The 71,691-nt window shown below is 48.7% G+C and overlaps 1 protein-coding gene and 2 pseudogenes across 1 annotated transcript; 2 read left to right on the top strand and 1 right to left on the bottom strand.

The window, feature by feature from the left end:
• The first annotated feature begins 34,677 nt into the window (after positions 1–34,677).
• LOC129639995 (melanoma-associated antigen 9-like) lies at positions 34,678–44,702 on the top strand (annotated as a pseudogene).
• A 4,535-nt stretch (positions 44,703–49,237) lies between these two features.
• Positions 49,238–50,761, top strand: LOC129639864 (heat shock transcription factor, X-linked member 3-like). The gene is made up of 2 exons (XM_055565135.1): positions 49,238–49,720; positions 50,115–50,761. Exons 1-2 carry the CDS (start codon positions 49,238–49,240, stop codon positions 50,715–50,717), a joined length of 1,086 nt encoding a protein of 361 aa, XP_055421110.1. The 3' UTR covers positions 50,718–50,761.
• Positions 50,762–51,734: 973 nt separating this feature from the next.
• LOC129639994 (EOLA-like protein) lies at positions 51,735–53,611 on the bottom strand (annotated as a pseudogene).
• Positions 53,612–71,691: the final 18,080 nt, after the last annotated feature.

Here is a 71,691-nt window from a genome sequence, read left to right as displayed (position 1 = left end):
TTGATTTATTCAGTGGTCTGTTGGTTATTCAAAAGCATGTTGTTTAGCCTCCATTTGTTTGTGTTTTTTATAGTTTTTTTTTCTGTAGTTGATGTGTAATCTTATGGATTTGTGGTCATAGAAGATGCTTGAAATGATTTCACTTTTTAAAAATTTACCAAGGCTTGATTTGTGGTGCAGTATGTGATTTGTCCTGAAGAGTGTTCCATGTGCACTTGAGAAAAAAGTGAAATGTGTTGTTTTTGGATGAAATGCCCTGTAGGTATCAACTAGGTCCAACTGGTCCAATGTATCATTTAGAATCTGTGTTTCCTTATTAATTATCTGATTGGATGATCTGTCTGTTTGTGTGAGTATTAAAATCTCCCACTATTATTGTGTTACTGTCAATTTCTCCTTTAATAGTTGTTAGCATTAGCCTTATGTATTGAGATGCTCATATGTTGGGTGCATACATATTTATAATTGTTATATTTTCTTCTTGGATTGATCCTTCAATCATTATGTAGTGTCCTTCTTCGTGTCTTGTAATGGTCTTTATTTTAAAGTTTACTTTATCTCATATGAGTATTGCAACTCCCTCTTTCTTTTGATTTCCATTTGCATAGAATCTCTTTTTCCAGCCCCTCACTTTCAGTCTGTATGTATCCCTGGGTCTCAGGTGGGTTTATTGTAGACAGCATATATAGGGGTCTTGTTTTGTATCCATTCAGCCAGTCTATATGTTTTGGTTGGAGCATTTAGCCCATTTACATATAAGTGAATTACCAATATGTATGACTCTGTTACCATTTACTTTATTGTTTTGGGTTTGTTTTTGTAGGCCTCTTTTTTGTGTTTCCTATGAAGAGATGTTCCTTTAGCATTTGTGGAAGAGCTAGTTTTGTGATGTGGAATTCTCCTAGCTTTTGTTTGTCTGTAAAGCATTTGATTTTTCCTTTGAGTCTGAATGAGATCCTTGTTGGATAGAGTAACCTGGGTTGTAGGCATTTCCAAATCATCACTTAAGTATGTTCTGCCATTCCCACCGGAGAAGGCAATGGCAACCCACTCCAGTACTCTTGCCTGGAAAATCCCATGGACAGAGGAGCCTGGTAGGCTACAGTCCATGGGGTCATGAAGAGTCGGACACGACTGAGCGACTTCACTTTCCCTTTTCACTCTCATGCATTGGAGAAGGAAATGGCAACCCATGCCAGTGTTCTTGCCTGGAGAATCCCAGGGACGGGGGAGCCTGGTGGGCTGCCTTCTATGGGGTCGCACAGGGTCGGACATGACTGAAGCGACTTAGCTGCAGCAGTAGCAGCAGCCATTCCCACCTGGCCTGCAGAGTTTCTATTGAAAGATCATCTGTTAGCTTTATGGGGATCCCCTTGTGTGTTATTTGTTGCTTTTCCCTTGCTGCCTTTTGTGTTTAATTTTTGTTAGTTTGGTGTCTTGGCATGTTTTTCCTTGGGTTTATCCTATGCGGGACTCTCTGGGCTTTGTGGACTTGGGTGGCTCTTTCCCTTCACATTTTAGATAAGTTTTCAACTCTAATCTCCTCAAGTATTTCCTCGTGGCCTTTCCTTTTGTCTTCTTCTTCTGGGAACCCTATGATTTGAATGTTGGTACATTTAATGTTGTCCTGTAGGTCTCTGAGACTGTCCTCATTCCTTTTTATTCTTTTTTCTTTACTATGTTCTTTTTCAGTTATTTTGACCATTCCATCTTCTAGCTCACTTATCCATTCTTCTGCCTCAGATACTGTGTTGATTTGCTCCAGGGTCTTTTATTTTTCCTTTATTTTTAATAGAAGGATACTTGCTTTACAATATTGTGTTGGTTTCTGCCATGCATCTACATGAATCAGCCATTGGTATACATATGACCCTCCCTCTTGAACCTCCTTCCCACCTCTCATCCCATTCTACCCCTCTAAGTTGTCACAGAGCCCAGTTTGAGTTCCCTGAATCATACAGCAAATTCCCACTAGCCATCTCTTTTACATATGGTAGTGTATATGTTTCCATGCTATTCTCACCATTTCCTTCCTCCCCCCAACCTGTCTCCATAATTCTGTTCTCTATGTGTGTGTCTCCATTGTTGCCCTACAGATAGGCTCATCAGTGCCATTTTCTAGATTCTCTATATATGTGTTAATATACGATATTTGTTTTTCTCTTTCTAACTTGCTTCACTCTGTTTAATAGGCTGTACATTCATATACCTCATTAGCCCTGACTCAAATGCGTTCCTTTCTGTGGCAGAATAATATCCCATTATATATATGTACCACAGCTTCTTTATCCATTCATCTGTCGATGGACATCTAGGTTGCTTCCATGGCCTAGCTATTGTAAATAGTGCTACAGGGAACATTGGGATACATGTGTCTTTTTCAAATATGGTTTCTCCAGTGATTTTTAGTCTCAGTTATTCCATTGTTTGTTGTTGATTGTTTATTCTTTAATTCTTCAAGGTCCATGTTGAACACTTCTTGCATCTTCTCAATCTGTGTCTCTAGTCTATCCATGCCTCCATTTTATTTCCAGAAGTTTGGATCATCTCTACTGTCATTCCTCTGAATTCTTTTCCAGGTAGATTTCCTGTTTATTGTTCAGTTGTTCAATCCTGTGGGTTTTAACCATGTTCCTTAATTTCCTGGATGTTTCTCTGTCATGTCATGTTGTTTAATTTACTCTGTTTGGGATCTCTTTTTTGAAGGTTGAAGGACTGTAGTTCTTCAGGCAGAAGAACTACAGACTGGAGTTCTTCAGGCAGACTGGAGTCTGCCTCCCCTGAGTGAGTTTGGACCAATGCCTTGTGAAGGTTTCCTGGTTGGGGGGATTTGTGTTTGTGTTCTGGTGGGTGGAGCTATATCTTGTCTTTCTGAAGGGCAGTGGCTGGGTCCAGTAGTGTGGCTTGGGGTGTCTGTGGGTTCAGTATGGCTTTGGGCAGCCTGTCTACTGACATGCAAGGTTGTGCCCCTATTTGGCTGAAGGATAGGCGAGGGGTGTTTGGCACTACAGCTTGCTAGCTTTCGGGTATGACTTAGTCTTAGTGTTGAGATGGAGGCCTTTGGGAGGGCACTCGCCCATTAATGTTCTATGGGACCAGGAGATCTCTAGTGATCGAAAGTCCTGGAGTCAATAGCCAAGAGCCATTTCCTTCTCCAGGGGATCTTCCCCATCAAGGGGTCAAAGCCAGGCCCCTTGCATTGCAGGGAGATTCTTTACTGTCTGAGCCCCCAGATAAGCCCCTAGAGAATGCCTCACACCAATTAAATATTCAACAAATATGTGTTGAAAATGAAGAGTATAGTCATGAATAGCAGAAATTGATTATCATGATGATTGTTGTTATTTCACAAGTCTTTGTTGTCAGATTGTAGCAGGAATGTGTATAGTAGGATGTAGGAACACAGTACAGTTTCCAACTGTGTGTTCATCTGAAAGTTTCAATTGGTGATGGCAGGTCCTCAATTACCTTATAAAGACAGTGACATGATTTTTCATTGCTTTGTATTCTCTCTCTCTCTCTCTCTTTTTTAACCTTCCTTCGCTTTATCATCTACTAGTTGTTGTTGCTGCTGCTGCTGCTACTAAGTCACTTCAATTGTGTCCGACTCTGGGCAACCCCATAGACAGCAGCCCACCAGGCTCCCCCATCCCTGGGATTCTCCAGGCAAGACTACTGGAGTGGGTTGCCATTTCCTTCTCCAGTGCATGAAAGTGAAAAGTGAAGGTGTAGTCGCTAAGTTGTGTCCAACTCTTAGCGACCCCATGGACTGCAGCCTACCAGGCTCCTCTGTCCATGGGATTTTCCAGGCAAGAGTACTGGAGTGGGGTGCCATTGCCATCTCCATTTGTTGTGGAGTAGTGGCTAAGTCATGTCAGCCTCTTTGCAAACTTATGGACTGTGGCCCACCAGGCTCCTCTATCTATGGGATTTCCAAGCCCCCCCCCCCCCCCCAATAAAAAGCCAGGTTTGGGGAAAGAACACATGGGCAGAGGCCTCTGAAGACACAGGGATGGGAAGGCCCACGAGGAGGGGATGAGGGTCAGAAAGCTTTGCATTTACACAAGGTCTGGGCAGGAACTACTGCCCAGCATCCCTTCTCCCTGCCATCTGTCTGCCCTGCCCCGCTTTTGTCAGGAGTGCTGGGGTCTAGACTGTGCTACTTGCTGGGCTCTAGACACAGCTGTCTGCTTGCAGGTGTGTGGGAGGGGTGGAGTGCTCTTAACCACTGGTTACAACTCTGGGAAGTGGGACCAAAAGGCTAGGGTTAATCTGGCTCCAAGGAGCTGAGGGACCTATATTGGTCCCAGGGCCAGAGGCCAGACTAGAGCTGCCGAAGAAGGAGCCCAGAGATTTCTTGAAAAACCTGTGAAATTGGTTATTAGGAAGCAGCACTGAAAAGACTACAAATGAAAACCTCATATAAACTAAAGTGTGAAACAAATGTAAGGTATTACTGTCACTGGTGTTTCATAGAAAGCTGGATCAAATGTGTTCCATAATCAGCATGTTTATCTCAGAACTTTCAGTTATATTTCCAACTCACAGCATCACATCTTCATGGAAGGTATTTTCCATTTTCACAAAAAAGAGGGGTGACAGTTTTCTGGGAAGGAGGCTTGAGCTGGAATGCCCAGCACCAGGGCACGTGGTGGCTTAGTAGTATTTGTTCCCAAGTCCCTGGAGGCGTGGATCCCACTGGGGAGTCTGGTCCAAGCCAGAACAAAGCAGACAGTAAACGTTTAAAAAGGGTTCAATGCTGGGCACCATGCTAGGCTCTCTCAAGCCCACCCCAAGCCTGGTTAGGCTCCAGGGATGGGGTAGCAGCCCCAGTCAGGGAGGTTGTGGGGAATAAAGTAGGCACTGGTTTTCTTTCCTTCTCTGTGCTATATCATGCCTGTGCTATGTTGTAGTGTAGTCTATTTGCAATGCTGTGACTGTTGTCAGCATACAGCTGCCTGATTCAGGTATGATGATTTATGGGAGATATATACCTTTTGTTAGATTTTTGACCCTAGAAGTCAAACAGATAGCTGAGTATGCGGTCCTTGTGGATTGTGCATGTGAGGTTCAGGTTTTGTGTGTACAGTGAAAAATTATTTCTGTGGATGCGCTCCTAGAGTTATACATTTCTGGGTTAGAGATACAGATTTCTGTGTTTATGTGGGAGGAAGGAAGAAAGGGTCCTTGGAAGTTCACCGTGGGCATCCTGGAGGTACAGCAGAAGGCAGGCCTCAGGAACTTCATCCTGGAGCTCAAGGTGTAGGCATTGGCCACTGCCGTTTAGAAGGAGGAGGTACAGTTTAGCGAGGTGCTGGTGGCCTCCAGTCTGGGCCCTCTGGCCCTGACCCTCGTGGCCTGAAAGCTGGAGGTAGGCCTTGAGGGCTGTGGCTGGGGCTCCATCCCTCCAGTGCAGACCCTCATTCAGTCTTGGGGAGGGACAGTCGTGGTTTCCTGGCTGTGGTCTTTTGGCTCCAGTGTGCTCAAGGTCTCCCCAGCCCCTCCCTGGCCTTCCAGCCGTCCTAGCCCGAGTCCACTGCCTGCTGCAGCTTGGCCTCTTAGCTGAGGCCATGGCTGCCATCTGCCTGAACACTAAGATGAGCTGGAAGAGGCCACTTATAGGAGAGGCAGGGCCACGGTGGCCTGTTGCAGGTACTAGGAAGGCTTCCCTGAGTGACACCTCTTGGCTCAGGCTTAGCATCTGTTCCCTGGAGCATCTGTGGTGGTCTGCGGTATTCCCCTGGGCTGGGCTGTCCTGGTCACTGGGCGCTGCTGGGAAGGGACAGACAAGGCCTCGGTGCCCAGGAGCTGGAAGGCCAGACCGCACCTGGCAGAGACCCTGCCCAGAGCTGGGCCTTGTTCCTCTGCCCCCTGACCTGGGAGATGTCACAGAAATAGTGGGTGATGTGGACAGGGGTCCCTGGTGTGGCCAGGCCTGGCTCTGGGGTCCTGGCCAGTGGGGTGACCTGAGGAAGCGAGCCCCAAGGCTAGGTCCCCTCAGGGTCTGAGGGTGGACACACACCGGGGTCCCGCACTGAGGCTTTCTCATGGCAGTCCCTCCTGTGTGGATGTCCTCACGGTGGAGCCAGGCCACACTTCCCTGACACCTTCCTCTCCTCAGACATTCTGGAATCAAGAACAGCACCATCAAGGATGTGTAGTACGAGCTGGCCTGGGTCTGCAAAATGTCGGGACCCCCTACCCTGACCTCACCCAGGAGCCCCCTGATCTTGACATCTGGGTGCTGATGCAATTTGAGGCCGTCTGTGCCCACCTGGGGTCATTGGGCCTGCGTGTGGCCTGGACTCCCTGCTTCAGCCTTCTGGGGCTTGTCCTGCCTGGTGTCATGGGTGAGCCCTTGTTCTGGCAGCATGCTACTAGCCTGGCCTCTGGGGTGGTTTTTGGGGGTGTGGGGTCCTCTCTGCTCCCTCAGGTGAATGTCCATGTCCTCCAAGCAGGGGCAGTTGGCTCTGGCCTTTCTCAACCACTCACAGAGACTTCCTGTGCAGTGCTCTGACCCTGGTACCGTCTGTGTTCTGCACCAAGCATCCCCAGCTCCCCGGCCGAGCCCACAGCTCTGTCAGAGCTTGGCCTGTGGGAACACAGCTGCAGTGCTTCCTGCAGAGAGCAGACACCCCACAAGTATGGCTCAGACATGAGCCCTGGGTCTTGGAGCCCCAGGTTAAGGCCATGCTGTCATGGGCTCTCGCTTTCTGGTGTCCAAATCCCCCAGCCTTCCCTGCCTATCGGGCACTCCCTGGTGCTCTGAGAACCCCCACATGTCCTCGCACAAAATTAGGGCCATGCATTAGGTGTGTGTGGCTCTCGGGAGAACTTCCATAACCCACATCTGATGGTCAGGAGGACTGAACCCCAGAGAAGGAGGAGGGCCGGGGCCCAGCCCCTGAATTCTCCTGGAGCCCAGCCCTCACTCACTCTTCCCTCTCTTTGGGAAGCTCCCAGTACTTTGTCTGGACTGTGTTGCGGACAAGGGGTCCCTCTGAGCTTTCTTCCTGAGTCAGCCAAGCTCTCAGCATGGAACGTGCTCTGCGTTTGAAAGCTTTACTACCACCTTGTGAAACGTGCCCTTTGAAAAAGAGTAGGGGGACAGAGATCCTGCCTGCACAGGTCCTGTCAGCACTGTTGCCCAGGTCTCACCTTTTCTCAGAAGGGGGAATGGAATAGATGGCGACAGACATGGTGGAGAGGGTGGTCCCCAGGAAGGCAGGGACGGTAAGCCTGAGTGACAAATGCCTGAGGGGACCAGGAACTCTGAGTGCACCCCTCTTCAGCTTCTGCAGCCATGAATCAGAGATGCTACCTGAGGTCCCACACATGAAGTGGTTGGGTAGCCCCCTGTGAAGTCCTTAGACTCAGGCCAAGGTTATTCTGGACAGTAGGGAAGCCCCTGGCTACCATCCAGCTGAGCTGGGGGGTGTCTGTCACCCGCTTACCTGGAACTGCACTCCTGGGGGTGGACACTCATTGACTTCGATCCACTTGGCTTCAAAGGGTGGCTCCTTCCACGGGGTCTTTCTTAGATGGATTTGGTCTTTTGGACACCAATCACTGGGGTGTGTCCTGCTTACTTTAATTATCCCCTGGTGTGTCATGTGCTCTGAAAAGATCTACATGCCTGTTTGCACCACTAAACGCTGGGCAAACGCTCTCCATAAGGCTGGGACATTAACAAGATGGGTGGATGAGGCTTGTGGTCACTCTGACCTTTCACAGACCTCTCAGAGGCCATCAACTGGGTGAGTGCAGAGTCATGGTCACTTTGGTCTGTCATAGACCTCTCAGAGGCTGTCTGCTGGGTGAATGCAAGCTTGTGGCCACTCTGGCCTGCCACAGACCTCTCAGAGGACATCCACTGGGTGAGGGCATGCTCGTGGTCACTCTTGTCTGTCACAGACCTCTCACAGGTCATCCGCTGGGTCAGTGCAGGCTCGTGGTCACTCTGGTCTGTCATAGACCTCTTAGAGGCTGTCTGCTGTGTGAATGCAGGCTTGTGGTCACTGTGGTCTGTTACAGACCTCTCAGAGGCTGTCTGCTCTGTGAGTGCAGGCTTGTGGTCACTCTGGTCTGTCACAGACCTCTCAGAGGCCATCTGCTGGGTGAATGTGGGCTCGTGGTCACTATGCTGCACAGTTTCCCCAGGACTGTTGAGAGGCACTGTGTGACTGCCCCAGCTTGGGACCACTTATTGCACTCTTGCTGCCCCTAAGCTAGGTCTGGAGAAGGCTAATCCCAATGAGAAGCTACTTTCAGACTTCAGATCACATCCCAGGAACTAGTCTTCCAGCCTAAGCAGGTCACTTAGGGTTTCCTGTGTTAGTGCTCACAGCTCCCAGCCCTAGAGAGTTTGCCTGATCTGGGGACACATGTTCTCTGCTACTAAAAGTGACATTAGACTGTGCTCCCAGGGATGGACCACAAGAAATCATGGGAAAACTTCTGCCCTACTTGCTTGGAGGCACTCTACCCCCAGCCCCTGACTCCTCCCCACTCAGGTATGGAATGTGGAAGAGCAAGAGGGGGAACTTGGGTGCCCAGTGAGACCCTCTCAGCAAAGCTTGGCCTTGATTTGCCTTGGAGGATGTGGCTGGACATCCTCCAAGTTTGCTGGACAGGATGCCACATTTAGAGGGCCTCCTGCAGTGTAGGTTTCAGGGATGCATAGCAACTAAGTGCAGAACATGGTGGCTGAGCTGATGGCTCTGGATCCTGCATGCTGAACACTGAACTTGAACGTTGGGATAGTGTCTGGAGTCACAGGAGGTGCTTGCTGTCTCTGCTGAGATGATCTCAATGGGGACCCAGGTTCCCCCTCCCACTCTCTAGAAGCCATTAGACTGAAGCCACTCCCCACAGTAAGCCCTGAGGAAACTCGGGAAGGAAAAGAATGCCTGCTTTCTAGCAGCCATCAAAGGGCAGCCACTCCCCACTGTAAGCCCTAAGGAAACTCTGGAAGTAGAAGAATACCTGCTGTCTAGAAGCCATCAGATTGTAGCCACTCCCCATGGTGATCCCTGAGAAAACTCAGGAAGGAGAAGACAGTATACTGGTCCCAGGTGGTAAGATGTGTGTATCAAAGGGAATGATTTTGGTGAGATGGCAGGTGCATCTTCCCATACATAGAAAAGTGATAAATTTCTTAACTTTTGATGCTGCCTCCTGGTTTTGAAATCCTAACAGATTCTTACTGAATAAAACATAAACTGTCAACACCTCAGTCAGTTCAGTTCAGTCACTCAGTCGTGTCCAACTCTTTGCGACCCCATGAATTGCAGCATGCCAGGCCTCCCTGTCCATCACCAACTCCCGGAGTTCACTCAAATTCACGTCCATCGAGTCCATGATGCCATCTAGCCATCTCATCCTCTGTCATCCCCTTCTCTTCCTGCCCCCAATCCCTCCCAGCATCAGAGTTTTTCCAATGAGTCAACTCTTCGCATGAGGTGGCCAAAGTACTGGTGATGCTTTAGCATCATTCCTTCCAAAGAACACCCAGGGCTGACTCCTTTAGAATGGACTGGTTGGATCTCCTTGCAGTCCAAGGGACTCTCAAGAGTCTTCTCCAACATCACAGTTCAAGAGCATCAATTCTTTGGCGCTCAGCTTTCTTCACAGTCTGACTCTCACATCCATACTTGACCACTGGAAAAACCATAGCCTTGACTAGATGGACCTTTGTTGGCAAAGTAATGTCTCTGCTTTTCAATATGCTATCTAGGTTGGTCATAACTTTCCTTCCAAGGAGTAAGCATCTTTTAATTTCATGGCTGCAATCACCATCTGCAGTGATTTTGGAACCCCCCCCACCCAAAAAATACAGTCTGACACTGTTTCCCCATCTATTTCCCATGAAGTGATGGAACCAGATACCATGATCTTAGTTTTCTGAATGTTGAGCTTTAAGCCAACTTTTTCACTCTCCTCTTTGACTTTCATCAAGAGGCTTTTTAGCTCCTCTTCACTTTCTGCCGTAAGGGTGGTGTCATCTGCATATCTGAGGTTATTGATATTTCTCCTTGCAATCTTGATTCCAGCTTGTGCTTCTTCCAGCCCAGCGTTTCTCATGATGTACTCGGCATATAAGTTAAATAAGCAGGGTGACAATATACAGCCTTGACGTACTCCTTTTCCTATTGGAACCAGTCTGTTGTTCCATGTCCAGTTCTAACTGTTGCTTCCTGACCTGCATAGAGGTTTCTCAAGAGGCAGATCAGGTGGTCTGCCTGTATTCCCATCTCTTGAAGAATTTTCCACAGTTTATTGTGATCCACACAGTCAAAGGCTTTGGCATAGTCATTAAAGCAGAAATAGATGTTTTTCTGGAACTTTCTTGCTTTTTTGATGATCCAGCGGATGTTGGCAACTTGATCTCTGGTTCTTCTGCCTTTTCTAAAACCAGCTTGAACATCTGGAAGTTCACGGTTCATGTATCGCTGAAGCCTGGCTTGGAGAATTTTGAGCATTACTTTAATAGCGTGTGAGATGAGTGCAATTGTGTGGTAGTTTGATCATTCTTTGGCATTGCCTTTCTTTGGGATTGGAATGAAAACTGACATTTTCCAGAACTTTATAGCAATACAAACCTACTTCAAGAAATTACCCAATTATCTAATCTTATACCTAAAGCAACTAGAAGAAGCTGCGGTACATATACACAATGGAATATTACTCAGCCATAAAAAGGAACACATTTGAGTCACTGCTAATGAGGCAGATGAACATAGAGGCTAGTACACAAAGTGAAGCAAATCATAAATAGAAAGACAAATATTGTATATTAGCATATATATAGGGAATCTAGAAAGATGGTACCAATGAACGTACTAGCAGGGCAGCAATGGAGATGCAGACATAGAGATATAGAGATGCAGACACAGTGCAGAAAGGACAGGGTGGGATGAACTGAGACATTAGCATGGAAACATATACACTATGACATGTAAAGCAGATAGCCAGTGGGAATTTCTGTATGACACAGGAACCCCAATCTGTGATACTGGAGGGGCGGGATGCAGAGGTAGATGGGAGGGAGGTTTTTAAGAGGGAGGAGACATGTGTATACCTATGGCTGATTCATGTTGATGTACAGAAAACCATCAAAATATTGTGAAGTAATTATCCTCCAAGTAAAAATGAAATAAAACTCTGTTAAACAAAAAAAGGACAGGTATAGAGTACATTCCACTTACTGATTTCTGGATCTGTTCCAAGCTACACTGTATCAACTGCTAGGAGAATAAGAAATCTCAAGAGAACATCTCATAATGGTTTTGCAAAGTGCACATTAGAGTAAATGAACGGACGAGTACATGGCACTAATGCAGTGTCAGCACTGAACTCCACAGGCTTTCCCAAGGACTTGCCAGTCAGACCCACTAAACCTCCCTGAAAGAGGAGCAAAGTGTGGAGCCAAGATGTGGAGCTCCCTGGGGCTAATGCAAGTCACTGCAAAAATAATTTTGATGCTCTCAATTTAAGAAAATGAGAGTCATAGCGACCCCCTGCTAATTAATACTCACTTCACACACACATAAAGCTGGTCTCTCATTTACAAAGGGCAAGAGGTCAACCAGAAAAATCAACCCCCCCCCCCCCCGATAGCTTATGGTGAATGATATCGGATTCATGATCTCTGAAGAAGAAGATTTAGCTTTGGGACCAGGGACCAGTCTTGATCACTCAAGAGTTTTGTGTAGCAGAGTTTTATTAAAGTAAGAAAAAGGACAGAGAAAGCTTCTGACATAGACATCAGAAGGGGGAAGGAGAATGCCCCCCTTTCTAGTGTTAGCAAGGGAGTTATATACTTTTTAAATTAGTTATTACAATATATCAAAAGAATGTCTCATGGCTGTAAAGATTTTACTAGATCCACTCCCATAATTTACATTTTAAGATAACAGGATTATCCAGAAAGTTTTCAGGAAGAAGAAACTGTCCGCAAGTAGGACACATTGTTGTTATATAATCCCTAGTACAGAGTTTCGGAGAAGGCAATGGCACCCCACTCCAGTACTCTTGCCTGGAAAATCCCATGGACGGAGGAGCCTGGTAGGCTGTAGTCCATGGGGTCGCTAAGAGTCGGACACGACTGAGCAACTTCACTTTCATGCATTGGAGAAGGAAATGGCAACCCACTCCAGTGTTCTTGCCTGGAGAATCCCAGGGACAGGGGAGCCTGGTGGGCTGCTGTCTATGGGGTCGCACAGAGTCAGACACGACTGAAGCGACTTAGCAGCAGCAGCAGCAGCAGCAGCAGTACAGAGTTTAAACTAAATTGTTTGTTGTGTATCATCAGTACCAGGCTTAAAGAAAAAAAAAAAATTTTGTGTGTCAAAGACTAAGGAATGTAGAGGAAAAAAAAAAGTTTGTCCTTTCCTCCTCCTTGAGAACTCCAGTCCCATATCTGTGCCTTGAAAGCCCCAGACCACTTTCTCCTCTTCGGGGAACCCTGTCTTCTTATCAAGAGAGAATTGACTCTCTACCACCAAGTATATTCCTCCTTCCTGAATGATCATCAATCTGCTCTCCCACCTACCAGCCAAGCACAGCTCAACTCTGTCACTTAGGAACACACACATTGATCCCGCCCTAGCTCCTAACATGCCAGGTGAGCACACAGAATACTCAGTTCCATCTTTGTCAGGTCACCACTGAGACCACTCCACATGAATCCATGCCAGGTCAGCACACAGACCACCCCAGCTCCATCCACGCCAGGTCAGCACACAGACCACCCACCTTCATCCATGCCATGTTATCACAAAGACCACCCCACCTCCATCCATGCCAGATCACCACACAGACAACACCAACTCCATCCATACCAGGTCAGCACACAGACCAACACACCTCCATCCATGTAGGGCAGCAGATAGACCACCACAGGGCCCTCCATGTCAATAAAGCACACAGACCACCCTAACTCCATCCATTCCATTTCAGTACACAGACAAACCCACCTCCATTCTTATCAGGTCACCACTCAGACCACCCCACCTCCATCCATGCCAGGTCACACACAGACCACCCCACCTCCATTCATGCCAGATCAGCACACAAACCACACCACCTCCACAGATGCCAGGTCAGTACACAGAACACCCAGCTCCATCCATGCAAGGTCAGCACACATCCACCCCACCTCCATCCAGCAAGGTCAGCTCACAGACCACCTCACCTCTATCCCTCTGACTGATAAACATAAGAGGCTTATGGAAGCTTCCTCATGGAAGAGACTGTGGGGAAAACAGGGTCTTGTTCTGATGGGGGGGGGCATGCTTGGTAAATCTTTAATGCAAAGTGACAAAATGGTAGAGTAGAAGGACATGTGCTCAACTTCTCCTGTGAGAACTCCAAAATATAACTCACTGCTGAACAACCATGGACAGGAGAATGTTGGATCCCACCAAAAAAAGATGCCCCACATCCATAGGTAAAGGAGAAGCCCCAGCAAGATGGTAGGAGGGGTGAAATCGTGTTTAGAATCAAACTCCATACCTGCCAGAGACACTCAGAGGGCTCAAACAAAACCGTGTGCGACCAGGAGACCCCACAGAAACTGACCAGACATGCCTTTGAGTGTTTGCGCATCTCCTGTGGAGGTACGGGTCAGCAGTGGCCTGCTGCAGGGGCAGGGGCTCTGGGTGTAGCAGTCCTGGGTGTGGCATAAGCCCTCTTGGAGGAAGTCGCCCTTAACCCCACCATAGAGACACTGAGCAGATGACCCACAAACTGCAGAACAATTATACCAAAGAAATTCTAGCACTGTGAAGAAAGTTCTAGGACCCACAACAGATTTCCCAACCTGGGGATCTGGCAAAGGGACTGAGAAACCCCAGGGAATTTGACTTTGGAGGCCAGTGGGATTTGATTACAGAACTGCCACAGGACTGGGGAAACAGACTCTTGGAGGGCACAAACAGAACCTTGTGTACACCAGGAGATAGGAGAAAGGAGCAATGTTCCCAAAAGAGACTGACCCAGGCTTGCCTGTGAGTGTCCAGGAGTCTCTGACAGAGGTGTGGGTTGGGGGTGGCCTGCTGAAGGGTAGGGTGCACTGAGTGCAGCAGTGCGGGAACAGGATCTTTTGAAGGAGGTCGCCATTGTCTTCATTACCTCCACCATAGTTTGGTCTCAGGTGAAACAACAGGGAGAGCCATAGCCCTGCCCATCAACAGAAAGCTGTGTTGAGGGGCATTCAACATTCACAAGGTCCAAGGGTTTCTAAGTAAACAACTGATCTCCTGGAGTCTCCTGCGGGGCGTCATCAAAAAGAATTCATAACTGGGTAGACTGCCACAAAGCTAATTTTAACAGGTACCTTTAACTCACACATTAAAAAAAAAAAAGTCACGTGAAAAGATATCAACTTTGCTAAATATTAGAGAAGGGCATTCAGTCTCACCTCACACCACCAATCAGAATGGTGACTGTCAAGCAGTCAACAAAGGTTAAATCTGCCAGATGCCATGAAGAAAAGGGAACCCTCCACCTCCATTGCTGAAAATGAAAATAGTGAAAGCCACTATGGAGGAGAGTGTGGACATACATCAACAATGAAAATGAGAGTGAAATCAGAATATCCCTCAAACTATACACAAAAATTAAAGAAGATAAAGATCTAAATATAGGATGGATACTATGCAAATTTGAGGACAATATGGGGGGGCATGCTGTAATATCAATTCCACCAACTGTGCCTAGAATCATGAGAAACAAACCAAAACTAAGAAGACAGGACTGAATTAACCTTAAAAGCATTTGCACAGCAAACGAAACCCTAAATGAAAGAGAAAGACAGCCCTCAGAATGGGAAAAAACACCTTCAAACAAAGATGTCCTTAAGAAATAAAGAAGATGGGGTACAAAGACATGATGAATTATCACTCGGCCACAATAAGCAGGAAAGAATGCCATGGGCGGCCTCAGAGAATAAAGTAGACATGATCATATCAAGTGAGGTGAGAGGGACAGGGAGGGATATTAGCTTAAGATATCACTTGTAGCTGGGATCTAAATATGTATACAGAGGATCTTCTTAACCAAAGAGAAACAGTCTCACAGACTCAGAAAAGAATCAGTGGTCCCCAGAAAGAATTAAAACAAAACAAAACAAAACAAAAAACTGGGACAGGGAGTAATGAACTGATTCAGTCCAACATAGGGAGGCTAATATTATTAAAAAAAGACTCCACCAGGAACCACTGTGTAACACAGGAATTCTATTCAACACTCTGTAACATCTTATACCGGAAAAGAACTTGGAAGAGAAGATATATACATCTACGTACAAGTGAATCAAGTTGGTGTCAATACAAAAGGAACAACACACACACACACACGCACACACACAATCTTGTCATTTAACTACATATGCCAATTCAAATTAGGGAATAAAAGTACAAAAAAGGAATCAGAAAGGCTGACTCTATTGACCTCAGACCATGGTGACCCAGATGGTGTCACATCCCTGGAGAATGAGCTGGTTTCCAAGACTGGAGAGTCTCACTGCAGACAAATCTTGTGGCAGGAAATGTGACCTCACGATGGACCTTGGATACCTCCTGCCCTCCACATGAGCACCCAATCTCCAGAGGCAGGTGAGCCCACCTGCTGAGAAACCAAGCCTGCCTCACCCAATAATTGGTGGAGCCTCTGGGCTGCAACAGGTTTGCAAGGTCCCCCGGCCACTGTATGTCCCCTAGGCTGGGCTTCCTACCTCCAGCCTCCATCCTTAGGGTCACCCCACCTACAGATGACAGCACCCTCTGCAGAATTGTGTTCCAAAAAACTGGGATATGTTCTGGGGACACTGGGTAAGGGGGGAAGGAGAAGAGACACAAGCCTTGGGTGTTTCTTCTGGCACATTCCACTCTAGCTGACAATCCATGAACAGTTTTCCTTGGGACTCAATGCCTGAGAACCAGAGTGGGGCAGGAAACAATGATACTTCCTTAGGGCCATCTTCCAGAACAACAACTTTAAACATAGTGCTGTTGGGCTCTTCATATTCACAAGGCCTGTGGGACTGTAAATGATACCTCCCATCCAGTCATGTCCCAGGTAAATCATCAGACAGGAATTCAAACAAGGCCACCTTTCAAGAAGACAATTTCAAGAGGTAAACTGTAGTCACACTGTACAATATCAAAAAGCACCTGGAAAGTTCCTCCAACTCAATATGTATTCAGTTCAGTCGCTCAGTTGTGTCCTACTATTTGCAATGGCATGGACATCAGCACACCACTGTATATTAAATCCACACAAATCAAAACTCCCATGAAAAATCCCCTCCCACAGGTCAGAATGGCCTCCGTCTAAAACATCTACAGAGAATATGGGCTGCAGAGGATAGAGGCAAATGGGAATTCTCCTACAGTCTTGGTGGGGTTGTAAATGGGTGCAGGAACTATCAAAAACAGCAAGAAGGTTCCTTATCAGATAAACATCCAGAAACCACATGGCTCGACAATCCCAGGTCTGGACTCAGAGCCAGAAAAATATCAGAATTCACAGTGACCCATGCACCCTTGTTTTCAGGGCAGCTCTACTGACAATGGCCAAACTAGAATTCTTGCAGGCCAAAAACTTTGCTTTCTTGGCTGAGTGAAGCCCATAAAAAATACAGAGACAGAGTTTGAAGGAAATAGGAAGGTGGCTTTTATTCTCAAGCCAGCAGAGATGGGAACACAGTAGGGTCATGCCTCAAAGACTGTGCCCTCCACCCTGCCTATGAAGAGTCTAGGGGCTTATATAAGGCAAGGGCTCACAGTCAGGAGTCAGTGATGAGGAACAAAGGGTATATGATCTTGACTTCTTCCTCATGCAGTTTTTCAAAGATGGTCATAGGCTTAAGTCAGTAACCCAGTAACTGACCCTGGCAGTTAGGGTGGCTCTGCGGCCTTCTTTCTGATATGTAAGTACAAGGGGAAGAGTGTTGTAAGGGTAAACACCAGGTAGGGGATATATTTAGCATAGAGCCCAAAGAAAAAATGTTAATCATAGTTCCTGCAGAGTTATGGGGCAGAGAAGCAAACTTAGTTATAGACATTCAGATTTAGGAGCAGTTAAAGTAAAAAAAAAAAAAAATAGGAATGTTCAGACCTGCTCACTGTTCTCTTTATCCCCTTTGTTCTCAAAAAAAGGAAAGAATAAAAAACTCATTCCTCTTTTTTTTTCCTTTGCATGCATTCTCAGTTGCTTCAGTCATGTCCAACACTTTGTGACCCCATGGACTGTACCCCGCCAGGCTCCTCTGTCCCTGGGATTCTCCAGGCAAGAAGACTGGAGTGGGTTGCCTTTTTCTTCTCCAGGGGATCTTCCCCACTCAGGTATTGAATCCATGTCTCCTGCATTGGCAGAAAGATTCTTTATTGGCTGAGCCACCAGAGAAGCCCTTTTTATTCCTTCTCCTTGCAACAAATTCAACCAAGTTATCCATAGACAGGAAAATGAAGACAGAATGGTACACCTCTACACTGCAAAGCTACCCAGCGCTGAATCAGAACAGAATAATGCTAGTGACAACAGCATGGATGGGTAGAGTGATTACAATATTAAGTAGAGGAAGGCTGAGAGATAAAGACACATATCACAAAGTATCACTGACAGGTATCTTCTTAAAACTAATGTAAATGTAGGATATTACACAGTAGAAACAAATTCACAAACTTAGAAAACCAACTTCTGATTATTAAAAAAAAGTTAGGGATGTGGGATAAATGAAGAGTTTGCAAGAAACAAACAGACATTAATACACATCAAACAGAGAATCAGGGGAAAAAAAAAAACTGTTGAATAGCAAAGGGCAGCGTACTGGAGACACTGAAACCCTCTATCTAGGGAAAAAGAACCCCAAAATAATTGATAAACGTCTGTGTATCACTGAATCAAGCTCCCATACCCCTGAAACAAACACAGCATCTGAAATCAACCCTACTCCAAAATAAAACAACAAAGAATGCGCAGAAAAAGAAATAAAAAGTGGAACATGAAGAAATGCTGACGCCTTGTGGCTATATTTTGTAACAGTAACTCTACAGCTGTGTTCAGTTCAGAAGAGAAAGTGAGGAGATGAGAATTCTTGATGGAGAAGCAGGGGCTTTTCAATCTCAACCTAAGAGTCTGAGTTAGGATCCAGTGAAAGGGAGGACCACCAGGACTTGGCCTCACTGGCCTTGTCACCTGGTGTGGGGACTGGAGACACCCAAACTTCCCTGGCCACTTTCAGAAAAATAAAGAAGGTGGGAGAACACCATGGGAGCCACATTGGAAAAGGTCACTGCTTTGAAATAAGATGCACTTTTCAAGAAAGTGAAGGATGGCCTCTTGGTTCTTAAAGCCTTGCAAAGACTCTGTGTTTTTCTGGAGGTATATTGAAGCCTCCAGTCTTTGAGGGCAGTGATGAGAAGGAACCGGGCTCAAAACCATCCAGCACTCTCTCCTTGAGGGTGCTGAGGATGACCAGTGTCCAGCTCAAAGGTCTTGTGGGGCCTGAAACCCCCTTATCACCTGGGACAGGAGGGGCCTCACGGGCACCCCACTGGACCAGCGGAGTCTTGGCTTGTAGGCTACAGACCTTTATCAGGTACATGATCTGCAAACATCTTGTGCCATTTTGTATGGCAAATCTTTTTCCTTACTCCTTTTGTGCACAACAACTTTTGTTTTGGAAAGTCTAATTTGTCTCTTTTGTCTTTTGTTGTTTGTGCTTTTGGTAACAGATCTAAGAAATCATGGCCAAATCCAAGGTCATGAGGTTTTTCTCTCATGTTTTCTTCTATGGTGTGTATAATTTTGGTTCTTACATCTAGGCCTTTGATCCATTTTGAGTTGATTTTGTATAACAAGGGAAGTAGGGGTCCAACTTTGTTCTTTTGCATGTGGGATCTGGTTATCCCAGCACCTGTGGTAATTTTTTGGGGAAAATATTTGCAAATGATGCCACCAAAAAGGCCTTATTTCCAAAATACACAAAGAGCTCGTGCATCTCAAAAAAAAATAATCAAATAATGGGCAGGTCTAAATAGACATTTCTCCAAAGAAGACATACAGATGATCAACAGGCACATGAAAAGACACTCCACACTGATAATTATTAGAGCAATGCAAATCAAAACCACAATGAGCTGTCACCTCATAGTCATCAGAATGGCACCAATAAAATATCTACAAATAACAAATGCTGGTGAGGCAGTGGAGAAAATGAAACCTCCTACACTGTTGGTGGGAATTGGTGCAGCCACTGTGGAAAACAGTATGGAGGAGCCTCAAAAGACTAAAAAGTTGCCATATGAATGAGCAATCCCACTCCTGGGCATATATCCAGACAAAGCTATATTTCAAAAAGATACATTCACCACTATATTCATAGCAGCACTATTCACATCAGCAAATATGTGAAAGCAATCTACCTGTCCACCAACTGGTAAATGGATAAAGATGTGTGTGTGTGTGTGTGTGTGTGTGTGTGTGTGACTGTGGTGTGTGTATAGATAGATAGATATAGATAAATGTGAGTATCAACCATGTACACATGAGGTTCACACATTATTTAACTTATTTGTGCAACTATGTGAAAGTAATTAATATCACAAAACTGCATACTTAAAATGAAGTAAATGGTTAATGCTGTGTTTTGTATTTTGAATGGAAATGGGAAAAAAGTGTAGTGGTCATAATTGTTACAACATAAATGAATATTAAAAATGTCCTTAGTAAGAAAAGCCATGCCATAAAAGGCGACCTAGATCCCATACTCAACTTGTCTGGTTTAAATCCATCAAGGCTGTTCAAATGATGGGAAAACTCAGCAATGGTTCCAGGAAAAGAAAACTGGATCAGGATGCAAAAAGATATGTTCATGCAGTTGGGACAGTAGGTGAAAGTGCAAGTGGGCCTGTGTATTAAATTATAACACAGAATTCATGATTTCCTCATGGGGGTGGGGACTAGGTGTTGATTCCTCAAGATAGTGTCACTGTTTTGGATAAAACACACTGAACATTTTGTGTGAATTGGCAAATATGAGTACTTTTTGCCATTATTAAAAGCTTTCTGTACATTTTAAACTAGTGGAAAGTCAGTTACTTTTCAAAACAATCATGACAATACCATTAAAGAAATCAGGTAAGACAAGCATCAAACTTTGTTATAGATGCCAAGATTTACCACAGCAAGTTCAACTGAAGTTGTGACACTTATTTCCCTTGTAGGAGTCCATATGGTATTAGTATTAAGAGGCATTGTGGGAAGAGGGTGTTAGTAGCCACTAAGTCTTGGGTCCTGTGGATGATCTGGATTGCAGGAGAAACAGTGAGATTTTAGCTTCACAATCTTTTACATTACTTCAAAAAATATGTGAAAAGGTAAGTTCAGCAAAGTTGCAAAATGGAATACACACAAATCAATTTTGTTTCTATACCTGAATAACAAACCATCAAAAAGAATAAGAAAACAACCCCACTAACAATTCAAGAAAAAAAAAAAACTATCTGTAATAAATTTAACCAAAGATATAAAATACTTATAATCAGAAAACTATAGGGCATTGATAAAGAAATTGAAAACAGAAAAGAAAAATATCCTATACGCATGCATCAGGAAAACTAGTTTTAAAATATTTTCTACTGGGCCTGAGAGCCTAGAAACCCATGCTTCACAGCAAGAGAGGCCAATTCCAAGAGAAGCCAACATACTGTAACAAGGAGTAGCCCCACAACCTCAAGTAGACAAAGCCTGTACACAACAAAGACCCACTGCAGCCAAAAATAAAAGTAAAACAAAAAATAACTTTTTACAAAAGAGTCTATCAACAAAATAAAAAAATAATGTGGATTTTTAAAAAATAAAAGTTTCTACTCAATGGAAGACTTTATTCAGAAAACCGAAAGACAAAGCACATACTGCATGCATGCTCAGTTGCTTCAGTCAGGCCATACTCTTTGTGACCCTATGGACTGTAGCCCACCAGGCTCCTCTGTCCATGGCATTCTCCAGGCAAGAATACTGGAGTGGGTTGCCACACCCTCCTCCAGGACATCCTCCCAGGCCAGGGGTCAAACCCACAACTCCTATGTCTCCTACATTTGCAAGCGGGTTCTTCACTACTGTGCCATTTCCAAAACATGTATCTGAAAAAGGATCTGACTCAAATTACACCAAACAACCTTTTTAAAATTTGGTAAAGATCGAAATACACTCCTGGCCAAAGAAGTTAAAGAGATAGTAAAGAAGCATACAAGAGTACACTCAAGATGTTGGTGGAATGCACTGACAGTCAACGTTGGAAGACAGTTTGGCACTTTTTTACAAATCTAAACAGTCTTACCTTAGGATCCAAGAAGTGTACCTCTTGTATTTAGACAACTGCTTTGCAAAACTGTGAAATAAAAACTAGCATAAAGTAATGTAAGACAGCTCTATTCATAATACTTAAAAACTTAAAGATATCAGGATGTCCTTCCATAGATGCATTCATAAGTAAATAAGGACACAGACATGTCAAGAGGAGCACAATATAGCACACCCAAAATATGCCCGTTTGACCAAAGGATTTTTTTGGACTGATTAATTTTAAAAAACAGCAGCACCAGGAGAATCTTGGAAAAGCAAGTAGAAATGCCATTTTATGAAGCAGATTAACATTTATTAAGGATATCTCCATCTGTAAGTGTATGTCCCTCTCTGGTTCAGGAATTGGATGATGACTAAGTATCAAGAAAAGCTTGTCTAAGGAATGGACCTGGATGTTAATCTCTAAAACCACCACACCCTTATTTACTGCGCTTCACCTAATAATCTCCCTTAAATGGCTTCTTCCATTCCCTAACCTCCTCATTTTATTATTAGTTGATGATAGCATTTAAAGTAAAGTCTTGGACCACTTCTTGAACCAGTCTTGGAATGCAAAAGTCAAGAGATACCTGGAGTAACAGGCAAACTTGGCCTTGGAGTACAAAATGAATCAGGGGAAAGGCTAACAGAGTTTTGCCAAGAGAACACACTGGACATAGCAAACACCCACTTCCAACAACACAAGAGAAGACTCTACACAGGGACATCATTAGATAGTCAATAACAAAATGAGATTGATTATATTCTTTGCAGCCAAAGATGGAGAAGCTCTATACAGTCAGCAAAAACAAAAATGGGAGCTGACTGGAGCCCAGATCATGAACTCTTTACTGCAAAATTCATACTTAAATTGAAAAAGTAGGGAAAATCACTAGACCATTCAGGTATGACCTACATCAAATCCCTTATGATTATTCAGTGTAAGTGAGAAATAGATTCAACGGATCAGATCTGATAGACAGAGTGCCCGCAGATCTAAGAATGGAGGTTCTTGACATTTTACAGGAGGCAATGATCAAGACAACTCCCAAGAAGAAGAAATGCAGAATGGTTGTCTGAGGAGGTCTTACAAATAGCTGAGGAAAGCAGAGAAGCTAAAGGCAAAAGAGAAAGGAAAGATATACCCATTTGAATGCAGAGTTCCAAGCAATAGAAGGAGAGATAAGAAAGCCAACCTCAGTAATCAATGCAAAGAAATAGAGGAAAATAGCAGAGTGGGAAAGGCTAGAGATCTATTCAAGAAAATAAGAGATACCAAGGGAACATTTCATGCAAAGATGGGCACAATAAAGGACACAAATGGTGTAGACCTAAGAGAAGCAGAAAATATTAAGAAGAGGTGGCTAGAATACACAGAAAAACTATACCAAAAACATCTTCATGAACCAGATAACCACGATGGTGAGCTCACTCACCTAGAGCCAGACATCCTGTAACGTGAAGTAAAGTGGGCCTTAGGAAGCATCATTACAAACAAAGCTAGTGGAGGTGATGCAATTCCAGGTGAGTTATTTCAAATCCTTAAAGATGATGCTGTGAAAGTGCTGCATTCAATAGGCCAGCAAATTTGGAAAACTCAACAGTGGCCACAGGACTGGAAAAGGTCAGTTTTCAATCCATTCCCAAAGAAAGGAAATGCCAAAAAATCTTCAAACTACAACACAACTGCACTCATATCACAACCTAGCAAAGTAATGTTCAAAATTCTCCAAGCAAGGCTTAAACAGTATGTGAACCGTGAATGTCCAGATGTTCAATTTGGATTTAGAAAAGGCAGAGGAACCAGAGATCAAATTGCCAAAATCTGTAGGATCATCAAAAAAGCAAGAAAGTTACAGAAAATCATCTACTTCTGCTTTATTGACTATGCCAAAACCTTACACAAATTGATGCTTTTGAACCGTGGTGTTGGAGAAGACACTTGAGAGTCCCTTGGACTGCTAGGAGATCAAACCAGTCCATATTAAAGGAAATCAGTCTTGAAGATTCTTTGGAAGGACTAATGCTGAAGCTGAAACTCCAAGACTTTGGCCACCTGATGCAAAGAACTGACTCACTGGAACTCAGAAAATGGGTGTAAAATTCAGTTTGTTGCAGTCAATCCTGAGATTCCTTCTTTTCTTTTGGAAACTATGTTTTTTAAATGACATTTTTATATAAATTTTACTTGAGCAGGTATTTTCTGCATAAGAACTGAACTCAGGATTGGGGAAGGGGGGCTCTGAATAAAATATATTTCCTGTCACTGAAAAAAAACAATCTCAGCTGTACAACTGTAAAGATGAATTCTGCTCTGTGAGAGACAGGTCAGGACTTGTCATTATTCTAGTTCCCTGTTCCACCCAGAGAGCGACACTTTATCCTTTATCAGCAGTTCTGTTCTCAGCCCAGTGCTATCCTGTCTCATCTTCACCTTTCTGTCCTGGAGCCCCGCTGAGGTGGCCGCTGTCCGTGCTGCTGGAGTGGCATGTGGTCTGCTGCATGGAGGCATCTGGGTCTCTGACGTGTGTGACTCGTGTTCCATTGCTGTTTTAACACTGTGTCTCTGTAACTGTTTGCACTTCTACCTGCTTTAGTTTAGTTCTGTTCAGTCGCTTAGTCGTGTCCAACTCTTTGCAACCCCATTAAGTAGGCCAGGCCTCCCTGTCCATCACCAACTCCCAGAGTTCACCCAAACTCATGTCCATTGTGTCAGTGATGCCATCCAACCATCTCATCCTCTGTCGTCCCCTTCTCCTCCTGCCCTCAATCTTTCCCAGCATCAGGGTCTTTTCAAATGAATCAGCTCTCCACATCAAGTGGCCAAAGTATTGGAGTTTCAGCTTCAACATCAGTTCCTCCAATGAACACTCAGGACTGATCTCCTTTAGGATGGACAGGTTGGATCTCCTTGCAGCCCAAGGGACTCTCAAGAGTTTTCTCTAACACCACAGTTCAAAAGCATCAATTCTTCAGCACTCAGCTTTCTTTATATTCCAACTCTCACATCCATACATGACTACTGGAAAAACCATAGCCTTGACTAGATGGCTACACAGAAGCAATCCTTCTGTTCTCAAGGCAGCCCACCCTTCATGATTTAGATGGACCAGTAACTGCCTAAAATGAGTGAGCGTGCTTGGCCTGGGTTCCGTAAAATGCTCAGCATGGATGTGTCCTCCTTGTCAGCCAAGAGCACCAGCTTAGCCTCTAGGTGCTCACCCGTGCATGCTTTGTCCATGACCGTGTCAACCCCTTCCCATGTCATTGCCCAGATGAGTTATGGTAACCTGTGTGTTTTCGTTCACTTTTGTCTTAAGAAGGTATGTGACTAATGAAAGCATAACAAGCATCCTTCGTAGGACACAACTGATCATTCCCAGGACAGCATTCTATTCAACTAACTACTTTTTGCATTTTGTCTGTTAGGAGTTTCTTAAAAATCCTACTATAAACATCGTCCTCCGTTTTGAAAGTATTTCCAAAGGAGCAAACATGTTTACTCCTTGGTTGAGGGTGCCAGTAGGCAGTCCTCATGGGGAGAAATGAATCAGGAAGAATAGGAAACTTTCTCACAATTGTTTGGAGATCCACACAGTGGGAGATAATGCCAATTCCTGTATATAGTCACATTTGGTCAATACAGAATGAATCTGTCCACATGCTACATGCCCAACTGACATGAAAGTTAGCATATATTCAACCATTGTTTATAAAATAATATTATTATGCAGTAGATTATATTACCTTGGGAGACCTTAACTTGTTTGGCTTGAGAAAGATTACTCTGGGTTTATGCTTTCTCATTAAATCCCACAACAAAAAGTATAATCATGCATAGAAACCACTTGCTTAAAATTCAAAACTCTTCTTTGAAAAGTCAATAGGAGCACAGAATTACAAGCTGTATTGTGCTTATCTTGACACCAAACAACCACCGAAATAACCCAATCTGAAACTAAGGGCAGTGTCGGCAAGTCAGCCAGTATTAGGTCCTTGTCACCAGCAGATATGTACATATATACATTCAGAGCTGCAGGAGGCTGGAGCCAGGTGTTTCGGGGAATGCCATGGCCATTTCAGATGTCCTCTGGTGGGCACATGCTATGCCATTCCAATCTGCTGATTCCTGAATGTACCAGGATTCACCTGAATCCCTTTGGGGCCAGACCTCATCACAAACCATAGAGAGCATGCCTGTGATAGGTTATGGTCCCTCTGGAAGTTAGAACCAGGTGTGGGGCTGGCTCCAGTGACCTGAAAACTGTGTAACCAGTCAGTTTCATGGCCATGTCTAATCAAGGTAAGTCTTGGCCAAAAAACATCGTCTTGGCATTCCGAGAGCTTAATGTGCTGTGCACATGTAGGGCCAAAGCCTTGGGGCCACTGAACACCCCCAAATTAGGATCAAGAGTTCATGCAAGTCTGGCTCTTCAGTCTCAGGGCTCAGCCAGATGCTTTCATTCATTCACATGTGGGCACCAGTGTCCATGACAAGAGGAATGGGTACAGACTGCACCTTTGAGCATCTCAGTGATATGACCCCAACTACTCCCACATGCCATTCAGGGAGCAGCACCTTCTCAGATGATCACTTCTCAGCCTAACAGATGATCACTGCACACACTGTACACTTGTCATCTCCAAGTGACTTTCCCCCCTCTTTTTGGCCCCAGGTGTGTTGAGGTACACAGCACAGCAGATGGGCCTTGATCTGATGACTGTGGCTGCTGTACTTTCGTTTCCAGTGTTTCTTGCATGAACCTGTCAGGGAGAGTTAGAAGGAGAGGAGAGATGCATAAGGGAAGACAGAACACAGAAGTAGAGTGAAGACCAGGGCAGAAGGGCTCCTGGAAAATGAAGCTGGAAGAGGAGCTGGTAGTGCAACACCACTGGGAGGAGAGAGTGGGAGGGCAGTCAGAGGGGAGAGTAGGGGCAGCCCCAGGAGAGACCCTGGGGCAGAGAGTAGTGGGTGGGGCTTCCATGTGCCAGGTGGTGGGGAGCCAGGAAAAGGACGAGGGTGAGTGTCCAGTCAGGTGTCAGAGGCACTAGTGAGAAAAGGCACAGGATGGAAGTGCAGGGAAGAGACAGCATGAAGAACAAAGCAGGCTTTATCTTGCCAACAGTCAACCATTCTGGGCCTCCTCTTAAGGGCTGGGGTCTGTTGGCAGTAGAGTGCATCTCAGCCAAGACCTGTGGACCCAGCCAGTTGTGATATCTCCTTTTCCTCAGCATCTTTCCTTATAATCTGTGCTCTGGGAGGTGAGCTGTGCTCACTCTGTCTTGACCAGAAATAAACAGTGGACCCCGTGCTTAAGAACATTGATGGGACTGAAAAGCTATGCATGGGAGGGTTTGGTGCTCTGGTACCTGCCACCCACACCCTTCCCCTGTCTCTGCACCCAGAAGTGATTATCCAGAAGGAGCAAAGCAGATGGAACGTGGGGAGTGAAGGGACTTTCCCCCAACATGCCTGGGTGTTTGGTGGGTGCTGTGGGAGGTTGGGGGGTTGCTGAGGCCAGGCGGCACCCTCCGTGTCTCCCAACAGTGAGCCCAAACTGTGCACGATGCTGTAGTTGTGCCAGGGGACCATAGAGACCATCGAGGAGGTGGAGGCTGAGCAGGACAAGGAGGCACCCAAGCAGGTCCAGGAAGCTGAATCCCCACAGGACCCAAAGAGGATGGCAACGTGAAGGCCCTGCTGTCCTACAGCAAGGCCATCAACTTTGAACGCCTGTCCTTCCACCTATCCAGGATGACACAGCAGGCCAGACCCACATGGAGGGCAGCTCAGATGACAGCCACTCAGACTGGCTGGAGGCCAGCATCCTGCTACCCCTGACTCATGAGCGGACAACCAGCAAGCTGCTGATGATCAAATAAGAACTGTGGCCACAGCAATGGAGCTGAGAGTGACCCTTAGTGTCCACTGGGCTGCTGGGTGCAAAGACCATGTGGAAAAGGTCTCCTCCACATTTAGAACCACATGCGTGCTCATGTCTCTGTAACACGATAGGAGGTTGACAGCACAGGACATCTGGGGACTCAGGCAGCAAGGAGGGGTGGGCAGGATCTTGCCACGTGGAACCAGTGCCCAGGAGGAACTGAGGCCAGTATTCTGGCAGGATGTTCCATGATGACGAGCTGGAGGAGTTGGAGAGGTTCTATGTGGGGCAGTCACGCTTTCTGCTGCTCTTCTATGCACTGTACAACACGCTGGTGGCCCGTTCCAAGATGGTGTGCTACTTTCTCATCATCCTCAACCACATGGTCTCCGTCTCCATGATCACCCTCGTGCTGCCCATCCTCATCTTCCTCTGATCCATGCTGTCCATCCCCTGGCCCAGCAGGCACTTATGGATGATGGCCATCATCTACACGGAGGTAGGCTTCCCTTTAGTGCACCTGCCTGACCCCTGCTTCACGTAAATAGTCAATTAGAGGGATTGTCTTAGGTCAGCACGTGATTATAGCCAGCAGTTGTTGGTGCTGAGAACTCTAGCTGTCTTTTCACATCTCACACCTCACACAACATAGGAGGTAATATCTTTGTGTATAACAGGAACAAGGAACAACCTTTATGAGATTAAATAATTGGCCCAAAGTGGGCTTCTATGGTGTCTCAGATGGTAAGGAATCTGCCTGCAATACACGAGACCCAGGTTTTATCCCTGGTTCAGGAAGATTGCCTGGAGAAGGAAATGGCTACCCCCTCCAATCTTCTTACCTGGAGAATCCCATGGACAGAGGAGACTGGACGGCCACAGTCCATGGGGCTGCAAAGAGTCAGACACAACTGAGTGACTAACACTTTCACTTTCCCCAGCTGGTGAGTGGTGGGGAAGGCTTTTTGAGGTCTGGTGTCTGCCCTGTGATGTTGACCAGCAAGACAGTAAGTGTGAGGCAGACACAAACATGGTGCCAGGGCCAGTGCATGGTCAGTGAGTGGACATTGGGTCAAACAATACAGTAAGCACTTGAAACACAGTTGGATGCAATTAACCCTAATGATGTAAACATTGGAGGGGTGTTTCAACATCGATCTCTACAAACATCTCCACGTTTACACCCTAAGCTGGCAAGGTTTTGTTTCATTTGCTTTTATTTCTTCTTGAGGAGAACTTACAGTGAGCAATAAAATGCTGAGAAGAAAGAGACCAGAATAAAGTGAAAATTGTCTATAGCGCCTGTGCAGTTTGCTCCTAAAGATTACGAACTAAAGTCATATTTGCAGAATGAAGGTCCTCCTGTTCACATTGGTCCTAATGACCTCATTTAATAGCTGAATATTTGTATAAGTATCTAATTGAATCAGCACAAACTAGCCCTTGCATGCATGCTAAGTCACTTCAGTCATGTCTGACTCTTCACAGCCTCATGGACTGTAACCCTCCAGGCTCCTCTGTCCATGGAATTCTCCAGGCAAGAATACTGAAGTGGCTTGCCAATCCCTTTTCCAGGCGACCTTCCAGACCAAGGGATCAAACCCACATCTCTTATATCTCCTGCATTGACAAGTAGGTTCTTTACCACTGGTGTCACCTAGGAAGCCCAGAAACTAGCCCACTCCCTGACAATAGCAGAAGTCATTTGAGCTGAGTCAGGGGTAACCTCCATGGCCCCAGTGTGTTTGCAGTCACAGACCCTGGAGATGTGGTTGTGGCCTTGTCCTGAAGTTGGTATCTGTGGAAGGATAATTTGTTATTCCACATGCTCTGTGCATTCCCAGCACCAAAACTGAGACTTTCCCCCTTAATATTTGTATCACTGTTCCTTGTTTAGAACTATTCTTAAAGGGAGTCACTTCTTCTAATTTCTCACATCTGTGCAGGTGGCGATTGTGGTCAAGTACTTCTTCCAGTATGGGTTCTTCTCCTGGAACAAGAATGTGGAACTGAACAAGGACAAGCCTTACCACCCACCCAACATCATTGGGGTGGAGAAGAAGGATGCCTACGTGCTCTATAATCTCATCCAGGTGCTGGCACTCTTCTTCCACCACTCCAGCCTGAAGATACTGCCTGCCCATCGCCCCTGGCATGTTCCTGAGAACCGTGCGGTGGGATTGTGAGGGGCTGGGATGCCACAGGCAGGGTCTATCTGTGTGCTCTTGTTTTCTTTGTTAACGGTTTTGTTCATTTCATTCGTTTTCTCAACATTGTGTACTCAGTATTGTAGTCTGTGATCCATCAGGGGAAATTTTCTCCTATTTCTACTCTGGGATGCATGCATGCATGCTAAGTCGCTTTAGTCATGTCTGACTCTTTTGCGACCCTATGGCCTATAACCCGCCAGGCTCCTCTGTCCATGGGATTCTCCAGGCAAGAATACTGGAGTGGGTTGCCATGCCCTCCTCCAGGGGATCTTGCTGACCCAATGATCGAACGCACACCTCTTATGTCTCCTGTATTGGCAGATAGGTTCTTTACCACTAGCTCCACCTGTGAAGCCCATCCTGGGATGAAGGCACCCTGATTATCCCACGTTTGTGGGAATTGCCCAAAGGGTGTGTGGTTCTTACTGTTGGATTCACTAAGTCATGCCTGAGTTGAAGGCAGATCACTGGGGAGCTAGAATTTGGGGTCTTCTCTCTAGCCAGACCTTGACCCATCCCCTTCTAGGAGCATTGCTTTTCTCAAGGTTTTCTTGCTCTGAAACTACTGGTTTAGTGAGAGACTGTCCAATCCATGGGCCTGGGGATGCCAGACTGTGCTCCCAGAGAGGCCACTTCTGAGAAAGCCATGCCTGCATTGCTCTGGGAAGACAGGTCTGCAGGGTAACCTTCTAAGGATCGGTACCTCCTGTCATCCTGCTGAGCACCTGAGGGGTTTCTCATCTCAGACACTGTGAAACATAAGCTGAACTTATGATACGCTACTCAACTACACATTAGAGATTGTCACACAGCACGCTTTGGATGTATTGATGTGTTTATGGTCAGAATCTCACTTTCCTTCTCTTGTTTTAACTGTGTCTCCTTGTATTGATATAGCATATCTTACATTAATTTTGTCCAATAGTATCTTTGTTAGTTCCTTTTCAGAACAAGCTTGGCCTAAGTTAAGGCACACACATGCCACATCCAGCACAGCGGGTGAGAAAGACCTGAAATGGAGGCGAGCGCATAATGAAAAGACAGACACATATAATTTGGCAAGCGGGGAGTCAGGGAGCCCTCTTGCTCTCCATGAGGAGAGCTCCATGAGGAAGACGAAATGGCTCCTTTCAGCCTGCACTTTTATTGGCAGAAGTCACATGAGATCATTAGGGAATATCTACCCTGGGGAGCTTGATTAGCGAAGGCTCTGCTGCTGATCAGGAATATCTTGTTTTGTTTCCATGGGGACGGATGCAGGGGTATACAGTGAAGTGGAGCAGAGAGCATGTCCCTCCCCAAGAATGTCCATTCAGCATGCTTACTAGGGCAATCACAAGGATGCAGTTTGCCACACCCTCGAGTCATGGGGCAGGTTCTGGTCTCTGCTCCACCAGGCTGCAACACACACATACATGTACACACACATATATGTGAATGTGTGTTTGACCTCTGTCTTACTTGGTGAGCTGTTTCACACGGGCTTTTATCTATGTGTACTGTGAACAAGACCTTCACTTTGCCTTCTGTCACCTTGCAAATTACCAGTCCCTAACCCTCCATTTGAGGGGGTCTTTCCTGTGTCATTGGTGTGTGGTGAGTTTGCAAAGCTACATATAGGTAGATAATAAGCTTTCTTAGGATCCCTGACCTTGCTTTGGTTTTCTAGTCTTTTTGTTTTTTTAATTTCAGCTTTGTTGATGTATTGTTGTTCAGTTGCTAAGTCATGTCTAACTCTTTGTGACCCTGTGGACTACAGCATACTAAGCTCCCCTGTCTTTCACTATCTCCTTGAGTTTGCTCAGATTCATGTCCATTGAGTCAGTGATGTCATTGAAACATCTCATTTGTCAACTTCTTCTCTTGCCCTCAATCTTTCCCAGCATCAGGGTCTTTTCTCATGAGTCAGCTCTTCCCATCAGGTGGCCAAAGTATTGGAGTTTCAGCTTCAGCATCAATCCTTCCCATGAATATTCAGAGTTGATTTCCTTTAGGATTGACTCGTTTGATCTCCTTGCTGTCCATGGAACCCTCAAGAGTCTTCCAGCAATGCAGTTTGAAAATGTCAACTCTTTGACACTCAGTCTTCTTAATGGTCCAACTGTCACATCCGTACATGACTACTGAAAAAACCATAGCTTTAACTAAAGGATCCTTTGTTGATGTATAATTGGCCAGTGAAATTATAAGGTGTCAGAAGTTTACACGTGGCGATTTGATAAGCATATATATGGTGAAAGGACCCCCGTCTGGTTAGTTAACACATCCACCGCTTCCTCACCTGCCTATTGGTTGGTGTTTGGTGGGAACACTTAGGTTGTGCTCTCCGCAGTCTCCACTGTCCAGCAGTGTCATCAGCTGCAGTTGCCCTGTTTGACATGTGGTTTCCTATCCTGAGGGACATATCCTGGTGGCTAGGATGTCACTGGGCCAAGTCTCAGCTTCTGTCTGGACAGCAGGCTGAGCTGTCCCTTCCCTGCCTCCTCAGTGTCATGGCCTCTGGGATGCAGACAACATCATGGACAGTGGCTCAGAAAAAGTGGACTTGGGCAACGAGCTCTCCCTTAGCCATGGCAGGAGGGCCTCCTCCAACTTGCTCAAGTCCATCAACCTGGCCATGTCCATGGATGTGGTGCACGTGGCCTTCCCTGAGCACCCGGCCGCCGTCTGGAGGAAGTGCTCCAGCAGCGGCTCCCAAACATCACAGGGTGGCTTTTCCTCAAATAGTTCTAAGAGAGGTATTGCCTCATGGTGTCACTGCAAGGATCCCTGAGCAGAGTCACCCCCTGGTGCCAGAGGGTCAAGGGCAAGGGAGCTGGGTGCTGTTGAGGCAGCAGATATTGTGATGTGAAATGAATGTACTTTGTAACCAGCCCGACTAAGTTCAAATCCTGGTTGAGCCATGGGTGCTCACAACCCTGTCTAGGGTATCTGTCTGAATTCTCCAACCCCCACCTAGGACAAGGATTTCAGGTTTTGGTGAAAAGTGGCCAGCACACTGCCTCATACCTAGTGAGTGTCAGACACAGGGTACTTGTCAATCATACCCAGAGATTCTGCCAGGTGTGCCCAGAGTGACGTACATCATGATTTATTTTGAAAGTACACTTAGATTTAATCAATAGGAACTTTAAGCCAAACCACCTAGTGATTTCCTATGCTAGTTACTAATTTCTTACTAAACAGCCAGTAACAGGAAAGTACACGTATGTTATGGTCACCCCTCTTGGGGTAACTGTGCTTTCGTGTTGACAGCGCTCCTGTCTGAAGCCCTCCTCCTCCTCCTACTACTAATTCACTTCAGTCCTGTCCAACTCTGTGCGACCCCATAGACGGCAGCCCACCAGGCTCCCCCGTCCCTGGGCTTCTCCAGGCAAGAACACTGGAGTGGGTTGCCATTTCCTTCTTCAATGCATGAAAGTGAAAAGTGAAAATGAAGCCGCTCTGCTGTGTCCAACCCTCAGCGACCCCATGGACTGCAGCCTTCCAGGCTCCTCCATCCATGGGATTTTCCAGGCAAGAGTACTGGAGTGGGGTGCCATTGCCTTCTCCGTGAAGCCCTCCAGACCCTTTATATTCATCTGAAGAAGACATTTTTCTACCACTGGCAGGCCATCTCATATTGGTTTCACATTTAGATAAATTTGGTCTTGAAAAAAGGCGTATTCCTGGACCCAGACTAGAAAGCACACAACCAAAACCTGGGACCCCATCAAGCAGGAGAAAAACTGCTCCCCAGTCTAATTCTTCCTGGGACAGAGGTCCCAAAGCCACCCAGGAAGGGGCCAGCAGCGGGTATGAAAGCCCACGGATGCCTTTGGCTATAGAAGCAGAGTTGGGGCTGCAGATCCCAAGTTCTCCATCGCTGTTCTTACAGGCATCTGTGCATCTCACCCTCTAACCAGCCTCCAACTGTACCTCTGTTGTGGGGGTGGTGGGCTTCTATGATAATTATGGCAACAAATTCACAACTCACAGTGCATTTAGGTTCCTTCTTGTCTCCAGGCAGCACAAGTACCCATAACAGCAGCCAGAAAGGAAGCAGTGTTGTGAGCATCCAGCAGAAGAGCAGACTGAAACTTTACATGGAGAAGCTGCAAGAACACTTAATCAAAGCAAAAGCCTTTACCATAAAGAAGTGAGTGAGTGCATGAGGATACCTGGAGGCTGGGAGCACTTCCTCAGCATCAGCCAAAGGTGACATGGGGAGAAGTGACCTCTTCCATGAAAAGTGTCAACAGCTTCGGGCAGAACAAAATGCCTCACCATGATATTGCTTTCAAAAACCACTTTCCAATAGGATGATTCATTTTTATATCCGTTGCACTTCTAAACAAACTAGTTAATGGTATGTAATTCCAGGCACACGAATGAGTCCAACCATACAGGCAGTGAGGTCAAATTGGAAGGTTCTTAGAGATACGTTCACCCTGTAGAGGGAAGCCAAGGTGCACTCGAGAAATGGTTTGTCCTTCATGCAGCCCAAGGTCACCAGCCAAGGTCACAGGGCCCCCCCCCTCCCAGGTATCAGGGAGGCAGACTGGCAGCAGATGGGAGTGAAAGCAGGCTGGTGCCTCAAGGCTGGCCCTGTGTCTTAGCTCTGAGACCGAGGGCCATGCTCACCTGGACACGGTCTTGATTGTGAACCGTGAAGAGGAGGGGTAGAGGCTGGGCATCCAGCCAGAGTGGAGGCACGAGGATGGAAGAAGCCAAGCTCTAGAGTCCAGGATGATGCCTGACCCCGGGGAGGAGGGTGGAAGGGGGAAGGGTGGGGCTACCTGGCATCTACCAGGGCCCAGCAGCACCAGGGGTCCTGTCACTCTCCCCACAGCCCAGGCCCTTGGGTTTCATTACGTAAACCTTTTACAGAAGTGGAGATGAAAGTACACAGGGCTCAGTAGCAGGATCCAAGTCTCACAGGTGGAGAGCAACTGAATCAGGGGACAAACCAGCCCCTTATTTCCATTATGCTTCAGGAGAGAAGCCATGAACTTGTGCAGAGTCTGTGTCAGAACAGGAGCCCCTGTCCCCAGCAGAGTGTCTTGAGGATGGAGGTGGGAGGCAGAGCTGTGGGGAGGGCAGCAGTGGGTAGAATGATGGGACTCTGGTGGGTCCTGCATTTCCACCCACCCTACACTGAGCATCTGTCCCATAGGACCCTGCAGCTCTATGTGCCCATCAGGCAGTTCTTCTATGACCTCATCCACCCTGACTAGAGCACCATTACCAACATGTATGTGCTTATGTTCCCGGCAGACACCATGGACTTCATCATCATTGTCTTTGGCTTCTGGGCCTTCAGGGTAGGTGGGGGACCGAGGCCACCACACCCCAGGGATGAGCGATGCTGTCCTTCACAGGCTCTAGGCACTTGGGCTTCAGTAGCTGCAGCTTATGGGCTCTAATGAAAGTTGCTCAGTCTTGTCCAACTCTTTGCGACCCCATGGGCTATACAGTCCATGGAATTCTCCAGGCCAGAATACTGGAGTGGGTAGCCTTTCCCTTTTCCAGGGCATCTTCCCAACCCAGGGATCGAACCCAGGTCTCCTTCATTGCAGACAGATTGTTGGCTGAGCCACAAGGGAAGCCCAAGAATACTGGAGTGGGTAGCCTATCCATTTTCCAATGGGCTCTAGGGCACAGGCTCAATAGTTGCAGCACACTGATTCAGTGGCTCTGAGGAATGTGAGATCTTCCTGGATCAGGGATCAAACCCATATCTCCTGCTTTAGCAGGTGGATTCTTTACCAGTGAGCCACCTGGGAAGACCAAGACTGTTTTATTTTTTTAAAGCACTTTTCCAAGGACACAAAAATAGAGAGATGGTACAGCGATTTTTCCATTTACTTCCTGGCTCCAAACAAACATAGCCTCACCTGTTATTAAGAACCCCACCAGACCAATCCATTCATTATAACTGAGGAACTTACAGTGATATGTCATAATCACCCAGAGATTATAGTTTATACTAGGATTCCCTCTTGGTGTTGTACATTCTATTTGTTTGGATAATTGTAAATGAAATTCCACTTTCTAGATATGCCAAAGTTTATCCTTACACTGACTCAATGATGTCTTGTTTACATCTATGTTTTGGCAATAATAAGTAAAGCCACTAATAGCATTCATGTGTACATGAGTTCTCAAGTCTTTTTGGTGAAGACCCATAGGGTTGCTGGATCATACAGTAAGAGCATGTTTAATTTTATAAGAAATTGCCAGGCTGTCTTCCAACATGCTTGTGACATTTTGTATTCTCACCCATAATGAATGGGAGTTCTCGATGGTCCAAATCCTCAACAGAGTGTGGTGTTGTCCCAGGAGCAGAGTTGAGCCATTCTAATAGGTGTGTAGATATTCTTTGTGTGTGCCTGGATGTGTGACATCATCAAGTGACTTCTTAGGTCGACTAATCACTAGGGATCAAGCTGGGAAAGACACAGCCAGACTAAAGTATTTTAGTCTTGCCCGAACCATCAGGAGGCAGCTTTGGGCACTATGTGAGCAGGTTCACTTCCTCTGGACATAATTCCTATTCTGACTGCTTTCCTGAAGGAAAAGAAGAAAACAAAATTGAAGATAGCAGCTAAAACAGCACTTTAAGATCGGGAATGGGTAACTCAGAGTGTTTCACACCTTGAAAGACTTTATGTGAGGAAGACTGTTTTGAAGTAATGGGGTGGAGAGGAGACCCTCCAGTTCCAGGCTGCGCAGGGGATATTTGGAATAAGGTTCCACACCCAAGGGAACATGCACTTGGGAGAGGAGGCGATAGGTCCAAGGCAGACACATTCCCTAGACATTCAGTAGGTCCCACAGGAGGACCCTCTTTCTCAGAGCCTTGTGGAGGGGGTTTGGATCAGGAGAGTCCACGTGGAGGAGGTCTTTATGCTCCTCCCTCTGGCTGTTTCCCACAGCCCAGAGCATTTGCCCTTCCCTGGTCCAGCACCGTGACCAACACCCATGCTCGGTCTAGACCAGTTATGTCATATGTAACAGTTAAGACCTGTGAAATGTACCATTCTCCATAAAAGATTTTCAGGGAGAAAAGAAAAACTGCACCCATCAATGAACATGAGTTTCAGAAGATATGTACTGGTTAGGAAACTTTCCAATGTTGGGGAAGGTACATCTCAGACCCTCAGGAACAATAGCTACATCCACTGACCAGGCTTTTTACAGATAGGTCACATCAAATGGAAATTCACACCAGTGCTTTCACCTTGTATGGTTACAAGGCTCATTTTACAGCTGGAGAAATCCAGACTTTGAGTGTCCATGATTTCACGGTTATCAGTAGCAGGATACGTATTCAAAGTGAACTTCACATGGGTGCAAAGCCCCATCCCCCCAGGGGCCTGACCTGTCTCCCTGACAGTCAAGGGAGGTCCAGCTGTTGTCCCACCTGATGCCTCAGGTCACATAATGGAGAAAACATAAGGAAGCCAAGCATCATTGTTCATGAGAGACTGACACAGGATTCTGCCCATGTGGCCTCCCCAGGCCCATCGAGTCACCATCCCTCCTGAAATGGACATGAGGGCCATGGAGGAATGCAGGGTGTAGGAAGGAGGATGTGAGCATGGAGAAGGCTCCTGGATGTGGGGATCAGAGGCACAGCCTGCTGAAGATGGCTCTTATGTTCAGGCTACAGGCCTGCTCTCTCATTCCACTGTACTCTCTGTTCCCTTCTGTCCCAGCTTCTGGGGATTCCAAGCTCTCCTGCAGACTCACTGCCCCAAGTAGACTGAATGTCAGGCAGGGGAAAGCCTATCATTTAAAGCACATTGATCATGGGGCTGGTGGACTTTTACGGCACCCACAGGGGTATGATATTGAATTATTTCCCTTGGAAATGAACAGAGATCATCCTGTTGTTTTCGAGATTGCATCCAAGTACTGCATTTCGGACCCTTTTGTTGACTATGATAGCTACTCCATTTCTTCTAAGGGATTCTTGCCCACAATAGTAAATATAATGGTCAACTGACTTAAATTCACTCATTCCAGTCCATTTTAGTTCTCTGATTCCTAAAATGTCAACATTCACTCTTGCCATCTCCTGTTTGACCACTTCCAATTTGCCTTGATTCATGGACCTTACATTCCAGGTTCCTATGTAGCAATGCTCTTTACAGTATCGGATCTTGCTTCCATCACCAGTCACATCCACAGCTGGGTGTTGTTTTGCTTTGGCTCTGTCTCTTCATTCTTTCTGGAGTTGTTTCTCCACTGACCTCCAGTATCATATTGGGTACCTACCAATCTGGGAAGTGCATCTTTCAGTATCTTACCTTTTTGCTTTTTCATACTGTTTCTGGGGTTGTCAAGGCAAGAATATTGAAGTGGTTTGCCATTCCCTTCTCCAGTGGACCACATTTTATTAGAATGTGGTCCACTGTTTGCATGCAATCTCAAAAATGACAGAATGATCTCTGTTCATTTCCAAGGCAAACCATTCAATATCACGGAAATCCAAGTCTATGTCCCAACCAGTAATGCTGAACAAGCTGGAGTTGAATGGTTCTATGAAGACCCACAAGACCTTCTAGAACTAACACCCAAAAAAGATGTCCTTTTCATTATAGGCGACTGGAATGTGAAAGTAGGACGTCAAGAAACACCTGGAGTAACAGGCAAATTTGGCCTTGGAATACAGAATGAAGCAGGGCAAAGGCTAAGAGAGTTTTTCCAAGAGAAGGCACTGGTCATAGCAAACACCATCTTCCAACATCACAAGAGAAGACTCTGCACATGCACATCACCAGATGGTCAACACCGAAATCAGATTGATTATATTCTTTGCAGCCAAAGAGGGAGAAGCTCTATACAGTCAGAAAAACCAAGATTGGGAGCTGACTGTAGATCAGATCATGAACTCCTTTTTGCCAAATTTAGACATAAATTGAAGAAAGTATGCAAAACCACTAGACCATCCAGGTATGACCTAAGTCAAATCCCTAATGATTATACAGTGGAAGTGAGAAATAGATTTAAGGGACTAGATCTGACAGACAGAGGGCCTGATGATCTATGGATGGGGGTTCATGACACTGTACAGGAGACAGGGATCAAGACCTTCCCCAAGAAACAGAAATGCAGGAGAGCAAAATGGCTTTCTGAGGAGGTCTTACAAATAGCCATGAAAAGAAGAGAAGCAAAAGCAAAGGAGAAAAGGAAAGATAAACCCATTTGAATACAGAGTTCCAAAGAATAACAAGGAGATATAAGAAAGCCTTCCTAAGTGATCAGTGCAAAGAAACAGAGGAAAACAATAGAATGGGAAAGTCGAAAGATCTCTTCAAGAAATTTAGAGACACAAAGGGAACATTTCATGCAAAGATGGGCTCAATAAAGGAAAGAGATGATATGGACCTAACAGAAGCAGAAGATATTAAGAAGGGGTAACAAGTATACACAGAAGAACTGTACAAAAAAGATCTTCACGACCCAGAAAATCACGATGGTGTGATCACTCACCTAGAGCCAGACATCCTGGAATGGGAATTCAATAGGCCTTTAGGAAGCATCGCTATGAACAAAGCTAGTGGAGGTGATGGAATTCCAGTTGAGCTATTTCAAATCCTGAAAGATGATGCTGTGAAAGTGCTGCACTCAATATGCCAGGAAATTTGGAAAACTCAGCAGTGGCCACAGGACTGGAAAAGGTCAGTTTTCATTCCAATCCTTAAGAAAGGCAATGCCAAAGAATCCTCAAACTACTACACAGTTGCACTCATCTCACATGCTAGTAAAGTAATGCTCAAAATTCTCCAAGCCAGTCTTGAACATGATGTGAACCATGAACTTGCAGATGTTCAAGCTGGTTTTAGAAAAGGCAGAGGAACCAGAGATCCAATTGCCAACATCCGCTGGATCATAAAAAACAAAAAACAAAAAACCAAGAAAGTTCCAGAGAAACACCTATTTCTGCTTTATTGACTATGCTGAAGCCTCTGATTGTGTGGATCACAATAAACTGTGGAAAATTCTGAAAGAGATGGGAATACCAGACCACCTGACCTGCCTCTTGAGAAATCTGTATGCAGGTCAGGAAGCAACAGTTAGAACTGTACTTGGAACAGCACACTCCTTTTCTAAATAGGAAAAGGAGTATGTCAAGGCTTTATATTGCCACCATGCTTATTGCCACCATACTCTATGCAGAGTACATCATGAGAAACGTTGGGCTGGATGAAGCACAAGCTGGTATCAAGATTGCCATGAGAAATATCAATAACCTTACTTATGCAGATGACACCACCCTTACGGCAGAAAGTGAAGAGGAACTAAATAGCCTCTTGAGGTAAGCGAAAGTGGAGAGTGAAAAAGTTGGCTTAAAGCTCAACATTCAGAAAACAAAGATCATGGCATCTGGCCCCATCACTTCATGGCAAATAGATGGAGAAACAGTGACAGTGGCAGGATTTACTTTTGGGGGCTCCAAAATCACTGCAGATGGTGACTGCAGCCATGAAACAAAAAGATGCTTACTCCTTGGAAGGAAAGTTATGACCAACCTGGACAGCATATTTAAAAGCAGAGACATTACTTTGCCAACAATGATCTGTCTAGTTAAGGGTATGATTTTTTCTAGTAGTCATGTATGGATGTGAGAGTTGGACCATAAAGAAAGCTGAGTGCTGAAGAATTGATGCTTTTGAACTGTGGTGTTGGAGAAGACTCTTGAGAGTCCCTTGGAGTGCAAGGAGATTCAACCGGTCCATCCTAAAGGAAATCAGTCCTGAATATTCATTGGAAGAACTGATGTTGAAGCTGAAACTACAAAATTTTGGCCACCCGATGAGAAGAGCTGACTCATTTGGAAAGACCCTGATGCTAGGAAAGATTGAAGGTGGAAGGAGAAGGGGAAAACAGAGGATGAGATGGTTGGATGGCATCACCGACTCAATGGACGAGTTTGAATAAACTCTGGCCGTTGGTGATGGACAGATACCTGCTGCTGTTAACCCTCTTCAGCTAAAACATCTTTTCCACAAAAAGTTTCTGAAATCTGGTGCCTGTTGAGGGGCCCCCATGAGAAGATGTGTGGTTCCCTGTGTCCCCCACTGTCATGGATGCTGTAGCCCCCCAACAAGCATCTGTGCCATCAGGCTGTTTTGGGACTTCAGCCTTCTTTAAAGGGTCATGGAGGCCCCCTCCAGTGGGAACAAGAGGATCCAGTCACCCCAGACAGAGGGTCCCATAGAATACAACCTCATGCCTACTGGGACTCCTGAGGACCCTGGGCCAGCCTGTCAAATTAACCCCCTCGCCTGGCGTCCTCAGTTAACACAGGGAGTCAGAGTCTTGGTCTATGGACAAGTCTCCTGTGGACAGAAGAAGGGGCCCACATCCTGCAGAGACCCCAGGTGAGGCACAGAAGACTGAGGGTTCCTAGGGGATGCATGTGTGGCTCACCTGACAGCCCTGGGTGACCATGGGGTGTGACATCCAGCTGTGACATCGCTGATCTTGCTGGGAGGGGAGAAGTGAGAGTCACAGAGCTCGAGTTCAGGTCAGAAGTGTGAAGGAGCCCAGGTGTGCTAGGAGTCAAGGTAGACTGCTGAGGGGGACTCTGGGACCCTAGGACATACAGGTGGTCACTGCTTTTAGCCCTGGGAGACACTGGCAGGGTTGTGGGAACCAGCCCTGAACCCTGGTTTCCCTCTTGGGTGTCCTGGCTCGAGAGGGTCTGGGTCTCTAAGGAAAGCAAAATCAGGTGGGCAGAGGGCAATGCCCAGACTAGCTGAGAGCCAAGGTGAAGAACACAAGGAAGGCTGAGTGACTCCTGGGACATCATCTCAACCCATGGCATCCTCAGTCACTAAGAAGCTCTGGACTTGGAGCCATATTAGAATGTCCACAACCTCCTCCAGGGGCCTCAGGGCAGTGAGGCCCTTGGTGTGAGGGTCTGGTCTCTGCTGAGGACTTCGGCATACCAGGACCCGCCAGAGCTCAGGATGAGGACCCAGAGGGAAAACACAGGTGACCCCACAGTTCCACGCCTCTGCTGCCACCCTGGGCATCCCTGGCGGTGGGATGAGCACTTCACAGGGTGTCCTGACTTCTGCATCAGGGTCTCAGAGCGACTGGGGACCTGGGATAAGGGGTGGAGTCTCATGTGGGCAGAGGGGAGGGTGCAGACCCTCCAAGAAGTCAAAGGGAATACACTGACAGAGGACTCAGGGGATCCTGGACCCCAATCTGAGGGGACCCCACAGGTCACTGCCCCTATCTTCAGCCCTGGGAGGTCTCGATGTGGAATTAGCACATTAGGTTGGTCCTCACTTCCTGACATCCAGGTCTCAGAGAGACGGCCTACCTGGTAAGAGGGACGGGGCCAGATATTGGGAGATGAGAGAATCCCGAGTCCTGCCTGGGGACAAGGTAATGTCCTGAGGGAGGACTGACCCCAAGGGAAGACCGATGGAACTCAGAGATCCCCGCCCCTGTCGTCCACCCTGGGAGACCCTGGGGTGAGAAGAGCACACTGGGCCTTTCCTTACTTCCTGACATCTGGGCCTCAGAGAGACTGGGGACCTGGGATAAGGGGTGGAGTCTCATGTGGGCAGAGGGGAGGGTGCAGTTCCTCCAAGAAGTCAAAGGAGTACACTGTCAGAGCACTCAGGGGATCCTGGACTCCAATCTGAGGGGACCCCACAGGTCACTGCCCCTACCTTCAGCCCTGGGAGGTCTCGATGTGGAATTAGCACTCTAGGCTGGTCCTCACTTCCTGACATCCAGGTCTCAGAGAGACTGCCTACCTGGTAAGAGGGATGGAGCCAGGTATTGGGAGAGGAGAGAATCCCGAGTCCTGCCTGGGGACAAGGTAATGTCCTGAGGGAGGATTGAGAGGACCCCAAGGGAAGACTGACGGGACTCAGAGATCCCCGCTCCTCTTGTCCACCGTGGGAGACCCTCAGGTGAGAAGAACACACTGGGCCTTTCCTGACTTCCTGACATCCCGGTCTCAGAGAGACTGGGGCTCTGGCGTGATTAGCTGGGCCTCGGTGTGAAGAGGACAGAGCCTAGGTCCTAGCAGGAGTCAAGGGAAGGACCCTGAGGGAGGACTGTGGGAGCCAGACCCCAGAACACAGGGGACCCTGGTATTCCCCGGGCAGGACGACCTCGTGCAGCATTTCCTGACATCCAGGTCTGAGACACTGGGGACCTCGTGAGAGTGGTAGGGCCTCAAAATGGTGAATGGGAGAATCCTGCGTCCTGCCTGGAGTCCAGGCTCCATGTGAGGAAGGACTGAGGCTGTTAGAGCCCAAGGCAGGGAGGCATCCTGGCCCTTGTGGTGGGTCTTGGAGGCCCCAGAGTGGGGTGAGCAGTTTATCAGTTCTGGCTTAGGAGCCTCGGGAGGTGAGGTGTTAGGGCGGAGGGTGGAGGCATCAGAGCCACAGAGGTTGGACTCCCGGGACCCCAAGGCAGGACTGAGCAGACCCCCACCCCTGAGGGGAGTGTTAGGAGGCCAGGCCAGATGTGAGGAGAAGGTGATGACCAAGCATTTCCCCAGCCTATGACCTGTGGGAGGCCCTGGGCAGGTGTGGCCACATTGGTGCCCCTCAGTGCTTTCTATAAAGACTCAGGTTTTGTTCTGAGTTACCCTGAAAGTCCCCATAGGGGAGGGTCCAGGCCATGCCAGGGGAAAGGGGGCACTACAAGAAAGCCCCAAGAGGACCACCCACCCTGTGGGTGGTGGCCTGTGGGGGCCTCACAGTGTCCACCCCTCCTACCAGCACAGAAGGCCCAAGTCTGTGCCACAGTCTACTCCCGAGGTGTCCCTCCATTTCTCTCACAGGGGCTCCAGGAACCAGGAGGTGAAGGCAGATGTCTGAGGCCCGAGTCCATAGGTCAGAGAGCTGAGGAGGTCCAGGCAGTGCCAAGAGTCAAGGTGAGTTGGCTACCCTGAGTGTGCACCAGGGACTCCACATCCCAGAACAGTGAGGACCCCAAAAGGCCCTAATCCTCCCCACCATGTCAGCCCCACAACCTCAAGCTGTGCTGCCTGCACACTGGTGAGCCACCTCACGTCCTCCTTCAAGTAGCCAGGGGTTAGGCCGCTTAGGAGGAGCTCATCTATGAGGCCTGAGAACACCCCTCAAGGGGAGACTTGTAAGTGGTCTGAGTCAGACCGCCCAGGGTGGGTTTCTCAGCCGAGGACGCTCACAACCACCCTCTCTTGCAGGCCCAGGATCCCCATCTGTCCCCCTGCCTCACTCCTGTCTGCACCTCAACCCTGGTCATCATGCAAGGGGATGCATGAGCTCTGCCAGCCTGAGAGAGTCTTTCAGGATCCAAGAAAGGAAGAGGGCCTGAGGGAGGCACAGTTCATTTGGGGTGAGGAGAATGAGGTGGAGGAGGAGGTGGAGGAGGAGGAGGATGAAGAGGAGCAGGAGGTGGAGAAGGAGGAGGAGGACCATCAGCAGCAGCAGGTGGAGGGAGGAGGAGCAAGTAGAGGAAGGAGATGCAGCTACCTTCTCCTTCTCCTGGTCCGGGGTACCCTGGAGGAAGTGGCTGCTGCTGCAACACCCAGTCTCCCCCAGAGCCCTCTGGGTGTCTGGCCCTCTCCCAGTGCCATGGCTGCTAGTCCGGGGAGCCAATATGAAGAGCATGGCCTCAGCAGGCAAGATGAAGTGCTAAGCACCTCACGTGACCAGGAAGATGCCAGATCCTGGCTCTGAGATGCCCTGCGGGTGAAGAAGAATGAGCTGGTGCAATTCCTGCTCAGCAGGTGTCTTGCCAAGGAGCCGATCACAAAGGCAGAAGTGCTGAACAGTGTGCTCAAAGATTACCAGGACGATTTCCTGGTGGTCTTCGGTCAAGCCTCAGAGTATTTGCAGCTGGTCTTTGGCTTGGAGGTGAAGGAGGAGGACCCCAGTGAGCACACCTATATCCTGGTCCCCTCCCTGGGCCTCACCCTCAGTGAGATGCTGAGCGATGGGCAGAGGTTGCCCAAGGCCGGCCACCTGGTGGTGATCCTGTGCCTGATCGCTGTGGAGGACGACCACGCCCCTGAGGAGGAGATCTGGGGAGCACTCAGCAGGATGGGGGTGTGTCTCGGTAAGAACACTTCATCTATGGGGAGCCCAGGGAGCTGCTCACCCAAGTGTGGGTGCGGGAGGGGTACCTGGTTTACCGGCAGGTGCCTGATGATGACCCTGCTTGCTATGAGTTCCTGTGGGGTCCCCAGGGCTATGTGGAGACCAGCAAGTTTAAAGACCCGGAATATCTGGACAGAGTTGGTTGAAGGGGTCCCAGCTCCTTCCAACCCCTCTGCAAAGGCTGTGAGGGAGGAGGAAAGAGGACTCTGAGCCAGAGCAGCAGCCAGGCTCCTTCCGGGCCCATGTCCAACAGCTTGTCCTAGGGGGCAGGAAAGGAGGCTGATTCTTCCCTTTGTTATTGAAGAGGAAACAGTCAGCCTTCTCAGCAGTGAAGGTCCGGGCCCATTGGGGGAACCCGGTGTGTGGCATCTTTGTGTTCCTGTTCTCTACAATCACATGGAGGCTCATCTCTGTTTTCTTTAGGAATTTTTCAAATGTTATTCCTTTTTATAGAAGACAATGCATTCCAGTATCTAACTATGTCAATGATGTTGATCATCACACTGTATTTGTACTTAACCAGTTCAAGATGAAGAGTTTTCCTGTTCTGTAAGAGAGAGTAGGAACACTTCCATTTTATTCTGTGGTCCTGCACAAGATAACATGGAATTAGAATTAGAATGATTTTGGAAATGTGAATTTATTTAGCAGTGATATAGTTTGTGGAAAAATTAGAAAATAAAAAGTGATAGTAGTGAATTCTTGCTTCTTATACCTTGGGTGTGTTCATTTGGTACAGCTAAGGGATCTCAGTTTATGTGGATTTTCCTGGGTTATCAAAAGAAGTAGCAATTCATCTGAGTCAAGCAGCCCCCTCCTCACTGGCACATTTATTGAAAAGACCTTTATGGAGCCTCTGCTCCATGAAAGGCCCTGTGTTAGCAGTGGGGACACTGGGAGAAGCAGGACACTCCCATACCTAGAGCGATGGTCTAGGAGCCACAGTCACATGAGGTGCCTCATGGGAGGGAGGGGAAATGGGACATTGCTGTAAGGTGTCCTTTTGGCTCTTGAATAAAGCCCAGAGAGATCTCTTTTTGGGGCAGCATGGAAGGGGTCCTAGCTCTTGTCACTTTGCTGCTGACCACAAGGATGGCAGAGGTGTTTTCTACCCATTATCTGCTAGGAATCCTGAAGAACTCCCATCTCACTCCCTTGAAGTGATTCCCAGAAATCCATGGACTGACCCTCTCTTTCGTGGTCCTGGGGGCCCAGAACTCAAGGTGTTAACTAGCTTTCAATTATCTTCATTGTAATTGGGCATTGTAATCAAAGACTCAACATTTATTGGTGGTGCCATGACAGAAGGTAAGTGTTTGGATGCAAGACCACCTAGGACACATGCAAAGAGTGGTTCCTGCTTCTGTTTCCTGGAGCTGCTTGGGTCCTGCTGGAACACTCCTCCACACCCAAATTTTACAGGTCCTCTAACTGGAAATGGGCCTTTCTGGGTAGCCCATACAATGAAGAATCTGTTTGCATTGTGGGAGTCCTGGGTTCAATCCCTGGGTCAGGAAGATCCCCCTGGAGAAGGGCATGGCAACTCACTCCACTATTCTTGTCTGGAGAATTCCATGGACAGAGGATCCTGGCAATCTATAATCAATGGAGTTGTAGAATCAGATATGACTGAGCGACTAACACTATGGTCCACTACAGTCTAAGTAGAAAAGTTTCTCAGTTTTATTTATGAAACATCCTGTTTGGCTAATTAGGAATTCCACATTCTATTGAGGTGCATATTCTCTAACCTTCCCTGGACCACAAAGTAGCCAACCCCATCCAGTGAACAGTGGAGGATTTTCTGGGGGCAACAGTGTGAAAGATTCCTGCCCTGTTATCACAGGGTCAACTGTTGCCAGGCCCTGCGAGCTCTGTCTCATCCCTTATGTCCATCCTGAAACCCAACACATGGGGCTCCTCACACCCACTCGCCTCCCAGATGAAGAACTGAGGCCACGGGGCTTGGCCATCTTCCCAGGATCACATGCTAGTGAGGGCCGCGATGGGCTCAGAGCCCTGTTCTCTATTCCTCTGGAGCCCCCACCTTTCCCGCCCACCCCAGGCCACGACCTGACCTTGCGACTTCTCATACCTTCCTCTTCTCAGTGCTACACGATGCCTCTGAGGTGACAAAAATCAGGCCTGTGGAAGGAAGGGGACAAGGAGAATCAGAAGCCCTGTGGGGCTGCTCTGTGCCTTGCTGAGAACTGACTCTGCTCAGGGCCGGCATCTCTGTCCAGTCCCAGCGCCTCCAGCCTGAGGGTGGCGCCCTGTCCCTGCTGCTGCCATGGGGCCTCCTGCCCCACTGAACCTGCCAGGCTGACCAGCTCATCACCGAGCAGGAGGGAGGGAAAGCCTGACTGTATGGTCCCAGTTCCCACTGGGATAAGACCCTACAGGAGGCTCCTCCGATATGGGAGGGAAGGGAACACAGGTGGATCCCTGAGGCTCCAGGTCTCCCAAGCTGCAGTGAGGGAGGGGAGCAGTTGGAGGGCCTTTGGGCTGGGGAAACCAGGGAGTGGACACTAAGCACAGTGGCAGGAGAGTGAGGCAGAGAAAGGCAGGCCTTGGACGTCAGGAGAGCTTGTGTGTGCACAACACAAGTGTCCCGAGCCACGGCTGACAAAGACCCCCTTGGAGACACACAAACACACTGCCAGAGCCTGGGTGCTTCCTGGAGGAGGGGGACCAGAAAAGGCAGCTCCCTCAGGACCCAGGGGGTGAGGAGGGGCCCAAAGCGTGGAAGGGAGCAAGAAAGACCAGCTAGCCAGGCTGCCCACAGATACCAGGACCTTCTGTCGCCTTCAGAGGAGCCACCAGGGGCCCCCACCAACGTTTATAGCCTCCAGAGTCATGTCCCAGTCAGATGAACTGGCTGGAAGCAAAGCTTTGTCAACCTGCTTTTAAGCAGAAAGGCCATGAAGAAGCCCAAGTCGAAGCCTGAATCTCATCCATGCCGCCAGTCATTAGGCAGAAAGGCCTCTAGGAGAGCTTCTTCCACACCCTCTTAGCTCTCCCCTTTCAGATACCAGGCTGTGGTCCTCACACAGGGAAAATGACCCTGCTATTGGCAGAACTGGGAGACAATGCCCTAGGGTCCTCAAACATGGGCTTTTCCAAGGTACCAGTCTGTTTCCTACACAGTGATTTTCAAGAACAGTGGCCCACAAATACCAGAGAACACGCATCTCCAAACCCACTGCTCTACTGCCCACATGCAGTAAAGACCGGTGCCCACATGTGGTAAAGACCGGTGACTCACTCAGGTTTCATCCAGTCCCACACCCGGATTCTCATACTTTTTCAAATACAGGTTGACGAGGACTTCCTTTGGTCACATCTAGCTCAACAACTTAGACATGTTCCTTGGAGTGAGTGTGTAAAGGAGGGCCCTTGAAAAGCACCTAACCCATAAAATCATTCGATGGGCCTGCCATCTGGGTAACAGAGAACAGGTCCACAGTGGTGGTGGGGACAGGGGCAGGGGTGGGGAAGATCAGAGCTGGCCTTGGAGAGGACCAGTGAAGTGGCTGTTTTCAACAGAACTGGCTGTACCTTGAGCCCCCGATCAAGTCCTTCAAAGGGAAGGTGCCCAAAGTGACCCAAATTGGACATGGATTGCCAGGACCAGGGGTAGCAGAAGCCCAACCACCCCACTGAGGAAAGGAAACAGGGCTTTTGAAACAGCCTGCAGGGTGGCTGAATCTGAGGCTCTGGGAAGGGGATGGGAAAAGCACATGTGTTCCCAAAGTGAATACTCTAGGGCCACCAAAGTGGTGTTTATGGGAAAAATTGGAAACTGAAGACAACAGTCTATCATCTGCAGTGGGATGATACCTGTGTGTGGGCAGAGCTCGGGAGGCTGTGAGCTCAGCGGAGCACCTAGCTTTGCCCTCAAACACGACATCCTGGGGAATCTGTGTCTCAGGTGCTTGGGAACAGTCATGTGGAATATGAGGTCGCTCCACTGTGCTCGAGCACAGCCCTACTATGGGGAGAGCTCGACCCGGGGGGCGGTGGGGGCAAGACAACAGGACTCTGACTTTGGGGCCAACTGAGCAGGACCAACCAACCAGCAGCACCAGCCAGGAGACAACAAAGCTAGAAGAGGGGGAAGGATGGGGGAGCCACCAACTCAGGTAAGGCAAATCAGCTTGCTACGGACCCCATCTTCTGGGAGGGACAGTCACCAGGGGCCCATCTGACTCCTGGGATCTCTCTTGGTGGTAGCAGACCTAGGACTTGCTAGGGCCTGGCCCTTCAGCAGAAGCCAGCCACAGGCCTGTATGTTGTTAGTGAGGGGAGTGAAGTTAGGGACACATTTGTCAACCCAGCCAGGGCCTGGCCCCTGAAACAATGTGCCTGGCAGCAGAAGGGAGCCCTTGTAGGCAACCTGAAAAATACTTTTTTGTACTGTCAGACAACAGCCAAGCTGGGGATCCTATCTCCATTCCCGGACCCCCTCACTCACACAGGTCCAGGGCTGCCTCTCCACATAACCTCTGTGACATCATGAAACATTTAAGGAAGCTGACCACTTAATTGGCTGCCTGTCCCCTGACCCAGATTCTAGAATCTCCAGAGAGTATTTATGGGGCACCCCGACCATGGTCTGAGGCCCTTTTTCCCTGAGCACTCGCTGCTTGGATAGATAATGCTCCTTAGCTAGACTGGCTCCATGGCTAGTCAGAGTTCCCATGAGTCACAGGCAGCCCTGTTGATCCTATCAACTGACGGGAAGCCTGCAGCAGGGGACACCCGTGATTCCTCCCCAGATCCAACCCTGGATTCAGGGGAGGCTTTGGAGAAGAAGGGTGACCAACCCAAGAGCCCAGATCCAGGCCTAAATGACAATCCACGCCCACAGGGCCCAAACCAAGAAATGGCCAAAGAGGAAGAGAACAATGACATCCTTGGGCTGTCCTTCCCCAGGAAGCTCTGGAGGATTGTGGAGGATGCAGCCTTCACCTCTGTGCACTGGAACGATGAGGGAGATACAGTGGTCATCGAGGCAGATCTCTTCCAGATAGAGGTACTCCAGCGCAGAGGCATGGACCAGATCTTTGAGACAGACAGCATCAAGAGCTTCATCCGTGAACTGAACCTGTACGGGTTCAGGAAAGTCCGCCCTTCGAGTCACTCTGCAGGGAAGAAGCTCCTGGTAACGTAGAAAGCCCTTTTGGGGAGACTAGACTAGATGAGCTGAGTGCTGGACGGGTTTCATTTCCCAGGAGAATGTTGTTCTCATGAGAGGGTGGTTAAGGAAAGACGAGAAAGCAGGATCTGTTGTGTTCCACCACCCCTCTTAGACAGGATCCATGGGGGTGACTCCAGACACTGAGGGGCCACTTGATGTCAGGGAGGGCCAGTAACACCTCAAGTGAAGACGGCCCTGGGCGAGCTCTAGAGAGTGACATGCTAGGGCCTCATAAGCTGCCAGGAATGAAGAGATCTTGTCTTCATACTTAGGCATGGCCTGGACTGTTGTGGGGAGGAGGGTGGTGAGGAAGGGCTCTTCTCCCCTCTCATGCCTAAAGTGATTCATTTCCTTTCAGATCTATCGAAACTCCAATTTTCAGAGAGACAAGCCTCTGCTTCTGCAGAACATCCAGAGGAGAGGCAACCCCAGAACAACTTCTCAGCCTGCCACTGGCACAACAACAACTCCAAAGAGAAAGAAACGAGTGGTGGCAACCAGACACTCTCCTCAATTCCACCACAACGAGTTCACCCAAAAGGCTGGCAACAAAGTCCAGAAGGGGATGCCAACTGCTCGCAGAACCCCCAGCCAGTGCTCATTTGTGTTTTCTGACCTTTGGTCTGTGGGCAGTGTAGCCAAGTGGGCTGGGGGAAACCATCTCCCCAGTGAGCAGGGTGGCCCCAGCAGGGCGGCTGGAGAGGGCACATCCAGCAATGCCGTATCTGTGCCCTCGGCTACTGCTGAAAGGGACAGCCCAGGGAAACTGCCCGAGAGCCCCCCAGTGTACCCAGAACACGAATCAGTGATGACTTTGTACAACACCTGTTACTCCATCCTGATGGCGGGCCTTCTAGTCATGGAACCAGATGAGGCCCCTGAAGCGGAGGATGAGCAGGGAGAATCCTCAGATTATAAGTGTGTCCTCTGTGAGCAGCTCAAGAACAAGCCCAATCCCTGAGCTGCCAGATCTCTAGGGACACTCAAAAGCACTCTCTTATAATTAAAAATAGATTTCTGGTTCTAATAAAGTCAAGCAAAACTCCTTTGGAGTAAATAAACAATCAAACGAGAACTACGAGTCTGTGTTCTTTCTATCTGTCCATTGTATTCACACATGGAACAGGGTGAGCTCGAAGAGGCTGGAAGCCCATGCCCCAGGAAATCTTCAGTCTTGTCCCCATGGTCCATTTTCATCTGAAACAGCAGCATTTCACAGGCTCATCCAAGGGTCTGACCCATGAGCTGAGTGCTGAGGGAAACCCAGGATGGACTAGTCCCTGGGCCTTGCCTGCTGCTCAGCAGATGGCTCAGCTGGGCTCCTGACCTCGGGTGCGTCACCTTCCATGAGTCATACACCCTGCAGCAGAAGAGGCTCCTCAAGGATCCCCCAGTGATGCCACAAGTTTCTGATCAGCAGCTGAGCATCCCAGCTCCCTATCCAGGGGCCTCCTCAAGAGGGCTCGCTGGAAAGCAGGGTCACCCCAGCCACTAAGTGCCTTGCAGACATATTACCCCAAAGCCAAAGACAAGTACAAGGTTTCCATAAGGTGAACACCAGCCCTTGTCACTCTGCCCTCACGGCTGTATTTAGAAGCCTATCTTTGGATGTGAGGCGGCCAGGCACTGCGTCCAACACACATAATTTGAGAGCCAAGGAACACTTTACAGTAGGACAAGTGTCACATGCAAGGACAAACCACGGCCTGTTTCTGGGCCTGCAGGCCTCTCTGCCTGCTTATGCTCAGCCCCGCCCCCGGCCTTCCCCCATCACCCCCTGGACACTGTTCCAACATTAAGAATTTGGACCAGAACAGAGAGGGAAAAACACTAACCAGTTTCCTAACAACACATTTCTCTCAACCACCCAGACTCAGCAGGCCCAAAATGAATGGCAACACCATCAATTCGTAGAGCTCAGAGCCCTGGAGTTTCTCGCTGAGTCCAGAGCAGCATCACGCAAGGGGAGTCCCTGCCCCTAGCCCCGCACCAACTGGGCACTGCAGTGCAGGGCCAATTCAGACACAACCAGATGGGCAAGTCCAGAGTGTGGTGCTGACTGCATGGTATTACCATGTGCTGGTCTCTTGGTCACTTTCCTCTCGAAAGCCCAGTCTGGACAGGCCTCCTGCCCAAAGGGGATCAGATGCTGGGCGATGTCCACCTGGAAGATGTCCTTCCTGCTTCTCCCAGGGACGGGCTGCAGCAGCCAGCGGGAGTTGGCCAGCGCAGTCATGTACTTCTGTCGCAGGTTGGGTAGCAGGGCTTGATTCTCCAGCTCCTGCACCTGGTTGGGACCTAGGTTTTCTAGGCACAGCAAAGTGCCCCCAATGACCACAAGACCTGCGTGCAAAGACAGGACACAGAATGAGAACCAGGTCATTCAAAGTAGCACCTTCTTGAGACTAAGACTGTATCATGGAGGGAACCTGAGGTGAACTGGGTCCTCTGGCTGCGGGCTCATCACGGCAAAGGGTACTCGGGGCGAGGCCAAGCGAGGGAGGGAGTGAAATGAAAGGGAGAGGCCTGGTGCTCCAGGAACCCACCAGGACATGGGCAGCTTTCAGTCTTCCCACTGCAGGCGGCAGGGACAGAGCATGAGGGCCCCAGCGGGGAACAGCAGACATCTGGTCCCCAAGGGATTTACCAGCAGACAGGTGTTGCTGTGGGGCCTCACCCCTGGGGAGTCAGGGGACTTGCTCAGGCCCAGCTTCAGGCGATGTGGGGATGGAACCCAGGCTGGGTGCTTTACTGCTTCTCATGGTCTCTGCCAGGCACACAGACACACATGTGGGGACACACACATACACACAGACAAGTGCCATGTGCAGTCCTGAATGCGCCTCTGCCTCAAGCACAAACGGGGACTGAGGCCCAGAAAGGTGATCAGGCACCTTGTGCCACCAGTTCCCAGCCCATGGACCCTTGCTGTCCCTCTGAAGAAACCTCAGCCCCCACGCCCAACCCCGCCAACTAGTTCAACAGAAAACAAACAAGTACTACCCAGCTGAGATCCAGGGCAGTGCCAGGGCCCATGTGGGCAACATGGGGCAGGGTGTCACTTACCCACGATCACTCCATGGCCGAACTTTTCCCCAGCAAGGCCTGGATCTGGGTAGGGCTCATTCTGAGCCTCTGCTCCAGCAGCTCCCACTAGGCCGAGTCTTTCCAGTCCTGGTACACCATGTGGATGGCCAGGGTACAGTGCCGGTGACCATGTAGCACGGGCCACCATGGCATCTCCAGGTTCTTGACACCATTTAAAACGAAACCCACATAAGGCTGTCGGAAGAACAGATAGCCGAACTTCATCTCCCAGGGCTCCTAGGGCTGCCAGGGCCTCATGTGGCTGCGGAAACACAAAACCACAAAGGTCAGGAGTGTGATTCAGTGGCCTGCAAGCTCACAGCCCTGGGCTGGACCTCAGCCCCACGAGCCCGAGCATCCTCCAAATATGCTGACACAGAACGCAGGGGTCAGAGAGAGCTGGCTCATTCCATTCGTCTCCACACAGTCCACTGATAGGGGGGTGGTGACCCAGAGGACCCATCCATTACATGCAGTCTGTGGGGAGGTCAGCAAGGAGGGTGGGACAGTGGGAGAGAGGCACAAGGTGAGTTCCAAGACAGAGAGCCCTGAAACCCTGCCAGCACTGAAGAGGGAGGGCAAGCCCCCTAGTTTCACAGCCCAGAGGGCTCTGGTCCTCTCCCAGCACAGACAGGCATTGTCCTGGGCTTGGCTTCCTCCACTCCCTGCCACCACCCCACCCTTCAGCTCCACAACCCCGTCACTGCCCATGCTCTCCGGATCCCCCATCTTAGCACAGGGATGCTAAGGTCATATCCATGCTAACCAATCTGGACTCGGCCCTGGGGCACCCTGGACCTCAGATGGCCCTGCCAGGTGTCTTCCCCATGCCTTTGGGAGCCACCTTCCTCCTAGCCCTTCCCATACCACTGCCTCCACTGTCAGCAGATGCCCCGGCCCCTGCCCAGTGCCTCGAGAAAAAACCAAGGAGAACAGGAACTAATGGGATGGGTGCACTCCATGTCATTACCAGGGCCTGGGACGGCACCATTCAGGTATCACAGAATTCAGACCTCAAATAATACACTAGGTTACCATCACCTCATTCAATGGCTGAGGTGGCACTGAGGCATAGACTGCAGGGGACCTGAACACACACATCTCCATTCGCACTTCTTTCCGTGTACCTGGATGGGGGTCCCCGTTCACTGGAGGGAGCTGGAGGCAGAGGAGCAGAGCCATGAGCCTGAACCTCAGCAGGGTCTCAGCATCTCGCAAGGGGCCCCCATTTCCACATGGCTATGAGGACAGGAACAAGGTCCCAGGGGCAGCCAACCCAGGGCCTTTTGGGCCTTTCCTTCATTTGGCACAGCAGAGCCACAGTTCTCACAGGCCCACAAGGTCCCACATGATCTGGCTCCTACCCTATTGGCCTGCTCTCCTCGCCCCTGGATTCACCTCCGGTAGCCATGAAGGCCATCCTTCCATCCTTGGAACATTCCAGTGTGTTCCTACCTCAGACCCTTTGCAGGGTGTGAGGACTCACATCGCACTTCAGTGTGACCTTACAGACAAAGGAGAGGTCTTCACAGAGCTGATGGGGGTCAAGTGAGCTCATTAGGATGGACCCTCCTCTAACAGGATGGCTGTCCCAATACAAAGGACATATTTAGAGACAGACAGGAACACGGGGAAACTGGGATGAAGAGGAAGGCGGAGCTCTCCAAGCCTAGACACACCCACCAAGGCCAGCAATGCCCTGGAAGTGAGGGGGGAGACATAGGACAGACTCCACAGCCCTCATGAGAGCCAACATCAGCTGACATCTCGACCTCGGCTGCCGAGCCTCCTGAACCAACACGGTTCCTAGTATGAGCCACCCGGTGCAATCCTGATGTGACTGCTGGCAAATGAAGCCAGAGGGTCAGGTCTGTCGGGACATCTCTCCACAGGGGTAAGGGGGGAGTGGGGGATGGCTTCTCAACTCCCGGCACCTCGAGCACACTCCTCCACGTCTGCAAAATTCATGTGTCTCTTTTCACCCTTACACGGTGTCTGTTTACACCTCCCATTGTCGGGGGTCCCACAATTTATTGATGCTTCCCTCCTGATGGAAGGGAAGGGAAAACTCATTATGCCAATATAGCCACTCCATGTGACCACACACTCACTGAAGAACCATGCAGGAAGCGGCCCAGTGCACATGGCGCACACCCGAGGTGCTGACACATGCCAGCAAACGGCCTTCCACAAAGGCTTCCCCTGTTTCCACTCCACAAACCACAGGCAAGGGGGTCATGTCCTCATGCACTGCCTGGTCCCGAGCATCATCATTCGGTTGAACGTTTGCCCATGTGCTGGGTGACAAAGGGTTACACTGTTCATTGGGTCTGGCTTGGTTACAAGGCTGGCCCTTGGGACTTTGCCATTGCTATGTCTTCTACTAGGGTATGTGACTGGATTCCATGCTTGCCCAGTTTGTGCCATTCAGTATCTCAGCCAACCCAACCCCTTCCTCCTGAAAGCCTCTGAATATCACCTGTGTGGGTTGAATCCCTGAGCAAGAAGTGGCTGCAAGCACTCCTACGGCCGGAAGCAGAAGGTGCCTGCTTGGTGGCCAGAGGAGAAAACGCTCTTCTGCTTGCTTGACTGGGCATCTTCCCCTGCACGAGGACCAGAGGAACAGGGAGAAAGTCACCAGTGACAATACAGCAATCTTGGACAACAAGCCACCACCATCTTCTCCTCACCGTGGGCCTCAGACAATGGGGTCCCAGGAGGGCCCAATTCATGAGAAACACACGTGCAGGTTCCCTCAGGGTGGGTTCTGCTCATCACAGCAGCTGGCCTGTCCTCACCGGGCTGGGACAGGGACCCCATGATGTCTCAGTCTGCAGCACATAAACACATACCCCAGCAGTGATTGTGATTTACAGCCCAGGAGACCCCACAAAGAACAAGAGAAAATGACTCCTCCCCTCACACTGCCACTCTGGAAGGATCCGGGAGCGCAACAGTCAGTGGGCCGCCCTCCATGGACTCCTGGTTGGGCCCCACCAGGAGGGGAACTGGGGATAAGCAGTTGAGCCCTGCAGGGTCGGGGGGGGGGCGACTTCCAGCGGGAGGGTGGGGCTAGTGTTAGGTCATAGTCCAGGGGCGGGGTAAGAGGTTGGATGGCAGGTCTGGGGCATCTTCCCATGTGTCCCAGGGCATTGCTGGGATGCACACGTGGAAAGAAAGCAGTGGTGGGGGGGTACTGTGACTGTGGAGGGGGTCAGAAGGTCCAGCTTGGCCTCCTGGCAGGCACTCCTGGTCCCAGAACCTGGAAACCCTTGCCTGGAGGTACCATCTACGCACGAGGCAGGTCCCGCCTTCCTGCAGGCAGAGCAAGTCGTGGGCACTTTGGGATGGTTGGGCTGCGGCCACCAGGCAGGACAGTGTTCCACCACTAGGACCGAGACAGCTGACAGCACTGGCTGGCTTCAGTCGCATCGTGCCCACAAACACTGACACCTGTCATTTCCGGTGTGTATGGCTGCCCTTTCTCACGTAGGCACGCAGTTACATAGACACACAAGTACGAACAAAGGTGCATTCCCTCACCGGCCCTGTCCGCTAGGAGACAAACTAAGATCCGTCATGCTCTGAGGCACCTGGAAGGTCAGGCCGGGAGGAGCCTCGAGACCAGCAGCCTGAAACAGGACCCAGAGGAGGACCAGGAAGTGAGCGGCCTGGTGGAAGAGAGGGGGAGGAGGTGGGAGGAGCAATGTGGGAGGAAGGGTGTGGGAAAGACGGAGCTGAGGTGGAGATTCTGGAGAAGGACTCAACTCAGGGCTGGGGCAGGGCGGGACTGGGACAGAAAGGGGCTTGGCTGGGGCTGGGGTGGGGTTTGGGCATGGCTCTGGGCGGGGTGGAGCCACCAGAGGTAGGGCGTGGCTGACAAGGATGGAGCTGTGGGCCCAGGAAACCCACGGAGAGTGGGCCTGTCCAGCTTCATGGCAGAGGCCAGACTGTGCCCTTTTGAGTCCTTGCCATAGGCGTCCAGTCCATGAGAATCGGCGAGAGTCAAAGTGACCATGACCCAGTGTCTTCAGTGACTGCATCTGAGCTTCAGAGTGGACCCCAGGCGCCAGGGAAGCAGAGAGAGGCACGACCTCTGGGTAGAGTCCCCCATCTCTGGGCTGAAAACCCGGGCTGTCTCCCCTCCAAGCCACTCTGGGATGTTGGCCCAGTGCTGAGCAACAGTCTATCTGTTTTTTTGCAGATGCGGAAGAAAATCCTCCCTGTGTTACCTGCTGCCCCTGGGACCTGCGATGTCTCAGAGAAAGGCAGCTTTGCCTTCAAAACTGTTTCCTGAACTCTTCCTCTTGTCTAGGGGCTCAGCCCACCCAGGGCAACCACCTGACTGCTCCTGACCGCCACCCTGGCTGCTGTGTCCCTGCCTCCCATGTGCCTGATCACAGTAAATGCTCCTCTTCCTGTCCCCACTGCTACAGTTGAGCTCAGGCCTCATGGCCTGGGGCCAGTGCTGTCAGCCTAGGCTCCCCCCACCAGCTTGGACCCCTCTTGTCTCTCCTCTTCCACCCAGTGTTGCACACACTATCGATTCTGTCGATGTGTGTCACACCGCACACACATCTGTCCTCAACCCTGGATGGGAAGTACAGCTGAGCCCAAGCCCCAACCCATCCATGGTGCCCTGGGGGGCTTCCTCTGGTCCCAGGTCTCCTTCCTCGTTTCCCAGCACTCTGGATGGCTGTGCTGGCCCTGGGCTCTGTGCAGAGTACATCTGGGACCCCACACTTCAGATCGTGCAGTTCCTGCCCCTGGACCGCTGGCTCCTCTTGTCCTGACAACCTACTGTCCTCCTTCCAAGCACAGGTGTAACATCCCTTTTTCATCTGCCCGAGTGTCACGTGCTTTCATCTGGTAGTTCTGGGGCACCGTGCATCTTCCTGTTGAAGCCTTTGCCCTGTTCTTCCATCCAGACTGTGGCTGCTGTGCACAAGTCTGGACTGCCAAGGGTCACCAAGTCCCAGGAAGGCAGGGTGGATGTCTCACTGGTTCCCATTAGCCAGGCACCCATGCAACTGCTGCCGTGGGAATGTTATTCCGAGCAGTACGTTCCTTTCTAGCATGCTCTCTCCTTGCAGAACTCTCCCGGCTATGAATTGAGGGGCAGAGGCTGCCTCCTGGATTTGAGGCCTCAGTGCTGCAGGGATCTGATCGAATACCACACCCAACTCCCTCATGCTGGTGCCCCGATCCTTGCCCCAAGAGTGGTTATCAGCTACCTCCATACACCCCAGAACCTCCTGGTAGTGGTCTCAGATCATGAGGGAGGATCCTGTGAATGGTAGGTAGGCTGCTGCTGTTCTTTCTGCATCCTGGTTATGAACTACCTTGCCCAGTGAACTGGACACCTATGATGTGTGGCTGCTGATGGGGGCAGCTGTGAGGCCCTGCTCAGTGGCATTTCTCCACACCTGTCCCATCCCTGCTGCTGGCACCAGTTCTCCTCACTTGCCCAGATGTGTAGACCGATCCACAGGGGGTGCTGCCTCCCACTCCACCTGTGTCTCTGAGGCTTGGTGAGGGTTCTACTTTGCTCCTGTTGTGCGTTTGCAGACAGTGCTGACCTTGAAGGGCTTGACACAGATTCTTGGTTTCCCTCATGTCCTCCTTGGCCAATGTGGTTTCCTCTCTGAAATGCCTGTTGCCCATATCTCCACTGAGCTGTGTGTCCTTTCTGTGCTGAGTTGTGGGCACTTCTTTTGGGGTCTGGGCACTCATCCCGCCCTGGTGTTTGTATTGCAGATTCGTTCTCTTCTGTTTTCAGGCTAGCAATGGACTCAGTATTGGCCTGGTGTCTGGGAGCTGTAAGTGCCCCACAGGTCAGCAAGTGTCTGTCAGGTCCTTCCACTGGGGGTTGCCATCCACCCCCAGGCTTGGCACCTGGGGCAAGCAGTCCTCAAGGAGATGCTGCCCTGGTGTCCAGTACTCTGCCCATGAGAGAGGCCTCCTTCACCTCCATGTCAGTTCCTCGGTCCCTGCCTAGCTTTGGTTCTGGGCCTTGGACTCCCACACGCGGGACAAACCCAGGGGCAGCTGTGTAGCTCCAGGAGGTCAACCAGACCTACTTCCCCTCTGTCCCCAGGGCAGCTCCCATTGACCACACCTCTTTGCATACAGCCCAGATGGAGGGGCCAGCCTGAGAACCGGACGAGTTTCTGATTTCATCTCAGTTCTGCTGCAGTTCTTTGAGAAGACATGGCACACATATGACCTGTGGACACGGATGGCCACTCTGCTGCTGCTGCTGCTCAGGGTACTGATTGCCTAGGGGATGGGGCACCACCCAGGGGGACCGGGGAATCTTCTGTGAGCCTCTGTTGCTGCCCTGCTCTCATTCACATCACAGGCCTTTACATCACGTTTGACATGGAAGTGGGAGATGCTGGTTTGCATGTGTCCATCACTCCCAAGCTCTGGGGTCTATGTGCTCTTCACTGTCCGCCATCTGGGCAGGATGGCCACGACCCAGGTGCCACACCCACCAGCACTGGAGGGGACTTCCAGACACCAGGCTGCGTCTCACAGAATGGATCCAGCCGTTTAGTTTGCAAGGACAAGGAACAGGGAGGGCGGACTGGAGTGTGCATTGTCATCCCATACCCATGGTGAGAGGACTTCAGTGAGGGAATACTCGCGCTCTGGGTGGGAGACTGTCCAGCTATCCTTTGAGTACTAGTGTGCCCACCATGGTGACTTGGCCAAGCACAGAGTGGGTGTGAGGGGTCAGGAGCAGAGGATGCCCATGAGTTGCCCCCAGAGGTGAGCAGGTTCTTCAGTTCATGAGCGAGGCGTGTATCCCCTCTTTTTCTGTGTATTTCTCTTTTACTCACTGGAGTTCATGCAGGGTTTCTGTTCAGCCTTACATCTTTTCCTTACATCACACGTTCCCCCAGGTTCTGAAGGAGTCCTCAACAGATGTCTCACTAAGCCCTGGACCTGGCTTTGGGGGATATTGCATTCCAGGCCTCCAGGCGCTCGCAGCTCAAGACCGACTGGTGAATCCTGGGGACTGGCCCTGTGTCCCTTGACCATTGAGCCCCTGTGCCCAGAAATCCCAGCCCAGGGGGTTGTCCCGAAGGGGCCACAGAGTCAGAGTTAACTGTGTCTCTCAAGTTGGTGTCAAGTTGACCCTGTGTCTGGCAACCTCCACTCCTCTGATGGTCCCACCTGCCTGTGTGGGTTCACCATCTCAGTGCCCGAGGTCCCTTTGGGAGGGGCTAGGGTTGTTCCCATGTCTGTTTGCTGTGGTGCTGCAGTGTCCTTCTCCCAGGGACCTTCCCCATCCCTATTTCCCAGTTGCAGACCTGAGAACTGGCTCAGGGGCCCAACCTGGACGAGGGATCTTGACCTGTTTACTGGGGTGGCTGCCTTTGGCCTCATTGTCATTTTGGACTGTACCTTAGTTGGTTGCCCACCTATCAAAGCTCTGGGAGGCTGCGTTGTATGGACCACCTTCCCTCCTCTGTGGCTCCCGTCTCCTGGGAGGTGGCAGCCCTCATCATGGTCCCTGGCTCCTGGCAGCTCAGTGCAACCCCACGACCTCTGCTGTAGTCCCTGGGCAGCAAGGATGAATGGAGGGGTGTGTCGTCCATCTCCTCCATCACCAGGCCTGGTAAGCCTGACCTGTGTTGTACAGTGACTTCACTCTGCTTGGCGGCTGGGCAGTAGGTGACCAGCTCTTCCCATGCTTCCTTGGTTCTCATCATGGTAGTGCCGTGTGTCCTGCCACAGATCAGGGCAGCCAGCTCCCCTGCTTCCTGGGATGGAGGGCACCTGTGAGGGAGGCCTCTGGTCCAGTTTGCTCCCTTGAGGGTGGGGGCACCAGCTCTTTATGGGGTGGGAGAGGTGGGCTGCTGTTGCAGGCTCCGAAGTTCAGAGACGTCTTGGATGTCCCAGTCTTCTGGGGCCTGCCTCCCAGTCTCTCTGGCCTTCATGTCAGTGATGCATGTTTTCCCGAGAGGACATCCAATGCCAGTGGGTCAATCCTGCCTTGGTGGAACGTTCAGTGTCTTTGAGGTTCAGCCACACCTGTTGAATCCTGGGCTGATGTTTGTCCACTGACTAAAGCCTTGTCAGCTACTGGGAAGACTGCCCGCCCCAACATTGGTCCTCACTGTTCTTCATCCTAGGTTGGTCATCACCCTACAGACAGCAAAGCAAAGAAGTCACTCCCCTCTATTCCACCCCAACCACATTCCACACACCTGGATCTTCTCAGTTGCCAGGGAATTCCTCTCCCCCTGCCAGCCCAGCACATATTCTAGCAGCTGGGCTGTGGCCTTGAGCCCAGGGCTGAGTGCACACAGGCTACTCCCAGGATGGGTCCTTATAACCCGTGGGGCCGGGGATATCAACCCTGTACCAAGGCCCCATCTTTCCACCTCTCCTCAGACCACTCCAGGGCCAGCCTTCTCAGGATTGGTCCTTTGTGAGGCTGTTCCCCGGGGGTGGGGAGGGTAGGGAGTTGGTGCTGGAGGCTGGCTGGGGACTTACCACCAAGTGGACAGGGAGCAGACATGGTTGGGCAGGGCATCCCATCTCCTGCGATGTTGACCTGACAGTTCCTGCCAGCCCATCGGGAGGTGCAGAGCACAGACAGGCACTGGAGGTGTCCACAGTGGGACTTGGTGGTCGGGCCCTCACAGTGCCTGAGACCTCATGATTGCTATTGATGAAGCAGGAAAACTGAAATCAGGAATTTTTGCCCAAGCAGTTGCTGTGTATACACATAGGACACCAACTGCCCTTGCCCGTGTGGTGCCATGCTCTGCACTGCACACAGCCCAGTGGGAGGAGCTCTTGGCATCTTTTGCATCAGACAACTGCTGGGTTGGGCAGAACTGCTTCCAGTGCACTGGCCACCCGGCCACCTGCTAGCCCTCATGTAAGCACAGCCTGATGGGAGAGGGCAGGTCTGGGTGCTAGACCTCACAAGACAAAGTGCATTCAAGTCCAAGGACACCCATCCTGCAAGAGGCTCCTCCCCTGTGCAAGGCGTCACATGTCCACTCACACCTGCATCACTCAGGGCAGAGGACTGGAAAGGCTGGAGCACATCTTCCAGACAGACCTGTAAAGCACAGAGCCTGAAACGAGGCAGAGTTTGGGGAACATGTAGCATGGGGAACCAATCCCTGACTCACATCGAGGGACCATGGAGGGCTTTTCAGACGGGAGGGCCGTCTGCCCTGGGGCTTATAGTGAAGAGGGTCTCCTTGGCTGGGAAATGGGGGAAGGACCCCCAGAAGTGTCAGACCCATGGAGGGAACTGAGCCCAGGTGTGTAGCTGGAGCAGGTGAGCTTGTAGAGGGCCCCCAGCCCGACACTCTATGTATAGGTTCCCTGAGGGATTTTTGGCAAAGGATTTCTAGAGACTTTGATGTGCTGTGAAGTTTCATCCATTGCCTGCAGAGGCAAGGCTGCGTGCCTGATAGGCTGGGCAGGCTCTGGTCCTCCACAGAGGCAGTGTAGGAGGAAGCAGACACTCTGCCCTGCCATCTCAAACCTGGATTGGTCTCTAGCACCACCATTGCTGGAGCGTGAGTCTCAGCAAATCACTCCCTCTCTGAGTCTCCATTTGTTTTTCTGAAGGATGAGCACGGTGTGAAATGTCCCCATTAGGAGTAATCCTATTTGTCGGTGTATCTGATGGGAGTGAGGCAGTCATGGGTTGATTCACACAAAAGCGATCTGTAAACCAGAAAGCACCTACTCTGAGTAGTGGTTGAAGAGGCATCTCTTGCAAAGAGAGCTTTCCCCAGAATGAGTGGGAATGCAGGTGTGTACCTTGAAGTCTGCAGCTGGGAGACAGGGAGACAGTGAAGAGCCTCCATTTCGCAAAGGAGGATAACATGGACACCATTGGCCCCTAGTGCCAAAGGTTCTATAGGATGTGGCCTGGGTTGGGACTTGAGGGCCATCGGTGGATTTTGAGCAAAGATGTATAGAGTGGCCCCTGAGACAGAAGGCACTGTGAGCTGAGTCAAACTGCCAGGCTTTGTGAACTGGGGGCTGTAGCAGGACTAGGAATCCATGAAGCTGGGAGCCTCTTCCCTGAACTGTGCAGGAGACAACATCTGCCTGCTACCTCAGGTCCATGACCTGCTTTCCACCATTCCATCACCCAGAACACTTCAGCACCCAAGTATTTTCACCATCTTCACCTAAACACTTTTGGTAGTAAAACCAAGAATGGATGATACCAAGAAGCTATTTATAGTATCCCTAATTTTCCCTATATAGCCCACTTGGTTCTTCTGTGTATTCTTTCCACCTCTCCTTAATACCTTCTGCTTCTCTTAGGTCCATACCATGTATATCCTTTATTGGGCCCATATTTTCATGAAATGTTCCCTTTGTATCTCTAATTTTCTTTAAGAGATCTCTAGTCTTTCCCATTCTGTTGTTTTCCTCTATTTCTTTGCATTGATCACCGAGGAAGGTTTTCTTATCTCTCCTTGCTATTCTTTGGAACTCTGCATTCAGATGCTTATTATCTTTCCTTTTCTCCTTTGCTTTTCACTTCTCTTCTTTTCACGGCTATTTGTAAGGCCTCCTCAGACAGCCATTGTGCTTTCTTGCACATCTTTTTCTTGGGGATGGTCTTGATCCCTGTCTCCTGTACAATGTCACGAGCCTCTGCCCATAGTTCATCAGGCACACTGTCTATCAGATCTAGTCCCTTAAATCTATTTCTCACTTCCACTGTATAATCATAAGGGATTTGATTTAGGTCATAACTGAATGGTCTAGTGGTTTTCCCTACTTTCTTCAATTTAAGTCTGGACTTGGCAATAAGGAGTTCATGATCTGAGCCACAGTCAGCTCCCAGTCTTGTTTTTGCTGACTGTATAGAGCTTCTCTGCTGGGAGCTAGCATGAGGAACTCCGCCTATGGTAAAGGTCATGAGGAATGAGGCTCGACATATGCAAAGGTGGGATCGAGGCTCAGGAGTCCCCCTGGAAATTCTCGAGCATCTACCCCCAAATCTAGAGTTTGCCTAGTTTACTACCTTGTGCTCTCACCTACACCTCTGACTTTACTGGAGGCTGTCCCCCACCACCTCTTTCAGAGAAGGAGTTAACTTAAGAGCTCCAGTTAATAATAATTCCTGGGCGTGATAGGAGTGTTTCAACCTACAAACTCCTCTGAAGGTTCTCTAGCCTGCCTGACAGGCTTGTCCGGCCACATGTGATTGTTCACAGCCTCTCAACCTTGAGAGGCACGAGATGCTTTAAACCTTCTAAAAACAGGTTCTTCAGAGAAGTTAGAAAACTATTAGTATAGTATAGTGGGCTGATTAGAAATTGTATCGGTGAAGGGTTTTTCATTTGTTGAGCCAATGTTTGCTGCTAAGTCTCCACATCCCCTGCCCTTATACACATTAATGAATATATAGAAGAAATAAGTATTAACCTTTGATATTAATCACGTTAGACCTTGGCTAAGCAAATTCTTTCCTTAATTAAAACCCACTACACCCTCACCCTATAGGAATGTAACTTTATCTGGTACCTTCGGAAGGTGGCATCTGTTTTAAGAATAATCACCCCTGGAGAAATAAGTGTTCTGGTTGACTGACTGCTGTCACAAGGAGAGGGTCATAAATTGTCAGCAGGCCCCCTGGCCAGAAGATGATGTAACACCCCTAAGACCTCTGTATACATCTGTTGAAGCACCTGACTTTAATAAAAGTCAGGACTGCTGACCCCGGGTGACTTTTGTATAACATCTCAGTGTATAAAAACAGACCCTGGAAAAAGTAAAAAAAATGGGATCAGTTCCTCGAAAGACTGGTCTCCCCATGTCATTCTTTCTCTCACCTTCTGGCTGAATCCCCATCTGGAACGTGGAGGCTAGTCAAGCCTACTAATTATGCCTGGGCTTGTAAGATCTGACCGGGGAGGCCTTAGTGTCTCCTCTCCTTCGGGAGAATGGGAGGATGCCTGCGGCCTATGTAGGTGACATACATTCCTTATTTTGGAATTTTATTAGCTTTCCACATAAACCAAGTTATTCAGCCTCTTTTCTCCACTGAATTTTCCTACTGAGCTATCCTTAGTCTATTACTATTTATACCTCTAATTAATATTTAATTAAAGCTACTGTATCCAGTTCGCTGAAGCCGTCTCCCCTTTGAATTTCCCTGGATCCACCGGGACTGGACCCTGGCACTTTTCCATCTTTGGCTGCAAAGAATATAATCAATCTGATTTCAGTGTTGACCATCTGGTGATGTTCATGTGTAGAGTCTTCTCTTGTCTTGTTGGAAGAGGGTGTTTGCTATGACCAGTGAATTCTCTTGGCAAAACTTTCTTAGCCTTTGCCCTGCTTCATTCTGTATTCCATGGCCAAATTTATTGACTATGCCAAAGCCTTTGACTGTGTGGATCACAATAAATTGTGGAAAATTCTGAAATAGATGGGCATACCAGACCACCTGACCTGCCTCTTGAGAAATCTGTATGCAGGTCAAGGAGCAACAATTAGAACTGGACATGGAACAACAGACTGGTTCCAAATAGGAAAAGGAGTGAGTACATCAAGGCTGTATATTGTCACCCTGCTTATTTAACCTATATGCAGAGTATATCATGAGAAACGCTGGGCTGGAAAAAGCACAAGCTGGAATCAAGAGTGCCGGGAGAAATATCAATAACCTCAGATATGCAGATGACACCACCCTGATGGCAGAAAGTGAAGAGGAACGAAAAAGCTTCTTAATGAAAGTGAAAGAGGAGAGTGAAAAAGTTGGCTTAAAGCTCAACATTGAGAAAACTAAGATCATGGCATCTGGTCTCATCACTTCATGGGAAATAGATGGGGAAACAGTGGAAACAGTGTCAGAATTTATTTTGGGGGGGGGCGCTCCAAAATCACTGCAGATGGTGATTGCAGCCATAAAATTAAAAGACACTTACTCCTTGGAAGGAAATTTATGGCCAACCTAGATAGCATATTAAAAAGCAGAGACATTACTTTGCCCACAAAGGTCCGTCTAGTCAAGGCTATGGTTTTTCCAGTGGTCATGTATGGATGTGAGAGGTGGACTGTGAAGAAAGCTGAGCACCGAAGAATTGATGCTTTTTTTTTTAATTATAAATTTATTTATTTTAATTGGAGGCTAATTACTTTACAGTATTGTATTGGTTTTGCCATACATCAACATGAATCCACCACAGGTATACACGTGTTTTGAACTGTGGTGTTGGAGAAGACACTTAAGAGTCCCTTGGACTGCAAGGAGATCCAGCCAGTCCATCCTAAAGGAGATCAGTCCTGGGTGTTCATTAGAAGGATTGATGCTGAAACTGAAACTCCAATACTTTGGCCACCTCATGTGAAGTGTTAACTCATTGGAAAAGACCCTGATGCTGGGAGGGATTGGGGGAAGGAGGAGAAGGGGACAACAGAGGATGAGATGGTTGGATGGCATCACCGACTCGATGGACATGAGTTTGGGTAAACTCCGGGAGTTGATAATGGACAGGGAGGCCTGGTGTCCTGTGATTCATGGGGTCGCAAAGAGTTGGACACGACTGAGTGACTGAACTGAACTGAGCCCACTTGGTATTAACAGTCACATGGTTCACTGCTGCCATGTCAGTGTTTGCCAGCCCCTGCCGGGGTGGTGATGATCTTTGTGTCCCTGTCAATGATTTCTTTCTTTTTTTTTTTTTGCTAATCTGATAATGTGTTTTTTTTTTTTAATTTTATTTTATTTTTAAACCTGAAACACTGTATTAGTTTTGCCAAACATCAAAACGAATCCGCCACAGGTATACATGTGCTCCTCTGTCAATGATTTCTAAATCTGTAAATTCTCGTGGCCCCCAAGGCTTTTGGACAAAGCATTAGGAACAAGTGATCCTAGTCCCTTAAGAGCGAACAATTTCAGAGGACGGCCAGAGGCCCAGGAGTAGAGGATGTGTTACCTTCCTCCAGCCTTCAGCCTAGAGGGATGCCCTTCCTGGGACAGGCAGGACCGAGGGCCAGCCCCAGGTCAACCTGGATAACTACACACCCCACCGTCTGCCAAACAGCCTCAGGATGTGGTGTCTTTTGGTACCAACCATGGTCTTCTGTGGTGGAAATGGGTGGAACCTAGAGCTAAAAAGAAGAAGGACCCTTGGCAAGCACGTGTATTCACTAGTTTGTAATTCTGGAAACCTGTCCACCATCTTGTTTCAGGACATCTGGAGCCCTGTGCAGTCTCCCAATACAGCCCCAGAAAACCTTGTTCGACCCACATAATTCTGGAATGTTAACGTGCTTCAGGAGTCTCTGCTTTTGAGATACAGGCAATGCCACCAGAAGCTCAGCAGCATTAGGCTCACATGGTTGACTTGCTTTCATAGCACACTTCTCAAGGACCAATAGGAAATGCAGGTAGAGGAGATGAGCAGAAAGGGCTTTGTGCTGCTGCTGGTGCTTCTTGCCCTGCTGGGCAGCCTCCTCTGTCTCTGAGAAACCTGTGCATTAACTTTGGACAGGATGGAAAGCTGCCTTTAGGAAGTGGCAGTGGGGGCTCACTTGCTCCATGCTTGGTAGCTCATCAGTTTCTTAGGATTAACCTGGACCCTAAATTACAAAGGCCAGGTTTTCCCTGAGCAAAATTGTGGTTTCTGGTCAGCCCATGATCTGGAAGCTGTCTTTTGCTTGCCCACCCCAGCCGGCTTCTGTGCCCCAGTGACCCTTGAGTTACCCCAGTTATCCATGAGGGTATATGGCCATCAGCCTCACAGTGCAGGTCTGAGCAGTGCAGATAAGTGTCCTTGCCTGAGTTTGTCTTTAGCATTGTGGCATCGTGACTCAGAAGCCAGGGTTTTAGATCTTGAGCCAGTGATGACCCTTTTCATCAGGCTGACCCTTTTCAGCCTCAGGTTTCACATCTGTATGTTGAGTGTAGTAACAGTGCACAGTCACTAGGCAAGCAGGGAGGGTTCCGTAAGTTGAAAGGCTGGGATAAACTTGGTGAACAATGATGTTATGGGGAAGGCGACCAGGAAAATTATGCTGGGGTCTGTCATCTGCTTTTGGGACCTACCCTTGGCTGACAAGGGCAGAAGAAAGTGCTTCATTGTCACCAGCCTGCTATCATGTCCCTCTGGGGTTCTGGGGACTGTTTTTAAGCAGTTTGCTATTGGCATAGCAACATTGCTGGGAGAAATATCAATTACCTCAGATAGGCAGATAACACAAACCTTATGACAGAAAACAAAGAGGAGCTGAGGAGCATCTTGGTGAAAGTAAAAGAGGAGGGTAAAAAAGCTGGCTAAAAACTCCACATTCAAAAAAGTAAGATCATGGCATCTGGGCCCATCATTTCATGGCAAATAGATGGGGAAACAATGGAACCAGTGAGAGATTTTATTTTCTTGGACTCCAAAAATCACTTCAGATGGTGACTGCAGCCATGAAATTAAAAGACACTTGCTCTTCAGAAGAAAAGCTATGACCAATCTAAACCACATAGTAAAAAGCAGAGACATTTTTTGCTGACATAGGTCTGTCTAGTCAAACTTATGATTTTGCCAGTGGTCATGTATGGATGTAAGAATTGGATCATAAAGAAGGCTGAAGGCTGAAGAACTTATACTTTTGAGCTGTGGTGTTGGAGAAGACTCTTCAAAGTCCCTTAGACTGCAAGGAGATCCAACCAATCAATCCTAAAGGAAATCAGTCCTAAATTCATTGTAAGGACTAATGTTGAAGCTGAAACTCCAGTACTTTGGCACCTGATACAAAGAACTGACTCTTTGGAAAAAAAACAAACAAAAGCAAAAGCAAAAACAAAACCCTGATGATAGGAAACACTGAAGGCAGGAGAAGGGGGTGACAGAGGATGAGATGCTTGGATGGCATCACTGACTCGATGGACATGAGTTTGACCAAGCCCTGGGAGTAGGTGATGGACAGGGAAGCCTGGTGTTCTGCAGTCTATGGGGTCACAAAGAGTTGGACAGGACTGAGCAACTTAACTCAACTGATGGGTCCAGATGCTATGCTAAGCAAATTACACATACTGAGTGGTTGCTATATATTTGAGTATACTAGTACACCCACTTAACAGATGAGGAAGCTAAGGTAACAGGTAGTAAAATCGTAGTGACAAGATTTATGCACAGAACCTGTTGACCTTTTTAGTCCTCTGACTGAGCATGAGACTCAGCCAAGTGACAGTGTCCATGCTGCTCCAGGTCCCTGGCAGGCAACTTGAAGTGAGGTCAGCGGGTGCAAACCACAGGGAGTGAGGGGGCTAGAACACACGGAGAGGGCATGATCTAGCCCAAGAGGAGCTGCCACTCACAATAGGAGGGTGTGCAGTCCAGGTGCCAGGCCTTTTGATTTGTCCAGAATGGCCAAAAAAGCTGAAGTTCAGTAAGAGATCTCCTGGTTTTTGAATGTTAGCTCCTTATTTTATAAAGGCACACTCTATGCCAACCGACTACCTTTGCCACTCACTCAGAGCCTACAGGTGGCCCTCTCCTTTCTCCACAGCACTGGCTCCACACAGTGTGCCCCTTGCCAGGAGTTTGCTCTCAGACGCTGATCTTCTGTCTGCCAGTGCTCCCGCCTGGGCTCAATGAGTCTGCTCAGCTTCATGAACTCATGCTGTTAAAGAATGGAGACAGACTCAGGGAACACGCCTGCTTCCATGTCTCCTCTTGTGGTTTACTCAGCTCAGTTTGGACTGCATCTCCGAGCTTTCCCACATCCTCTCTGTAGCAATCAGTGTCCTCTTGGCCAAAGTTCTCCCGAGGCATTGCACTGTGTCTGGCTATATCCTTTCTTCCTTTCACCTGGTCCATTTTTCCTCTCTCCCAGTTACACAGTCAGCCTCTTGGGACAAATCCAGTTCAGTTCAGTTCAGTCACAAATCCAGTTCAGTTCAGTTGTGCCCGAATTTTTGTGACCCCATGGACCGCAGAATGCCAGGCTTTCCTGTCCACCACCAACTCCCACAGTTTACCCAAAATCATGTCCACTGAGTCAGTGATGCCATCCAACCGTCTCATCCTCTGTCTTCCCTTTCTCCTTCTGCCTTCCATCTTTCCCATCATCAGGGTCTTTTCAAATGAGTCAACACTTTGCATCATGTGGCCAAAGTATTAGAGTTTCAGCTTCAACATCAGTCCTTTCAATGAACATTCAGGACTGATCTCCTTTAGGATGGACTGCTTGGACCTCCTTGCAGTCCAAGGGACTCTCAAGAATCTTATCCAACACCACAGTTCAAAAACATCAATTCTTCGGTGCTCCACTTTCTTTATAGTCCAACTCTCACATCCATACATGACTACTGGGAAAAACATACCATTGACTAGACGGACCTTGTTTGTGAAGTAATGTCTCTGCTTTTTAATATGCTGTCTAGGTTTGTCATAACTTTTCTTCCAGCGAGTGTTTTTTTAATTTCATAGCTGGAGTCACCATCTGCAGTGATTTTGGAGTCCCCAAAAATAAAGTCAGCCACTGTTTCCACTGTATACCCATCTATTTCCCATGAAGCAATAGGAACGGATGCCATGATCTTAGTTTTCTGAATGTTGAGCTTTAAGTCAACATTTCCACTCTCCTCTTTCACTTTCATCAAGAGGCTCCTTAGTTCTTCTTCACTTTCTGCCATAAGGTTGGTGTCATCGGTGTATCTGAGGTTATTGATATTTCTCCCGGCAATCTTGATTCCAGCTTGTGCTTCTTCCAGCCCAGCGTTTCTCATGATGCACTCTGTATATAAGTTAAATAAGCAGGGTGACAATATGCAGCCTTGACATATGCTTTTCCTATTTGGAACCAGTCTGTTGTTCCATGTCCAGTTCTAACTGTTGCTTCCTGACTTGCATACAGGTTTCTCAAGAGGCAGGTCAGGTAGTCTGGTATTCCCATCTCTTTCAGAATTTTCCACAGTTTATTCTGCTCCACACAGTCAAAGGCTTTGGCATAATCAATAAAGCAGAAGTAGATGTTTTTCTGGAACTCTCTTGCTTTTTTGATGATCCAGCAGATGTTGGCAAATTGGTCTCTGGTTCCTCTCTCTTTTCTGAAACCAGCTTGAACATCTGGAAGTTCACAGTTCACGTACTGCTGAAGCCTGGCTCAGAGGCTTTGGGACATTACTTTAATAGCGTGTGAAATGAGTGCAATTGAGCGGGAGTTTGAGCATTCTTTGGCATTCGCATTTTGGGACAAGTCCAAAGTCTTGCTAATTACCTCACTCTTCCCATCTTCTCCCAAGTGTGATCTCAGTGCTTAATAGGTTTACCTTTCTAATATTTGCTGAATTAAATATAAAAATTCAGAGGAGACTTGTGCATAGACCAAGACTCTGATTCCCTGTGTTCACTGAGGATGCCAGGCAAGGGGGTTAATTTGACAGGCTGGCCCAGGGTCCTCAGGAGTCCCAGTAGGCATGAAGTTGCATTCTATGGGACCCTCTGTCTGGGGTGACTGGATCCTCTTGTTCCCACTGGAGGGGGCCTCCATGACCCTTTAGAGAAGGCTGCAGTCCCAAAACAGCCTGATGGCACAGATGCTTGTTGGGGGGCTACAGCATCAATGACAGTGGGGGACACAGGGAACCACACATCTTCTCATGCGGGCCCCTCAACAGGCACCAGATTTCAGAAACTTTTTGTGGAAAAGATGTTTTAGCTGAAGAGGGTTAACAGCAGCAGGTATCTGTCCATCACCAACGGCCAGAGTTTATTCAAACTCGTCCATTGAGTCGGTGATGCCATCCAACCATCTCATCCTCTGTTTTCCCCTTCTCCTTCCACCTTCAATCTTTCCTAGCATCAGGGTCTTTCCAAATGAGTCAGCTCTTCTCATCG

This window comes from Bubalus kerabau, chromosome X (genome assembly GCF_029407905.1).
Source record: "Bubalus kerabau isolate K-KA32 ecotype Philippines breed swamp buffalo chromosome X, PCC_UOA_SB_1v2, whole genome shotgun sequence".
NCBI lineage: Eukaryota > Metazoa > Chordata > Mammalia > Artiodactyla > Bovidae > Bubalus > Bubalus kerabau.
This window is presented reverse-complemented; position numbering and strand designations above follow the sequence as displayed.

Coding starts and splice junctions, on each gene's coding strand:
- LOC129639864 (XM_055565135.1), top strand. CDS start 49,238: ATGGCTAGTCAGAGTTCCCATGAGTCACAGGCAGCCCTGTTGATCCTA. Junction 49,721..50,114: donor CTGCAGGGAAGAAGCTCCTG/GTAACGTAGAAA, acceptor ATTTCCTTTCAG/ATCTATCGAAACTCCAATTT.